Raw genomic sequence first — 71,690 nt, 5'->3', positions numbered from 1 at the left:
TTTTCAGTACGCTTCAGTTCCTTGTAGATCCAGGATGTAAGCCTTTGTCAGACCTAGAGTTGGCAAATACTTTTTCCCAGTCTGTAGGCTGTCTCCCTGCTCTCTTGATGGTTTCTTTGGCTTTGCAGAAGCTTGTCAGTTTTAATAAGGTCCCATTTGTCTATCTTCTCTCTTAAGTCCTGTGGGTTTCGGGTTTTGTACAGGAATTGGATGCCAGTTCCGATTTCCATGAGAGTATTTCCTTCCTTTTCTAAGGTTCTTATGGTTTGAGGTTTTACATTTAGGTCTCTGATCCATTTGGAGTTAACCTTTGTGCATGGGGATAGATAGGGGTCCTGTTTCAATCTTCTGCATGTGGTCAGCCAATTTTCCCAGCACCATTTACTGAATAGGTTCTCCTCTCCCCAGTGGTAGGTGGTGGGGGCTTTGTCGAAGATGAGTTGGTTGAGAAATTGAGGTTTTGCTTCTGGAATCTCAATTCTATTCCATTGATCTATATGCCTGTTCCTGTACAAATACCAAGCTGTTTTGCTGATTGTAGCTTTATAGTAAAGTTTGAAATCTGGTATTGTGATACCACCTGCTTTGTTTTTTTTGCTGAGGATTGTTCTGGCTATTCTTGGACGTTTGTGTTTCCATATGAATTCCTGTGTTGTTTTTTCTAGGTCTGAGAAGAATGTTGTTGGTAATTTAATGGGTATTGTATTGAATTTGTAGATTGCTTAGGAAAGATGGACATCTTCACAATGTTGATTCTACAATCCATGAGCATGGGATATTTTCCACTTGTTCGTGTCAGCTTTGATTTCTTTGAGCAGTGTTTTGTACTTTTCATTGTAAAGGTCTTTCACGTCTCTGGTTAGGAAGATGCCAAGGTATTTCTTTTTTTTTGTGGCTATTGTGAATAGAATTGTGTTTTTTATTTGGGTTTTTGTTTGTTTATTATTGCCATAGAGAAATGAGACTGTCTTTTGCACATTCATTTTGTATCCTGAGACTTTGCCAAAGACCTTTATCAATGTCAGAAGGCTTTTGACAGATTCTCTTGGGTTTTCAAAGTACACAATCATATCATCTGCATAGAGAGATAACTTGACTTCCTCTTTTCCTATTTGAATACCTCTGATTGCCACCTCTTCTCTGGGTGCTCTAGCCAGGACTTCCAATACTATGTTGAACAGGAGGGGTGAGAGTGGTCATCCTTGTCTAGTTCAAGTTTTCAGGGGAATTGTTTCCAATTTTTGTCCATTTAGGAGTATGCTGGCTGTGGGTTTCTCATAGATGGCTTTTTCTATTTTGAGGTATGTTCCCCATATGTCTAGATGTTTAAGGGTTTTTATCAAGAAGGGGTGCTGGATTTTATCAAAAGTTTTTTCTGCATCTAATTATATAATCATGTGGTTTTAGTTTTGACATCTGTTGATGAATTTAATTACATTTATGGTTTTACGAATGTTGAACCAGCCTTGCATCCCATGAATGAAGCCTACTTGGTCTTGATGGATGATTTTTGAGATGTATTGCTGAATCCGGTTTGCTAGGATCTTGTTGAGAATTTTAGCATCTATGTTCATCAAAGATATTGGCCTGTAGCTCTCTTTCTTTGTTGGATCTTTACCTGGTTTGGGTATCAATGTGATGTTGGCTTCGTAAAATGATTTGGGGAGAGTTCCATCTTTTTCAATCTCCTGGAATAGCTTCAGTAGGATAGGTATCAGCTCCTCTTAAATGTCTTGTAGAATTCTGCTGGAAAACCATTTGTTTCAGGGCTTTTTTTGTAGGAAGTTTTCTTATTATGTAGTCGATTTCCTTGATTGTTATCGGACTATTTAGGGTCTCAATTTCTTCTTGTTCCAACATAAGTAGGTTGTGTGATGTCAGAAAGTCCTCCATTGCCTTAAGTTTTTCAAGTTTGTTTCCATACAAGTATACATAGTAGTCTCTAATGATCTTTTGTATTTCTTCAGGGTCAGATGTGACTTCATCTTTTGTGTTTCTGATTGTGCTTATTTGGTTTTTTTCTCATTTTTTCTTGGTCAGTCTAGCTAGAGGGCCATTGATCTTGTTTATCTTTTTGAAGACACAGCCTTTTGTTTCATTGATTTTTTTTGTATTATCTTTTTGTCTTCTATGTCCTGGACTTGGGTTTTTATTTTGGTGATCTGGATTCTTCTTCTGAAATTAGGGTTTTTGTGGTCTTGGTTTCCCAGCTTCTTTAGGTGGCTTGTTAGGTTGTGAATTTCTGTTCCTTCCATTTTCTTCATGTGTGTTTGTAGGGATATAAATTCCCCTCCTACTACAGCTTTCAGGGCATCCCAGAGATTTCGGTAAGATGTTTCTTCATTTTCATTTATTTCCAGGTATCTTTTGATATTTGTTTTGATTTCATCATTGACCCAGGAGTTGTTTAGCATCATGCTGTTTAGTGTCCATGTCTTTGTGGGTTTTGGGGGTACTTATTGGTGTCAATGTTTATTTTTATTCCACTGTGGTCCAAGAAGGTACATGGTAGAATTTTGGTCCTTTTAAATTTGCTTATGCTTGATTTGTGGCCGAGTATGTGGTCGATCTTAGAATATGTTCCATGTGGTGATGAGTAGAATGTGTATTCTGTGGTCTTTGGATGGAGTGTTCTGTAGGTATCAATTAAGTCCATTTGGTCCAAAGTCACATTGAAGTTCTGGATCTCCTTGCTGATTTTTTGTCCTGATGATCTGTCTAGGGTTGTGATTGGGTATTAAAGTCCCCAGTTATGATGGTGTGAGAGTCAATATCTTTCTTTACTTTTCCTAGAAGTTATTCACATTTAGACTAATAATTGAAATGCAAGGGTTGATCCCTGTCATAAGGTTCTTACACAGTTGTTCCTGTTTGTTTGTTGTCTTTCTTTGGGTTTTGTAGTTGGTTCATGTGTGTTTTTAATCTTTTGCCTGTACTCTTGTGAAGAATGTTGTTGTTCTTTTTTCTTTTTCTTCTGTGTTCAGTACTTTCTTAAGTGTTTCTTGTAGAGGTGGTCTGGTGGCAATGTAGGTTCTTAGGGATTGGATATCTGGAAAAGATTTCAATTCTCCCTCACTAATGAAGCTTAGTTTGGTTGGGTAGGTTATTCTTGGTTGAAATTGTTTGTCTTTTAGAACTTTGAAGATAGGGCTCCAGGCTCTCCTAGCCTGAAGGATTTAGGGATAAATCTGCTGCTATTCTAATTGGTTTTCCCTTGTCATTAGTCTGGCCTTTTTCTCTTGCTGCCTTTAGGATTTTTTCTTTTATAGCTGCTTTGTTTAGGCGAATTGTTATGTGTCTGTGAGTTGGTCTTATCATTTGTTGTCTTGCAGGGGTTCTCTGAATCTCTTGTGTTTGAATTTTTTTATCCTTGATGAGACAGCGGAAGTTTTCTTGAATGATTTCATGAAATGTTTGTTCCAGTGTGGCTTCTGTTTCTCTCTCTGCCTCAGGAAGCCCAATTACTCTTAGGTTTGGTCTCTTGAAGTGATCATTTATCTCTTGCAGGTTTTGTTCTGTCTTTTTGAGCTTTTGACAGTTTGGTTAGTTCTGTGTTTTGGTCTTCGACTCTGAGATTCTTTCTTCTGCTTGGCTGATTCTGCTTTCCATGCTTATTAGTCTGTTATTCATTTCCATCACAGTATTCTTTACTGTTGTCATTTCTGAATCAGCTCCTTCCTATTTTACTCTTGTCTCTCCTCAATTTTTAAAATTCTCTCCATTAATGTCTTGATGTCTGGGTTTGTTGCATGTAACCAGTCATTCTGGGGGCTCTTCATTGTTTGTGTTCCAGAATCTGTTTTCTCAGTGTCTGATCTCCCAGGGGCCTGTGTGAGACCTATAATCTTCTTTTGGTTTTTCTTCATTTGTGTGGTTTTTACCCCTCCCTGCTTTTTCCTTCCCTCCACGTCACCATCTTCTTTAATTCTGTTATTCAGGGGTAAAGTGATTGGTTTTACTTCTGTTTGTTCAATCTCCTATTTGTTATGTATGCCTTCTTACTTTGTTCAATTCTGGAGTTGCACTATAGATTGGGGGTGGTCCTTTATGCAGTTTTGAGATTTACTTAAGGGGGGAGCTGTGATTTAAAATCTATCTGCAGATCCTGGTATTCGCGGACAGGTGTGTGAATAATCTGGAACCCACTTCTCACTGCCTTGGAATCTGTCCGTTCAGTGGGGCTATAGGTTTATTCCTTGAAATAAAATGTGATTAGCAGAAGGGAGACAATGGAGCAGACAGTCGGTTGAAGAGGGAGGGTGGAGAGATAGAGGAGTAAGGGGGGAAACAAATGAGTGTGCCAGCAAATAGAGAGAGAGACCTATACTGAAACAGATAAAAACAATAGACCACAGCTACAGAGGAACCAACTCTCATACAGACAAAAATAAAACATATAGTGATGCTAACATACCAGCTATCCAACCACCTTATTAGTGTGCTGTTCCTCTATACAAAGATATGGTTTACAGAGTGAAGAAAAGAGAAGAAAAGGAAGAGGAAAAAAGAAAAAAAGGAACAATACAGTAGGCATAGAATTAATCATTAAACTAACAGAATCAATGAAGCACACTCTGAGATATTTCGTTAAGTCCAATGTCCTTTCAGGTCTGATTTCTAGTTTTCTTTCCAAGTTGGTAAATTAGTTTGCAGTTAGCGTCAGTTGCCCATGATCTGCTGTGAAGGACAGTTGAGATCACCCTCTGTTCACCACTCTGGCCTATGTCTTTATCAAGCTTGTTTCTTCCGTTTCGATGTTGTTACCGTGAATCGCCAGCAGGTGGTGCTATCTCAGCTGCTCGCCCCAGAAGGGGTGGGGCCGGACAGGGACGGCAGAGGTTGAAGAAGGCAAGATGGCTGCCTGCCTCAGGGCAGACGGCAGGAGACTTACGGCGGGCAGGACGTCTCGGTCGCAGGAGAGGTGGCAGCGATCCCAGCAGATCTTCCCTGAAGGGGCTTCAAGGACTGAAGTCGTGGATCACCTCCGGCCCTGGTGGTACGATGTGCTACTGGCAGCTGTGGTGGTGGCTGTGGCAGCTGCAGCGGTTGCGTCCGTGGCGTCTGCACTGCAGTGGTTGTCCAGACCACTGCGGTGCCCCGGCGGTGGCAATGGCTGAGATCCATATGAAGAGCAGGCTGTGATATCCGGGCCCATAGCCCCCGGGGCGAGAGTCAGAGACCCACTTCAGTTCTCCTTTGCAGAGGTTTTCACAGACCGGGTTGCCCGGTCGCCATCTTGCTGCAAGTCTCCGCAATTTAATTTTTTTAATCAGACAAATTTGGAGACTGAAAAACAACAGTTGAGTTACTGAATCTAGAAATGCTCTTTTTCACAAAACCAATTATTCCAGGTTAATACAAGCACTAAGAACAGGTCTTTTGTAGATACAAAACTATTTTTTGCAGAGTTGTTATTTGTACCACCACAGTGAATTGATTTTAGCAACTTCAGTCAAAGAGAGACTCAATAAATTCCTGTACAATAGCACAACAGAGCACTGCAGCTGTGGACATGATGAGGAAGCTCTCTTCATTGCAAAAACTTCATAACATTCAGGTTTTTTTGGGAGAAGATGGAAAGCAAAAGAAAGATTCAGAATGCCACGTTAAAATAGCTTTCTTTTTCTAAGCTCTAGACAGAAAATAAAATACTTTATCCTTTGAAAATAGGTACCTGGACTGGAGAGAACAATCAATGCAGAGGTGAGAGGATGAAGTTATTCTGAACTGATTGTGCATTGCCGGTTTTTCTAGCTTAAAAAGATACACATATTTTCTTGAAGGTATGTAATGCCGAAAAATTCAAATATAATTAACCTAAAGACCAATACATTAGAAAAAGACAAATTCCAAATTAAGTCTTTACTAAACAAAGAAGTATAATTTCTACTGATTTTAAGCAAGAATATTTCAGCATATGTCTTATAAATAATATATATTTATATTATAAATATACAAATGATTGTCATAATAGAATTATAGAACCTATTGTATAACTATATAAGTGTATTATAATAAATAACACATTTCCTCTAATGAAAATACTTAAGTATATCATTATAAATCTTTAACTGATAAGAATATGTAGTCAGAATTTTTAAATTTTTCCTATAGACACAGCTGAAACAACTTTAGAACAGGAATTATAAAGGACAAACTCAGAAACCTTATGGCACAGAAAAGCAAAAGAGTCACCAAGAGCTATCAATTTCTATGCCAAGGAGAGAAGGCCTATCATAAAGAATTCCCAGTGGCAGAAGGTGGGACATACATATAATCAAATAACCTCATAATGGGTTAAAGGTGAACCTGCACAAATCCTGTATGCTCAATATCGCTGACAATAAGAGCAAATAAGGAAACCAACACACAACATACACTTCATGGTATGGTATGGTAAAGAACCTTCGCTCACTGAGAAGGTGAAAAGGGAGGCAAGAACACAGGTTGCTTTTATCTGGATTATTTCTCTGTAAACTCTTTGTTCTGTGAATGTTTTCACCTAATAGTGGAAACAGGTGAACAGACTCGGATAATTAACACTTTGCATGCACAAGTTGTAAACATCAGTGGCTGCCAAGTCCCTTAGCTTGCAAGTCTGTGCTGAATATAACAATTCCATGGTCCATGCATCTGCCTTGAGGGTCCTGAGAGAGAGCAGCAAGAGATTAAGAAACACACAGACACAAAGACATAAAGAAAAGCTGGGGCCAGGTGAGGCTTCAAGTTGTGGGTCACCTCAGGCATGGACAGGGTGATGGCAGCAGCAGCAGCATTCGCAGCTGCAGCGGTGACCCAGACCTCTGAGGTGTTTGAGCTGTGACTGTGGCTGAGCTCTGTGTGAAGAGCAGGCTGCCAACGATGGGAACTGCAACCCCTGGGAGAGAGCTAGAGTCTTTATGTGTGTTCTGTTTTGCAAGGAGTCTCACAGACCAAGCTGCCTCATCACCATCTTGCCAGAAGTCCCCATAAGTTTTTTATAAGAGAAAACTGTGGTCCCTGTCTTTTGTTCTTTAAAAAAAAAAAAAAAAATTCTATACTGTGTTTTTGGCAATGGCATGTCAATTTTCCACTTCTCAAATTAGTCACTAAAAGCTAAAGGAGAATTACTCTGATTCAGTAGCTGGCCTAAGAACGCAGATTCAACTTTACACTTTCCAGTTCAGGATCATGAGATGGCTTTCCAGTTTTTAGATGCTTTCAAATTATCTGAGCAATATTTGAATCACCATTGTGTAAGTATTTGACCTCCTTTTCACCTTGGGTGATGTACCTCGATGTATATTCTTCTTTGGTACCCTTACGAGTTGTATTGTACTCCAAGAAGATATATTAAAATTCTAAACCTCTTTACGTGTAAATGTGAAATTATTTGAAAATAGGGTCCTTTCAGATGAACTCAATTTGATATCATAATGAATTAGGATGGGCTCAAATTCAATAGGACCAATATCATTATCGGAAGAGTTGCAGAGAGAGAAAAGCCATATGAAGACAGCAACATAAAGGGAGAAGCCAGCCCTGTGAAGAAGGAGGCAAAAACTGGAGTCATGCTATCACAAAGCAAGGAGTAGCTGGGGCCACCAGAAAGTGGAAAGAGTCAACTAAGAATTCTTCTGTAGTCTGGGCAACATAGTGAGATCTCATCTCTACAAAAAATTCAAAGCTAGATGAGCAGAGTGTGATGATGTGCATCTGTATCCACAGCTACTTAGGAACCAGAGATGGAAAGATCGCTTGAGCCTAGTGGGTAGAGGCTGAAGTGAACCTGGATTATAGCACTAAACTTCTGCATGGGTGACAGAATTAGGCTCTGTCTCAGAGGAAAAAAAGAAAAACATTTTCCCACCGAGCTGACAGAACCAGCATGGTTCTCTTGATGTAAGTGATCCCTATTATTTTCCAAATCAGATATTGATATTTTTGCCTTTTATTTCTCATGTGAATATGCTAGAAGTGTTATTTCGTTATTTGTTTTGAAAAGTGTACATAACAATGAAGTTGAATCGATCATTGCTTCTGAAATAGAAGGACATAAGTATGCATATGGGAGCTATCAGTGAGATGGATTGTGTATGCTAGATACTCATTAGTGAAGACATTTCTATTAATCACTTTTCCACTCTGCATTCAAGGATTTGACCTGGGCTCCTTGAATGTTGTCCATGAAAAAATATTTGCATCACAAAATTGGTAATGCCACTAAAGAACATTTAGGCTGCATGCAGGTGAAGTTTGTGTTTCCAACTGTCCCTCAGTCCCCTGGTAGTGGACGTGGTACACTTTGTATTGTCAAGTGAACCCCACACTTCTCCTTTCCTCACTCCCTCCCCAATAGTGATCAGTAATTGTTTATCTTTCTCCTTTGTGTTCTTGTAATAACTGTTCATAGCCTACTTATGAGTGACAAAATGTGGTATTCTGTTCTTCATTCCTGTGATAAATCACTTAGAATGATGGTCTCTCACACCCTATGATTTTCTGGAAAGTGCATAATTGTTTTCTTCTTTCTGACTGTGTAACACGTCGTCATGTATATGAATCAAATTTTCTCTGTCTAGTCCACTTTCTATGGGCAGTAATGTTGGTTCCATGTTTTTGTTATTGGGAATAGTGTGGCAATAAACACATGTATGTAGGTGTCTTCTTAGTGGAACAATTTATTTTCCTTTGGGTATATTCCAGGAGAAGGATTGCTGAATTATATGAAAGGTCAATTTTTAGTTCTTTTAAAAATTACCACACTATTTTCTATAAAGGATGAACAAGTTTACACTCCCACCAAAAGTGTAGAAGCGTCCCTTTTCTCTGCACTTGTGATAGTATCTCTTGTTTTTTGATTTCCATCTTACTGGAGTTAGGTGTTATCTCACTGTAGAGTTGATTTGCATTTCACTGATGATTAGTGAGGCTGAGCGTGTTTTCATGTGTCTGTTGGCTGCTTGTATGTAATCTTTTGAGAAGTGTCTCTTCATGTTCTGTGACAAATTTTTAATTTCTTTTCCTTTTACTCTGTTTGAGCTCCTTGTATATCCTGGATGTTAAGCCTTTGTCAGATATATAATTTGCAAATATGTTCCCCATTCTGCTAGTTGTCTCTTTACTCTTCTAATGGATTCTTTTTCTGGCTGAGGTTCTGCAGTTTGATGTGATCTCACTTGTCTATTTAGCTAGTAAGGCATTTTCTTTTAGGAACTTGGTCAAAAATTTCTTGCCTACTCTGATGTGCGTGAGGGTGCTTTTTATGTTTTCTTCTAGGATTCTTCTAGGATTCTTCTAGTTTGAGGCTTTACATTTAGGTCTTTGAATCAATTTGAGTTTATTTTTGTACATGGTGATAGGTATGGGTCCAGTTTCATTCTTCTGTATGTCGTAAGCCAGTTTTCCCAACATCATTTGCTGAATATGTTTTTTACTCCCAGTGATTGTTATTGGTAGCTTTGACAAAGATGGGTTGATTAAGAGACAGTGTTCATTGCTTCTGAAATCTCTATCCTATTTTATTGGTCAGTATGTCTATTCTTGTACCAGTACCAAGTTGTTTTGATGACTGTAGTCTTGTAGTAAACATTAAAGTTTGGAAATGTGATACCTCCTGTTTCGTTACTTTTGCTGTGGATTGTTTTGGTTATTTATGCCCTAAGAATTTCTGTATTGTTGCTTCCAACTCTGAGAAAAATGATATTGCTAATTTGATGGGTATTGCCTTGGATCTGTAAATTGCCTTGAGCAGGATGGACATCTTGACAATATTGGTTCTTCCAATCTTTGAGCAAAGAATATTTTTCCATTTGTATGTGTCATCTTTGATTTCTTTGAGCATTGGTTTGTACTTCTTGTTGTAAAGGTCTTTCATTTCTCTGGTGGTGGGATGCCAACGTATTTCATTTTTATTTATGGATATTGTAAATGGGATTGTTCTTTCTATTTGGTTCTCTGCCTGATCGTTACTTGTGTATAAAAATTCAGTTGTCTTCTGGAAGTTGATTTTGTATGCTGAAACTTACCAAAGTCGTTTATCAGTGCAAGAAGGCTTTTAAAGGATTCCCTTGAGTTTTAAGGTATAGAATCATATTATTCACAAAGAGGAATAGCTTACCTTTCTTTTATCCTATTTGGACATTCCTGATTTTCTTCCATTGCTTGATTGCTCTTGCTAGGACTTCCAGTACTATGTTAAAAGGGAGGGGTGAGAGTAGTCATTCTTATCTTGATCCTATTTTTAGAGAAATTGTCTCTAAAAACTGCCTTCTAAGCAAAATGTTGGCTGTGGGTTTATTATAGATGACACTTACTGTTTTTACTAATGTTCATTCTATGCCTAGGTGTTCATGTGCTTTTATCAAGAAGGGATGCTGAATTTTGTCAATTGTTTTTTCTGCATATAATAATATAATCTTGTTCTTGTTTTTACATTTGGTATTGTATTTAATTGCATTCATGGTATTGCAAATGTTGAACCAGCCCTGCACTTCAGGAATAAATCTCACCTGGTTATGATGAATGATCCTTATAATTTTAAAAAAAATATAATTTGCTAAAATCTTATTCATAATTTTGGTGTCTATGTTCATCAGGTATATTGGCCTGTAATTCTTCTGTTTTGTTAAGTCCTTTCCAGGCTTGGATATCAGCATAATTTTAGCTTTATAATATGTTTTGAGAAAAATGTCATATTTCTTGATTGTCTGGAATTCTTCTGATAAGATTGCTAACACCTTTTCTAAGTATGCTTTGTAAAATTCAGCTTTTAAGTCATCTGATCTGGATTTTTTGAGTGGAAAATTTCTTATAATGAGTCAATTTTCTGGATTGCTATTGGTTTGTTTAGAATATCATTTTTCTCGTTTCAACTATAGCAGTCTTGTGTGATGTCAGAAAGTATTTCCTTTCTTTAAGGTTTTCATATTTATTTGCTTACAGATGTGCATAGTAATCTCTGAAAATCTTTGGATTTTTTGGTGTCACTTGTGACTGCCTTTTGTATGTCTAATTGTGTTTATTATTTGCACTTTCTCACTTACTTTTTTGGCAGGCAATCTACCAGGAGTCTCTTAATATTATTTTTTTATCAGTTTTTTTCTTGCTCAGTTTTTTCTATATTTTTGTCTTCTATGTCCTACAATTGTAATTTTATCTTGGTGATATGGATTCTTCTCCTGAAGTTAGGATTTTGGTAATCTTGTCTTTCCACCTTCCTTATGTGTGATGTTAAGTAGTTTACTTGCAATCTTTCTGTTTTTTTTTTTGAGTTGGAGTCTCACTCTGTCGCCCAGACTGGAGTGCAGTGGCCACCCCTGGGCACTGCAGCCTCGACCTGCTGGGCTCCGGCGATCCTTCCACCTCAGCCTTCTTAGTAGCCAGAATTACAAGCATGTGCTACCATGCCTGGCTGATTTTTGATTTATTGTAGAGATGAGGTCTCGCCAAGTTGCCCAGGCAGGTCTCGAATCTGCGGACTCAGGCAGTCCACTCACCTCAGCCTCCCAAAGCATGAGATTACAAGCTGAACCACTGAGCCCGGCTTCTGTTTTTTTTTTGTTGTTGCTTTGTTCTTATGTGTATGTAATGTTATGGATGTCCCTCTTTGCATTGATTTCATGGCATCCCAGATATTCTGATAAGGTGTGTCTTTGCTTTCAGGAATCTTTTTATTTCTGTCTTGATTACTGTGTTGACCCAGAAGTCATTTAGCAGCATGCTGTCTATTGTCCATGTCTTTGTGTATTTTGGGGTGATCTTTGTGGTGGCAATATTCATTTTTATTCCACTGTGATCTAAGAAGTTCCAGTAACTGTTTTTTTTTTAGCACTGACTCTTCTGGGGTTCTGGTTGCCAGTGGTCCTACATTGGTTTTCTTATTTTTTATCAGCTTTCCTCTCTTTCTCTTTAATTACATAGCTCAGTGGAAAATGGAGAAGAGGTTACTTCTGTTATTTGCTCTACTTTTTGTCCTTCTATGAGCCAAGGCTCTCGGTTGTTCAGTTATAAAGTAGGGCTGGAGTTGGGGCGTTGTGTGGTCTCTTTACAATTTTGAGGGGGGCTGCAAGGATTCAGGACCTATTGCTAGGTCATAATGCTTGCTATCTGATGAATGAGACAGCTAGCACTCACTCACTCTCCATCTCTGCACAATATGACCTTACAGTAGATATTCTTTAATAGTCCCTGAGTCCAAGACAGGACATAAGAGGGAAAAGAGAGAGGAGAAAGAGGAAAAAAGGGAAAGAAAGAGAACAGAAAAATGTGGTAAAAATAGAAAAAGAAAGAAAAAACCAGCAAAGCAGAGAAAGAGCAAAGAAAGGGAAATAGAAGAAGGAAAGAAAAGAGAAAAACAACCAGCAAACAAAGCAACCAAACGAGAACATCAAACAGAAAAATATCACTACCAGCTGTTCTGTTCTCTTTGTCTAGCACCCAGCAGCTGGTTCAGAGTGGAAGATAGATCTTCTGGGGTTCCACATCTGTTGTTACCGACGAGGGCTTGTGCTCTGGGTCAATGTTCTCTGAAACTGCAAAGAGCAACCCCAGTGCAACACAGAGATCAGTGACTGGTCTCAAGATGCAGTTCTGCTGTTCTGCAGAAGGCGCCCTGGAACATTTTCCTGACCAAGTTTTAGAAAGTCTGCTCAGTTTCTCTGCTAGGAGCTACTGCTCCCTTCCCAGCAGTTGCCAATCTTCAGATCTCAGGATCTGTTGGTGGTGCTCTGGAGCCCATCCAGGTTTGAGGGGTCTCATCCCCACTGCCTCCTCAGGAGTCCACCTCAAGCTCTCTCCCTCCGTTGTCTCTGCATCCCATACTTCCAGTGTTCCACTCCCTTCAGCAGATTTTCCCGGGAAAAGCTCCCATTGTCCCATTTAGGTCTCCCATTCCAATTGCATGTGTTTGTGCTTGGTCCAGTGTAGGGGAGGGACATCTGTCTCTCTGGTATCATGCACTGGCTATCCTCTCTTGGCAAATGATTGTTGAGTTCAGAGGGATGTGGAGATCACCTCTTTGTCTCAGGATACAGTCTGTCAGGATACAGGCAACTCAGAACTGGCCAAGATAGAATAAGTCTCTGCCTAGTCCTGGGGCAGAAAAAATGCTGAGGTTCCATGTTTTCTTCCTCCAGTGTGGGTCAACCCCAGAATTCCTCCCCTGCTTTCTCCATGGTCCCTGCAGCCTGTGTCTGGCCTGTTGTTGCAGATAATGGTGTGTGTCAGGTGCCAGCTGATCTCTTTTTCCTTTTCCCCTGAGATGCCCTAGGAATGGTGGATCCTTCTGTGTGTAATGGGTGCTGAATTCAGAGTAGCAGCAAATTGTAGCCATTTTGGGGGCCCAGGGTGCTAGATTCTGTGTCTTCCTTCAATTGGATATTCGCTCACCCACTTGCATACGCAAACAGATGCAGATTAATTTTGGGGACACTCATTCATGCAGAGATTCTCACACTCTGATGGATCTGATGCCATCTTGCCCCCTCCCTGGCCTTTCTTTCTTGAATGGGCTGCAGGAGGCTCCATAAGTTCCCAGTGTGGTTGAAACACCAATTACTTATTTTTTAAAACTTCCTTCTCACTTTCACAAACCTAGCTAGCAGTGCATCGTGGGAGCTATATTTCCAATGAAATGTGAGAAACTCCAGAGGGAAGTATCAGATGTCACTTCAAGTTCTGAATGCTGTGGTTGTCCCTACCAGGGTGACAGCCTGGTGTTCAAGGGAATCTGGTCAGAAAACCCAAATCTTGCTTTCACTCTTTTCTCCACACAATGACCACAGTTACTGGTAGAGACAAAATATGTCCGGAGTTAACTGAAATCCCAGAAAAGAAGCGTTTGTCACTTCCTTTCCCAGAAAGCCACTGACAGAGAAGTTCAGAACTGAATGACTTTTAAAAACATCAACAGTAGGAATTTATTTTCATGATTTTTTTGTAGGCTGCAAATTCAAAGATTCAGTTGGTAACAGGTTCTGTTTCTGTCGAATGTGTCTCTCTGTTTCCACGATGGTACCTTGATTCTGCACCCTTTGGATATGGGAACAGAAGGAAGGTATGCTATGTTCTAAAATGGCAGAAGCGATGGGAGGGGGCATATTCACTCCCTCAATAACAGCCCTAGTCTCATTCACGAATGTACCATTATCAACAATTAATCATCTCTTAAAGGCTCCACTTTTTTATTTTTAATTTTAAAGATGTTGAGTAAAATTCAGAGTTAGGTATATAAATGTTCATTATGCAGGCAACCTGGTTTATGAAGTGTGTCCCCCATCCCCTGACAGATTCCCGCTACTGCCAATTCCCACCACCACCTGACAGTTTCCCATTACTAAGGTTCCACTTCTTTCTGTCTTGGTGACTTCATTTTGACATTTGGATTTTGGGGGACCCATTTAGGCCACAGAAGCTGGCAATTCCTGTGATGCATGGATTTTCCATTTTAAGTCTTTCAAAGTGTGGAGTAAGGAAGATCAGAGAGATGGGAATAGGGGAACTGCTATTGGCAACACAATTCATTCTTTGTTGTAAAATATTCCAAATAATAATGCCATACTAGAGTATAATGGTTCTATATTACTCTGGTTTTCCTTTACTTTAAGATGTTCAGATTGTTAAACACTGAGAACTGTGTGATGGGAGAATGTTTGCCCTTATTTCACAAGAACTTAGTAGGTCAGTTCCTTGATAGATACCGGAATACCAATCTGTGAGTTTCTAATTCCTTAAGGATATTAGATCTATAGCAAGATAAATGGTGAGTGTAGGAAATGCAAACCACACTCCAACCCTGAAAGCAAGAACTGGTCTAGAAAGAGCTCTTTTCATCTAAAGTAGAACATTTGGGAAAACAAAATAATTCAGAACAAAATGAGATCGAGAACACTTGCTGAATAGAAAAAAAATCAAGGAACATCATCCTAAAAATCCAGAAGAAGCAGGATTCTAAATATGGTTTTCTACACGAGCCCACCAGAAATGCATGAAGATTTTGGTATAAAGAAGACATTGCCTATATGGAACACGAATAAACAATTTAAAAACAGTAAATAGAGATAGAAAAATTACAAGAGTAAATAAATAAAAATAATGATAAGAAAATAATTATGAAGTGGGAGTTAAAATGAAAGACAAAAATAAGCCTTGGAAGAAATTATACATCAATATTCATACTTTTAATTATTTACTCAATACTGAATGTCCATTATGTGTCTGTTACTGTAGTAAGGGCTGGTAACAAAAAAATAAACAAGACAAACTAGAAATTTGCTTGCATGGAACTTGTGTCTTGATGAGAAAATTCAGAGAGTAAAAAAAAATCATAATATCAGATGGAAATGAGTGCTGTGCAAATAATTAAAAGATGGTTATGCATTAGACAAGACTTTCCATTTCAAGTTTAGTGTAAAGGAGTCTTCTCAGTAGGCAACATTCCAAGTTATATTTGAATTGTAGGAAAGAACTACACGTTTTCTAACTGCTGGTATCCCTTGGGCTTTTTTTTTTAGTTGGAGTGTCACTCTGTCACTCAGGCTGGAGTGCTGTGGCATGCTTACAACCATACCAGCATGGACTTCCTGGGCTCCAGTGATTCTTCTCCTTCAGCCTTCCATGTAGCCAGAACTCCAGGTGTGTGCTACCACACCTGGCTAATTTTTTAAATTTTATTGTAGAGACGAACTTTTGCCAAGTTGTCCACCTGATCTTGAACCTGTAATGACATTTCTTAGATGATATCCTTTTAAGATATTTTAAAAAATATATTTACTATAGAATAGAGGGATGACAGTCAGGATCTTCTACATAAGTAGGCTATGTGCAGGTGAAGTTTATGCTTCTAGGTGGCCCTCATTCTCCCTGGTAGTGGACCAGATAAACTTTATGTTATCACATACCTCCAACACTCCTCCATCCCTCCATTCCCTGGAAGTGCCCAATGATGGTTGATCTCACCCTTGTGCTAATGTGACTAGTGATCAGGGCCCACTTATGAGTAAGGACATGCAGTTTCAGTTCTATATTTCTGTGCTATTTCACTTAGTATAATAGTCTCCAACTGCATCCAAGTTACTGTGAAGACTATGATTTTGGTCGTCTTTATGACTGTGTAATACTCCATTGTGTACCACATTTTCTTTATCCAGTCCACTTGAGATTGACAGTAGGTTGGTTCCATGTTTTTGTTATTGTGAATAGTGTAGCTATAAACATGCATATGCAAGTGTCTTTTTGGTAGAGCAGTTTATGTTCCTTTGGGTATATTCCTGAGAAAGATTGCTGCATCATATGGAAGATCAATTTTTAGTTATTTGAGAAAATGTCAAATTGTTTTTCATAGAGGTTGAACAATCTTGCACTCCCACCAACAGTGTAGAAGCATTCTCGTTTCTCTGCACCTGTAACAGTATCTCTTGTTTTTGAATTATTAATGACAGTCATCCTTATCAAATTTAGGTGGTATCTTGTAGTTTTTATTTGCATTTTTTTGATGATTAACGAGAGTGAGCATTTTTTCATGTGTCTGTTGGCTGCTTTTGTATCATTTTTAGAGAAATATTTGTTCATGCCCTTTGCCCACATTTTAATGGGGTGCTTTTTAAAATTTTACTTTCACTTAATTTTTGTTTCTTGTAGATCCTGGATGTTAGGACTTTGTCAGATGCATAATTTACAATTTTTCCCCATTATGTGGGTTGTCTCTTTACTGTCTTGATGGTTTATTTTACTATGGAAATATTTTTCAGCTTGATGAGGTTCCACATGTCAATCTTACCTTTTGTAGCATTTGCTTTGGGGGATTTTGTCTTAATTTCATTTCCTACTCTGATGTCCAGAAATGTGCTTTATTTGTTTTCTCCCAGAATTCTTATAGTGTAAGGCTTAACATTTTTGTCCTTGATCCATTTATTTTGAGTTTATTTTTGTATATGGTGATAGGTTGTTTCCAGTTGCATTCTGCATGTAGTTAGCCAGTTTTCCCAGCACCATTTGCTAAATATGGTCTCTCTTACCTAATTTTTGTTATTAGTGACTTTGTCAAAGATAAATTGGTTGAAAGACTGTGTTTTTACTTCCTGAGTCTCTGTCCCGTTTCACTGGTCTTTGTGTTGATATCTGTACCAATAACAAGTCATCTTTGTTACTGTAACTTTGTAATAAAGTTTGCAGTCTGGAAATGTGATACCTCCCACTTTGTTCCTTTTGCTGAGACTTGTTTTGGCTATTTGTGATTTTTTTGTGTGTCCATACGAATTTTGGTATTATTGTTTCCAGGTCTGTGAAAATTGTGTTGGTAATTTAATGGGTATTGCATTGAATCTGAGATTGTCTTAGGTAGGATAGACATTTTAACAATATTAAATCTTCTAATTTATGAGCATGGGATATTTTCCCCTTTACTTGTGTCTTTCTTGATTTCTTTGGGAAGTGCTTTATAATTCTTATTGTAAAGATCTTTAAAGGTCTTTACTTCTCTGGTTAGGTGGGTGCCTAGGCATTTCATTTTTTGTGGCTATTGCGAATAAGATTGTGCTTTTTACTTGGTTCTCTGCCTGCTTCTTGCTTGTATACAGAAATGTAACTGTCTTTTGCACATTGACCTGATATCTCCAGACATTTGCCAAAGTCATTTATGAGAGTGGGGAGGTTTCCAAGAGACTTTCTAGTATTTTCTAAGTATAGAATTATACTGTCCACAAAGAGAGACGGCTTAAGTTTCTCTTATTCTGTTTGGATAGCCCTTATTTACTTCTTTTGCCTGATTGCTTTGGCTAGGACTTCCAGCACTATGTTGAATACAGGAATAAGAGTAACTTTTTGAAAACATAGGTAGAATTCTGCCCTTGATAGATGGAAAAAATAGCATTCCAGATTTAGGAAGAGATTTCTAAAGGTTCACATGTTAAGCATGGATGAGTCAATCCGACTATAAGTTGTGAGTCTCTGAATTCCCTGACCACCCTGTCGCCATGATGATGATGATGATGATTACTATCATATTCTGCATTCCAAATTGCAGATCTGCTTGCACAAGTGCTTGGGACATCTTTGTCATTCTTAGATATCAACACCATAGATAAGCAAGGATTTCTCTTCCCCTTTGCATATCTACCCCTACACCATCACTGCAACAAGCACCAAAAAACACAGTGTTACTTGGGATGTGAGGCTTCATCCCTTCCTCTCCCTTTTCGTACCCGCACCTTCTGGAACAACCCATTCTATAAAGATTTAAGGTCTGGGAAGAGAAGACTGTAACTCCTCTAGGCTATGGGGATTCTGTACCTCAGAAGATGTGTTGTGTATCCACAGTGGTGGAGTGCTGCAAAACCCACATGTTGGTTGGAACAGAAAAGAAGAGAGATGTGGGGCTGTGGGTCTCTTTTTTCATTCCTCACCTCCATCTCTTTCTCTCAAAGACCACCCTCGTACATGTTTCAACTTCCTCCCTCCACTCACCAAGCACCTTTTGTGACCCTACGTGGGGTTAGTCATGTAGCAAATCTGAGAAGTGCCCTGCCTTTCCTATCCCCCTGTGGGGTGGAATCATCCTATGGTTGGACATTTCCGTTGCTCCTCCCTGGTCCATGGTTGTCCTGGCTCATCCTCTACTCCAGGATCATTTCCCTGGACCCTCATCACCAGGAGTGACCTTGGACCCGTTGCCCTGAGTAGATGATCAGGATATGGGGCTGAGAGGGACTCTTCAATTACAACCATGATGGAATCCCAGTGGACATAGGGTTGAAAACTCCTATCCTGAGACCACAGTCTTCAGGGGTTACTGGGTGTGAACACAGGTAGGTAGAGGAGTTGTGTGAGCCATGACACTGGTAGGAGCCCTTGTGGACTGAGAGGTCACAGGACTCAGCAAATATATGACCTGAGAGTGTGAAGCCATATCTTGCAAAAAATTGGTTTGTAGGAGGTGCAACTGACCCTTCCCTGTGCTGATGGAATGTATTCAACCACATCTTGGAGCTACATGGCAAGGTCAAGTTCTCTTCTGAGAACACTAGGGCACCTGCCTGGACTGAGAGAGTGTCTCTTATATGGGATGAATGACTCCAGGAGGGGAAGGAAGCTCGGTAGATGTGTATAAGACTGATAAGTTTTTTCTGTGAAAAAGCTGCTGAAAGAAATTCTCAAACCAGGCTTTCCCTCACCATTGAAACAGGAGAGAGACTGCTGTCTCCAGGTTTTGCCTCACCACTTCAGTGCCTGGCAAGGCACTGGCAGCAGAGGCTGCACAGAGAGTCCAGAGACAAGGTCCCATGGAAGAGGACAAGAGAGACACCCCAGCCACATCTTGAAAGTGGGGCATAAAAGTGCTATGACTTACTCACCACAGAGCAACAGACCTGATCACTGTGACTGGCTGATCAACTATTCAGGGATTTAGCGTGACCCAGAGGGAATATCCTGAGACACAAACTTTGGAGGGACTTGACCAGAGCGGAATTACAGGCACCCCACCTCCTACCCTAATCCAGTCATGGGACAAAGGGTGTGGGCAGAGAAGAATGAGGAAGAACTCCAAAGAGATCAGTGAACAAATCCAGAGCCCGGAGCATGGAAGAATAGAGGACCAAGCAAATATCAGAAGGGAAAGCCTATCCCGCTGACACTGAATAAGAAAATTAAAGAGAAAAAAAGATCTGTCACAAATGAGGAAAAATCAAAAGAGGACTTCAGGCAATTTCAAGTGTATCAAAGACAAAACTCCTGAAAATTCAAACCTTGTTGCCCCAACAACGAAAGTCACCAATGACTGGCTGCAGAATAAGACAAGGATTAGGGAATTGAAGCAAAGAGAGAATAAGACTCAAGAAATTCAAGATGCAACACTGAAAGAAATTGTAACAGAGATTTTGGCAATAAAAACTTTCATTCAGGAAATAAATAACAAGATGTCAAGCATGGAAATCAGAATTAATCTAGCTGAAGAAAGAATCTCAGAACTTGAACACTAAAACATGGAATAAACACAGTATGTAAAGAAAACATGGAAAGAAGACTCAGAAAGAAAGAAAAAAGCCTAAAAGAGATGTGTGATTATATAAAGAGGCTGAAATTACACCTGCTTGATATCCCAGAAGAAGAAAGGGAGATGGAGAAGCCCTTGGAGCGAGTATTTCAGGAGGTAATCCAAGTAAATTTTCCCCATCTCACCAGAGATGTAACCAGCCAAGTACAAGAGATACAGATAACTCCAAGAAGAAATCAAATGAGAAGACCAACCCCTAGACACATAGTAATTCACTAACACAAAGTATGCACAAAAGAAAAAATCCTAAAAGCAGAAAGAGTGAAAGGTGAGACTACCTACTAGGGAAAACCAGTCAGAATAGCAGTAGACCTCTCAGCAGAAACACTATAAGTAAAAAGGGACTGGAGCCCTATATTCATAGTCCTCAAAGATAAACAATTTCAACCAAGAATTTCCTATACAACCAAGCTCTGCTTCATCAGTGGTGGAGAATTAAAATTCTTCCCAGTCATCCAATCCCTAAGAGATTATGCAGCTTCCGGATCAGCTCTTCAGGAGACACTTAAAAAGATATTAACAACAGAACAAAGGGGAAAAAATAACCACACACTTCCCAAGAGAACAGCAGAGCACAGAATGAACAGAGAATATAGCACAACAATAAACACACACATACATTAACCCCAAAGTCAAAAGAAAACAAGTAAACAAAGAAAAAACCCTATAAGAACCTCATGACAGGTGTAAATGATTGCATTTCAATAATCAACCTGAAAGTGAATGGTCTAAATGCACCACTGAAAAGACACAAATTTCAAACTGGGTAAGAAAACATTACCTAATTATTTGTTGCATTTAGGAGCCTCATCTCATTGCAAGGGATGCACACAGACTCAAAGTTAAAGGACGGAAAATGAGTTTCCAGGCCAATAAATCACAAAAGAAGGCAGCAGTTGCAATCTTAATATCAGGCAAACCAACCTTTAAGCTATCAAAAAATTAAAAAAAGATACAGAATTACATTACATAATGATAAAATGTTCAATCCATCAACAAGAAATATCCATCCTAAGCATATATGCACCCCAAACAGGAGTACCAGCATTTATAAAGAAACTACCAAGTAAATAAAAAAGGATATTGACTTTGACACTTTTATAGCAGTGGACTTGAATGCAGCACTGACAGCCCTAGATAGATCATCGAAACAAAAAATCAACAGGAAGATCCAGAACCTAAACTTGACACTCGACCAAAAGGGCTTAATAGATACCTACAGATTATTCCACCCAGCAAACACAAAATATAAAGTTCACTCATCACCACATGGAACATACTCCAAGATCTATCATATCCTTGGCCATATATCAAGCATAAACAAATTCCATAAGGTTTAAATCTTTCCATAAACATTCTCAAATAACAGTGGAATAAAAATAAATATCAACACTAACAACATTTCCCCAAAGCCCACAAAGACGTGGACACTAAACAGCATGATACTGAACAACTACTGGATCAACACTGAAATCAAAGCAAAAATTAAAAGATTCCTGGAAAAAATGAAAATGAAGAACTATCTTAACAAAACCTCTGGGTTGCCATGAAATCAGTTCTTAGAGGGGAATTTATATCTCTGCAAGTAAACATCAAGAAAACCAAAAGATCACAAGTGGAGAGTCTATCAATTCACCTAAGGGAATTGGAAAGAGAAGATCACAAAATCCCAAATTTAGCAGAAAAATCCAAATCACCAAAATAAGAGCCCAAATACAGGACATAGGAGACAAAAATATCACAGAAAACATCCACAAAACAAAAATCTGGTTCTTTGAAAGAATTGACAAGATTGAAGGACCCCCTAGGTAGAATAACAAAGAAAGACAGAGAAAAAGCCCAAATAAGCACAATTGGAAATACAAAAGATCAAATCACAATTGACCCCAAAGACATACAAAATATTATCAGAGATTATTATATACACCTATATGGAAACAAACTTGATGACCTAAATGAAACGGAAAGCTTTCTGACATCACACAGCCTCCCCAGGTTGAAAAAAGAAGACATTCAAACACTAAATAGACCAATAACAACCCAGGAAATTGACTCTGTCATATGAAAACTACCTGCAAAAAAAAAGTCCTTTACCAGATGGCTTTCCAGACAAATTCTACAAAACGTACAAGGAGGAGCTGATAATAAACCTATTGAAAGTATTCCAGGCAATAGAAGAAGAGGAAATTCTCCCCAAATCAGTTTAAAAGAAAACATCATTTTGATACTCAAATTGGGAAAATATCCAACTAAAAAGAGAACTCCAGGTCAATATCCCTTATTAACAAAGATGCAAAAATCCTCAACTAGATTCTTGTAAATCAGATCCAAAAACACATCTCAAAAATCATTCACCATGACCAAGTAGACTTCATCCCCAGGATGCAGGGCTGGTCAACATTAGCAAGACCATAAATGTCATTAAACACATCAAAAGATGTAAAAACAAGAACAACAATGATCTCATTTGATGCAGAAAAAGCTTTTGATAAAATCCAGGATCCCTTCTTGATACAAACCCTGAAACACCTAGGTATATAAGGAACATACCTCAAAATATTAAGTGTCATCTATGATAAACCCAGAGCTAACATATTGCTAAGTGTACAGAAACGCAAACATTTCCCCTGAAAACTGCAACAAGACAAGTCTGCCCACTCTCACCTCTCTTGGTCAACATTGTGTTGGAAGTCCTAACTGGGGCAATTAGACAAGAGAGGGAAATCAGGGGTATTCGAATAGGAAAAGAGGAAGTCAAGTTTTTCCTTTTTGCTGATGAAATGATCCTATACCTAGAAAATCCAAGGGAATCTGTCAAAAAGCTGCTTTAACTGGTAAAGGACTTTGGCAAAGTCTCAGGGTACAAAATAAATGTGCAAAAGTCAGTTGCATTCCTATACACCAATAACAAGCAGGCAGAGTTCCAAATTAAAAGCACAATCCCATTCACAATAGCCACCAAAAAAGTGAAATAACTTGGCATTTTCCTAACCAGAGAAGTGAAAGACTTTTATAATGAAAATTGCAAAGCACTGCTTAAAGAAATCCAGGAAGATACAAACAAATGGAAAAATATTCCATGCTCATGGATAGGAAGAATCAACATTGTTAAAGATGTCCATTCTACTAAAGGCAATCTACAGATTCAACGCAATACCCATTAAGCTACCAGCATCCTTTTTCTCAGACCTGGAAATGACAATACAAAAATTCGTATGGAAACATAAACGGCCACAAATAGCTAAAGCAATCCTTAACAAATGAAAGAAAGAAGAATGTATCACACTGCCAGACTTCAAACTTTACTATAAGACTACAGTAATCGAAACAGCCTAGTGTTGGTACATGAACAGGCACATAGACCAATGGAACAGGATAGAGATTCCAGAAGCAAAACCTCAATTTCTCAACTAACTCATCCTTGACAAAGTCTCCAACAACAACCGCTGGGGAGAGGAGAACCTATTCAATAAATGGTGCTGGGAAAACTGGATGACCACATGCAGAAGATTGAAACAGGGCCCCTACCTATCACCATACACAAAAATTAACTCTAAATGGATTGAAGACCGGAATTCAAAACCTCAAAATATAAGAGTCTTAGAAAATGCAGGAGACACTTTTATTAAAATTGGAACTGGGACCAATTCCTATTCAGAACCCTAAGGGCCAATACCTTAAGAAATAAAATCGACAAGTGAGACCTCATCAAATTAACTAGCTTCTGAAAAGCAAAAGAAACTATCAAGAGAGAAGGGAGACAGCCCACAGAATGGGAAACTTTGTTTGTCAAATCTTTATCCAACAAAGCCATAATACGCAGAATCTACTAGGAATTCAAACATGGCAAAAGGAAAAAACAAACAAACAACCCCTTTAAAAAGTGAACAAAAGACATGAATAGACACTTCTCAAAAGAAGATATTCGCGCAGCCAACAGACACATGAAAAAGTACTCATCCTCACTCATTATCAGAGAAATGCAAATCAAAACCACATTGAGGTACCACCTAATCCCTGAAAGAATGGAGATCATTAATAAAACAAACAACAACAGATGCTGGCGAGGATGTGGAGAAAAACGAACGCTTCTACACTTCTGGTGGAAATGCAAACTAGTACAACCTCTTTGGAAGACAGTGACAGTGTGGAAGACAGTGTGGTGATTCCTGAAAGAACTAGAAATTGACCTTCCATTTGACCCAGCAATTCCCCTATTGCGAATATACCCAGAGGAACAGAAATCATTCCTCAAAAAAGATACCTGTACATGTATGTTTGCTTCAGTTCTATTCACAATAGCAAAACATGTAACCAACCGTGTTGACCATCAAAGCTGGACTGGATTAAAAAAATTTAGTACATATACACGATGGAATATTATGCAGCCATAACAAGAGACAAATATATGGACTTTGTAGCAACCTGGATGGATTTGGAGTCAATCATACTTAGTGATTTATCAAAGAAACAAAGAAAATTCCATATGTTCTCACTCATAAACGAACTTTGAACAATTATTATGCTATAAGAAAGTGGGATTGGCAGTAGTGGGAAACTGTCAGGGGAGGGGTGTGGGATTGGCAGTTGAGGGAAACTGCTAGGGTAGGGAAGGGAATAACTCATCAACAAGGGTTCCTGCATGATCAATGTTTGTATACTTAGCCCTGGCATGTACCCCACATCTTTATAATAAAATAAACAAACAAATAAATAAAAATAGTCATTGTAGTAATAACATCTAAGTTCTAGTTCCAAATAATCCCTTATCACTGAAAAGGTAAAGTAGAAGCAATACTCAATTTTTAATGAAATACAGAGGACAACAAAGGATAACAAAATGCAGGAGTGCTGGAGCAGATTCTGAATTGTATACTCTGCCAAATTACTATGTATAAGTGAAAATGGAAATATCTTCAGTGTCTGGGAACTACAGAAGATAGGACTGATTTAGTGGAAAATCTACCTCACATGGCCCCAAAAGAAAAAGTAGGTTTGAGGAGATAGACCACAGAATAATTTCATTTGGAATAATAAATTTTAGGAACATATAGTTTTCTCATTGAACTAACATTCGCATAGCATGAAATTAACCATAAAGCAATTTAAAGTGTATAATTTATTAGCAGGGAGGACATTCACAGTTCTGTTTAAAACAATGTTTATCTTATTTGAACACATTTTCTTGATGACAATTGTGAACCACATTCCCATTAAGCAGTCTGTGAGCCAGCCCCAACAGACCCAGACTCAGAGACTGACCCTGAGGGCTCAAACTTGGGCTAGCAATAGTAGGTTGCTATTGTGGACTCAGTCTCTGGGCCAGTCCTCATGGGCACAAGCTGCAAGCATGCTCTTGAGAACCGAGGCTCCAGGTACATCCCCATAAAACCCAGTCAACAGGTCCACCACAGCATAGCCTGATCCCAAGCCTGCCCCTTTGACTGCAAAACCAGGCTTCCACACCTGCTGACAAATGCACAAGGCCAGATTCCCACAAATGCCAGCAACAAACCGACCTGAAGAACCTTCTACATGGCTCACTGAGAATCTTTAGGTAGACTGATTTGCAAAAGAATTTCCCTTATGAAACTTCTCTGTAGATACTAGAATATGATTTCTTCAACTGTATAGATACCTACGCTTGGCCATGGGGATAATGAATAACCAGGAAAACATGACACCACCACAGAAATAAAAAAGGCACCAGGAGGTGACCCTAAAGACAGGTACAGATATATAAACTGACTGTATAATAGCTTAAAACAATCAATGTGGCTGGGCTAGGTGGCTCAACTTGTCATTCCAGCACATTGGGAGTGGATTGCCTGAGCCCTAAAGGTTGAGAGTAGCCCAGGCAACTGGATGAGGCTTCCTCTCTACAATAAATAAAAAATTATCTTGGCATGGTAGCTCGTGCCTGTATACTTTCAGTTACTTGGAAGACTGAGGCAGAAGAATTGCCAGTGTCCAGCAGGTCAAGAATGCCACTACAACTCAAAAATAATTGTGATAATCAATGTACAAAATTTCAATGAGTTAGAAGAGAATAAGGTCAGATATGTACCATTTGAGTGAAAGGAGAAGTTAAAGTTTAGAATCTTTGCCTATAATAATAATTGTGTTGTTATCATCTTAAACAGACTGTTATAACTATAAGATGCTTATGTAAGCCTCATGATAATTACACATTTAAAAATTGGCAGTAGGTATGTGAAAGATAAAGAAAAAGAAACGCAAATATGCCATTAAGAAAATATTGTCAAATCACTAATGACACAGTAAAAGCAAAAATTCAGAATAAATGAACTACAAAACAATCAGAAATAAACAACATGGCTGTGGTAGTTCCTTACCTATAATTACTTTCAATGTAAATGAATTAAATTCTCCAATCAAATGATACAGACCAGATGGCTTTCCAACAGAATTCTACAAAACATACAAGGAGGAACTGATACCAATCCTATTGAAAATATTTCAGGCAATTGGTAAGATGGAACTCTCCCCAAATCATTTTATGAAGCTAACATCACATTGATACCCAAGCCAGGTAAAGAAAGAGAGATACAGGCCAATATCATTGAAGAATATAGATGCTAAAATTCTCAACAAGATCCTAGCAAACTGGATTCAACATATCTCAAAAATAATCCACCATGATCAATCCGGTTTCATCCTCGGGATGCAACACTTGTTCAACATTCATAAGACCACAAAAGTAATTAAATACATCAACAGACATAAAAAAACCCCATATGATGACATCATTAGATACAGAAAAAGCTTTTTATAAAACCCAACATCCCTTCTTGATTAAAAAAAACCTCGAACATATACGTATAGATGGAACATATCTTAAAACAGGAAGAGCCATCTGTGAGAAACCCACAGCCAGCATCTTGTGAAACAGACAGATTGGAACCATTTCCCCTGAAAACTGGAACAAGACAAGGATGTCTACTCTCACCCCTCCTGTTGAATATAGTTTTGTAAGTTCTAACTAGAGCCATCAGAGAAGAGAAGGTGATCAGGAGTATCCAAATAGGAAAAGCTGAAATCAAGCTATCCCTCTTTGTAGGCAAAATGATTCTATACCTCAGAAACCCAAGAGAACCTTCAAAAACCTCCTTGAACTGATAACGAACCTTGGCAAAGTCTCAGAGTATAAAAGTGTAAAAGACAATCTGATTTCTATGCAATAATAATAAACAAACAGAAACCCAAATAAAAAGCCCAATTCCATTCATAATAGCCACAAAAAATACCTTGGCATCTTCCTAACCAGAGACGTGAAAGACTTTTACAATGAAAACTTCAAAACACTGCTCAAAGAAATCAAAGATGACACAAACAAGTGAAAAAATCCATGCTCATGGGTTGGAAGAATCAATATTGTTAAGATATCAATTCTGTCTAAGGCAATGTACCGATTTAACGCAATGCCCATGAAACTACCAGCAACATTCTTCTCAGACCTAGAAACAACAATACAGGGATTCACATGGAAACATTAATGATCACGATTAGCCAAAATGATCCTCAGTGAAAAAATCAAAACAGAAGGTATCACACTACCAGACGTTAAACTTTATTATAAAGCTACAATAATCAAAACAACCTGGTACTGGAACAAGAACAGGCATATAGACCAATGGAATAGAATTGAGATTCCAGAAGTAAAACCTCAATTTCTCAACCAACTCATCTTTGACAAAGCCTCCACCACTAACCACTGGGAAGAGGACAACCTATTCAGTAAATGGTACTAGGAAAACTGGCTAACCACATGCAGAAGATTGAATCAGGATCCCTTACCTATCTCCACACGCAAAAATAAACTCCAAATGAGTTGGAGACCTAAATGTAGAACCTCAAACTATTAGAACCTTAGAAAATGCAGGAGACACCCTTCTGGAAATTGGAACTGGCAACCAATTCCTTATCAAAACCCAAGTGCCCATGTCATAAGAGATAAGATAGACAAATGGTACATCATCAAACTGATAAACTTCTGCAAAGCCAAAGAAATCATCAAGAGAGCAGAGACAGCCCACAGACTGGAAAAAAATATTTGCCAACTCTATGTCTGACAAAGTTCTAACATCTAGGATCTACAAAGAAATCAAACGTGCTGAAAAGAAAAAATAAACAGCCCCATTACATAGTGGGCAAAAGATAAGATATCTTCTCAAGAGAAGATATGCAAGAAGATATGCAAGCAGCCAACAGATACATGAAAAAAATGGTCAGGCTCACTAGTCATCAAAGAAATGCAAATCAAAGCTAGAGATATCGCCTAACTACAGTCAGAATAGTCATCATCAATAACTCAAAAAATAACAGATGCTAGATAGGATGTGGTGAAAAGGGAACACTTCTACACTGTTGGTGGGATTATAAACTAGTACAGCCTCTGTGAAAAACAGTATGGTGATTATTAAAAGTTCTAAAATCGACCTTCTGTATGACCCCTACTGGGAATATACCTGAAAGAACTCAAATTTAACTCTATAAAAAAGACACCGGCACATGTATGTTTATTGCAGCATTGTTCACAACAACAATAAAATGGAACCAACCATGTTGCCCATCAAAAGAGGAATGGATAAAAAAAGTGGTACATATACATAATGGAATGTTAAGCAGCCCTAAAGAAAAACAAAATGAACTTCACAGCAACCTGGACGGACATAGAGTCTATAACACTGAATGATCATTCACAGAAAAAAAGAACGGAGTATCACATGTTCCCATTCATAAGAGGACCTTGAACAACTATCGTAATACTATAAGAAAAGGATTTACAGTAGTGGGATACTGCTGGGGGTGGGGGGCGGGGAGGTGGCATTGGCAGTACTGCCTCAGAATGGGAGCACACCTCACCAGCAAGGGTACCTGAACAACGATTATTTATATACCTAATCCTGAATTGTACCCCACAATTTTAAAATAAAATATTTTAAGTTAAAAAAAGAAATAAAATTGACAAATAAAAATGTATATATTCTTGATGTAAAACAGAAAATGACACAGAGTGACTGAATTAAATATATATGACCTGATTCTTCAGCCTAGAGAAAACAAACTTTAATTTTTTCTTTGTTTTGTGTTGGGGTCTCACTTTTGCCCAGGCTGGTATGCAGTGGCACTATTGTGGCTCACAATAGCCTCAAATAACCAAACTCAGTCAATCCTCCCACCTTACCCTCTCAAATAGTTTGGACTACAGATGTGAACCACCATGCCCTTCTATTTTTTTTTTTTTTTGTAGAGACGAGTCCTTGCCATGTTGCCTAGGCTGGTCTTGAACACCTAGGCTCAAGAAAACTTCCTGTCTTGGCTTACCATAATTCTGAGATTACAGGCATGAGCCACCACACCTGGACAAAACTCAATTTAGTTTTAAGAATGCTAATAATCCGAAAGAAAAGAGGTGGAGCAAGTTATTTCATGAAAATGACAATCAAAAGACAGCAAGCGTAGCTATATTGATATCAGAGAAAATACACTTTCATTCAAAAATTATGACAAGAAACAGATTATTATGATGGGGTCAAATAAACAAATCACACTGGCTCAGGTCAGTGGCAAGTGCCAGTTTCTGGAAAAGTCAGATCCATAAGTCAATCTCCCAATTCCCAACAGAGAGCTGTGATTGCAGGGCCCCAGAAGGAAGGAGAGGGGTTGAAGATTTCAACACAGAACTTGTCTAATCAGGTGTATCGGGGAAGCACTGAACAAGAGCGGCCTTGGACACAGGGTGAGAGGAAGGGGAATGTGAGAAGGGAGATGGGGATTGAAAGGAAACAAAGAAACAGAACGCTGTGTTATAGTTGAGAGGAGAAAGAGACTTGCAAAGGAGTGGGGTCAGGGCAGTCATGATGAGTGACAGACACAAAGGGAAACTCTTGGAGTCAGGAGACTGACAGATCAAGAAGATACTGGGATGTGGCACCACCATTCCCAAAGCCCATCTGTGATGATGTCTGCATCCAGCAGGGGCAATGTTCCCTCAGGCTCATGAAGTGAACAGTCAATATGGGCTCCTGGTTTCCTTGGGCTTCAGGGCAACGCTCAGAGTCTTGGAACGCTGCTCCTGGTCCTGGGGTCTATATCTTGGTGGTTGCTTTCATGTCTCCATCACTGAGGTCCCTTCTGGGACCCCTGCTGTCTGTGCCAAGCTTCTACTAGAATCACCAACAGAATTAACACCACCAGACAGGCCAGGCCCATGTGGACATTGTGTCCCACTCTGTAGATCTGGAGGATGAGGGCTGAAAGCAGAAAAATGGTAGTCACTTACAATAGACAAGACAGTCCAGCCCAGGGACCCTGAATCAGAAGTGCTTTCCTGGCCAGAACCTGCCTCACTCCCAGCAATTCCCTTGGAATTGCAATTCTAGGTGGCTTAACTGTTGTGCTGCTGGTTGCTATGACTGTGGCGTTGACTTCACTGGAGTTTCCTAGGAGTGAGAAAGGATGGTGAAGCCACACTAAGATCCCCACGTTTACAACTCCCAGGTCTCACAGTCAACAAGAGGGTCCCCAACGCAGGGGAGGCTAGAAAATGTATACCTGCCAATGACCAAACTCAGTTAGGATCTAGGGTGAGTCTCACTCTTTCTTCTATCTAACATTCCCTAGAAGTAAACTAAAAGAACAACAAGTCTTCTGTACTTATGAGGATGAAACTGGTTCTCTAAGCCTGGTGCATGCCCAACCAGTTCACTGCTAGAGGCATGACTCCTGCTACCATCAGTGTGGTGGGATGAGGCTGAGACTGCAGGATTGGACACTGTCCCTCATGTACTTTCAACCTGGAGTTCACTGACCTGTCTCTGAAGTGAGGACTGGGACTCAGAGGGGTTAGGGTTGCCTCTGTTCTTTCCAATTCATCCCAGTCCCTGTATCTTCTGAGTCACTTTAGTGCATATCCCATCCCTCCATTCACAGTTTCAAATAACAGAATATAAGCATCTTGAGAAAAGAATAAAAAATGGGATAAATTTGGGATGAACTTTGCGTGTCCATGTCTAAGAGGGGAAGGGTGGATTCTGTTCACCTGTCCCTTGGTTTATCTCTTCCATCTCAATATTTTAGGGTCTTATGGAGACATTGTCCTGAGCACCAGGGAAGTGGACTCTGGAAGCTTATGGGACTGGGTGGGGTCTGCTTGTGAGATTATTAGCCCTAGTGGGTTCCTAGGAGCTGACCTCCCATGTGAATGGGAATGGTCAGAACTCTACGATGTGTATCTCTAAGACTTCAGTCTACAGAACCATAGGATGTCACTCTACCTTCAGGGGGTCAGATTAATGAGCCTCACAGACAGGGAGAAAGTTACAGAAGGTCCAAGACCACCAAGTACATGGGTACAGGAAGAGGAAGGAAAGGAACAGCCAAAAGAGGCCTCATACTGGGCTCTCTATCTCTTAGAAGGTTCCATTCAAATGCCTGAAAGAGAAGAATATATTGGAGGCAAAGCAGACCGCTAGACAAATTGGAGACCCAGTTTGTGGGCAATTAATCACACCGACAGGGAGGAAGCTATGGGTCTGAGGGAAAGGTGAGGTCTCAGCCTGGCCACTTCTCAGCCTTTACGCCTGTCAGGATCCTCTTCCCTTCACTGAGGCAACATCCCCTTAAAGGGCTAGTGATGTACAGTCCATAGTTCCTTAAAGGGAGCAGGTGGCGTCTGTTTTTATCATAGTGATCTGTATAGAGTTTGTAGTGTTTTAACATTGTACCGACACATCTGTACAAATGTATAGATATAATAAGCCCACAGTGATTTGCACACAGAAACATACAGACACACACATATACACAGACATCATTGATACATGGGTATGTAAAGAAATACATATTAAAGGTTACATATGGTGTTTATTTATTTCATAGTTGTCTTTCTAGAGTTTGCCTATTTTAAAACTGTACCTATGAGTTGATATGCAGATATATGTAGATATAGACACATACAGGCACACACCCAGAGACACTGCACTCACTTTCCCTCGATACTTCCTTTCTCCTGTTCTTGTCTCATGTTTTCTCCCCAGAAGGCCACCTCCCCAAGGGACACACACATCCTGATTTCCCAGGGCAGTCATGGTGCAGTGGGCTTCTGTAGTAACTAATGCCACCATATGCTGTCACTCTCCCAGTGGTGGATGCCAAGGTTCTGCTCTTGTTGACCCAATGGGGATTACAGGGGAGTCCTCCCATGGAAAGAGTGGAAATGGCTAGTCAAAGACCTGACTCTGGAGTCTGGCCATCTCAGGTTTTGGGGTCTTTCAATATCATTGCCTCATTTTCTTTCCCCAAAATATGGATGAGAAGATACTCTTCTTTGTGGTATCATCAAGAGGAAATCCTGCCCCTGGGCCAGGCAGAGTCCCATTTATGTTGTTATTGGTGTCCAGGTGTTGGGACCTTAGAGAATGTGAAGACTAGACCACCAAAACCCCCAATCTGTCTCCAAGCAGGGCAGAACCAAGAACCTCCCCATCCCAGTTCCCAGTCCAGAGCTCCCCAAGTGTAGAAGCTCCAGGCTGATGCCTCCGATACTTCCTCACCAGTTCAAAGTTGAGGGAGCTGAGAATCCCTTGGGCTCCTGTGAGCAAGCAGGAGAAGGGCTGAGAGTCAGAGCTCACCTGTCTCTTCCTGCTCATCCTGGATCCAACCTCCCACAGCATCCACCGAGGGCCTCCTCGCCCCAGTTATAGATAAGGCACTAAAGACTACCCAGAAAGAAACAGGGACACCTGGGGACACAAAGAAGACACTCTCTCTGCTCCCATAGTGCCAAGGGGCTAGAAATTCCCTTAGAAGATCCTCCCACCCCATACATTAGCACAAGCCAGCTTGTTCCTGCTCCAGGGACTAAGTGTGTGTAGAAGGCACCTTCTAACCTGAGCAGGGGTCAGAGGGTACTTGAAGCTAAACTCACAGAGGCGGCCACTGTGACAAGCATGGATCCCCAGATTACTGGGGTAATGTCACAGGACTAGGATAAGCTAGGTAAATATGTCTCATAATCAACAATGAGGGCAAACTCAGGTCACTGCACATCTAACCCATGTGATATGTGAATCACAGCAGAATAAAGAGAAAAAAATTAGACAGGAGACTCAGCTTTGATTAAAAGAATGTCCACTTTCTCCTGTCTAGGGGATTGAACTTCCTCCCTCTACCTGACTCCAGGTTATCTTGAGACTGACAGCACAGTAAGGCACAGATGGTCCCAGCACAGTTTCCCCCCAAGATAGCATACCATCCTGGTGAGAAGTCACACCTGGGCTCATGTCCAGCCCAGGAGATATGGACCTCGCTAGAGGGGATACATCACCTGGGGCTGTGGCAGGTTCTGGCTCAGGGGAAAGGTATAGGAGTTGGAAAGACTTTAGTGAAGAGACCCTTGTTCCTTTAAAGGAGTTGTCCCCCCACCCAATCTCAGGAATCCACACCTCCAGTCATGCTGGGCCAGCTCTGTGACCACCCAATGCAGGGCTTGAGTGTCCAGGCCATCCATGGTGTTCATAAGAGACCAGGGCTCCAGAGACTCAAGCCAGTGTGAGGGCAGAGGGATGTGTGTGCAGCAGAAGAAGAGGGCTTGGGAATCAGGAGGAGATCAGGAGGGCTTCAGACTGATGAGGCAACTGGGATAGGGTCCAGGGACCTGGGATCAAGCTGAGGCAGAGCTGAAACTGGGATGGGGGCGCTGGTGATATCCTTACCTGTCACCACCACCAGCTTCAGGTATTCACTGGTCTCAGACCACTTGAGGAACTTATAATAGACACAGCGATAACACCCAGCATCATCTTCAGTTACTGAGTCAACAGGGAATCTGACCTCTGTTTTTGATGGACTGGGTAGAGGCATGATATCCTTGAACTTAAAATTTCCACATATGGACCAAAATTCCTTTTCCAGACCGAATCTCTCAATGTGATCTGGGCCCCAGCACACGAAGGTAACAGGCTGTCCCCATGGTATTACAGCGCTTGGCTCAGGGAAGATGGAGGGTCTGGGCTGGACCCCTAAGGGAGAAGCAATGCAGTGTCTCAGGGGAAAGTGGCCTTCCCGTTCTTGTGAAGAACAGAAAGGAAATAATGCAAACACTGTGTAGCCTCCCCACACCTGCACTTTATCTCCTCATCTGAATCCACACTTTTCAACTGAGTGCAGGGCATTATCGGACAAAATACTGTACTTGACAACTCTAGGATTTGTTCTGTGCAGCCTTTCTCTCTGACAGTGCCTATTTCCGTTAGATGCAGACTTCCTTGTGAGATTTCCTGGAAGAGAGCACAAAGGGAAGCAATGTTCCCAGGAAGGGCTTTTGTAAAAAAACAAAACAAAAATCTTCTTTTTTCTCATCTTCTGGCTTACAAACAGGTGTGATGGCTAGAGCACCAACAGCCACCTTGCATTAAGAGGTGACCTTAGTGCAAGTGCAGAAGGAGGAACCCTCAATCCTGGTGACATCCTGAAACTGCCACATGATCTATGGTGGGGCTTCACGTTAGGGGAGAAGATGTCTCCCATGAGATGTGGGCAGATGTGAGAACGTTTAGAAAGTTCGAATCAACAGGATTCTGTGGTTGATTAAATGTGAGTCAACACTGAGAAGAATTGAGAACGACTGTCCACTATCTGATCCTGGACCCATGATGGTCACTGGGAGAAGAAAGCTGAGTGGGGGTTGCCGAGAATCAGTTTTGTGTGGGAGAGATGCATAGGGCCAGTTTTGGATATGCTGAACCCAAGAATCTGGAAATCAGTTGTTGATATCTTGCAGAACTTTAGAGCGGTCAGAAGACCCACAAAGGGTGTTCATGTGGAGTAACTTGGGACTGGGTCATTCCCACCGCCAGCATGACTCCAACCAGAGTGGCCCTTGTGTGGGAGGGTTAGGAATCTCACAGATGTCACGCACCCTTCTGTGTGTAGACAGTCTATCCCAGGCAGAGCACTGGAAGAGAAGCCCCTGTGAGACAACACCCACTGCTGGGTGCCCTTAGACAGGAAACAAGGGTCCGTTTGGGGGTGGAAGAGGTTTTGTTTCCTGGAATCTTCAAACCACCTCTATCAGACCTCAATCTCAGCAGTGGTTTCCTTTCTCTGTAGTAGGGTTCATAGCAGCCCTACAGTGGCCCTTTCAACCGATATGACCTCAGGCGTTCATGTATGGGACCTGTCTCTACTCTAAAACTGAATAATATACCATAGACCTCATATTTCTCCATGGTTGGCTCAGACCAGGTGAAACCAAACAGGCAGGTGTCTACAGGAGGCAATCATTATCCCCAAGAACTCAGCACGTTCTTGATAGGGCCTGCACTCCCAAACTGTTTACTCCCTTTGTCTTTAAGTTCCCCCCTTTTCTTCCCAGACTCACTGAGACCCAGGAGGATTGTGGGATGGGGGGAGACATGTCCAACCTTTCCAGTCGCCTTTGTCCCTGTGCCATGTTGTGATGAGTGTACAGGAGATGCTCACAGAGCCCAGCCGTGAGTCTCAGTGTCCACTGTCAACAAGAAGATGGGGCTTGAGTCGAGCTTCCCCTCAGTGAACCACAGGGATGTCTTCACTTCTAGAAGTGGTTTCTAGTGAAACAGTCATTATAATCAGGTTAAAGCCATGTCCAGGTGAAACTCCACATTGTTAACTTGTGATAGAGGGATGAATGAGACATATCCTAGGAGACACTTGATAACAGACAGATGGGTGTCTAATAGAGGAGGAGAGGCTGGGAAACTCACTGGCTCACGTTCACAACAGGCTGATGGTTCTCAGGAAATGCATTTCTGCACAAACCCTTAAACCTCTTACATTTGAAAGGGAACAATAAAATCTTCCTGATACCAGTTTACAAGGGGGAGGGCAAAAAACTCAGAATTGGACAGTGGGCCCCTTGTAGTACAGGCCTCCCCCACTAGGTAAGTGTTTTAGGAAACATCAGCATCCGTGTACCAACTAGTATTGTGGTGAGAGGCTGTGTTCTGCTTCAGTGAATTTTGTTTGGAGATTATTTCTGTGTGTTTGCCCATTTCATGATGGGTGATTTATGAGCTCACCTGCCCACACCATATTGAGTGTTCAGTAGGTTTTGACCAAAAACATTCTGACCCCTGTGCCCTACCTTCTTTATCCATCTGATCTCCACCTGGGAGACTTTTCCCCTCTGATTAAAACAATCCTCAAAGGGGAATATTCTGCCAATGTGGAAGAGACAAAACAAAAAAACAGCAGAATCACTTACAGGTATCCAAATTGATGACTTCAAAAACGATTTCAAACACTGGAAAAAGTGTCTTTATAGGTGTATTGCACCAAATGGAGAGTATATTGAAGTTAAATGAGGTATACACATGTAAAAATACAGACACAATTGTTTATAAATAAATTATGGGTTCTCTGCATCCCCCCTCATATTATCCTATCTGTGAGGGACACACAGTGCAAAGATTCCAGGCACACTGAAAGGATGTTCTCTCCTGGTTTCTTGAATGCTCTCCAGGGAATTCTTCACCCTAGGTGGCTATAATGTCTCTTTCCCTCCCCCTCTGGACCCCATGATGCTGGGCTTTGATTGTGATATCTGAACCTTGCTCTCTCAGCTGGACTCTGGTTAGACCCTGTCACTAAGGGGGTGCCAAATGGAGGTGCAGGATTCAAGGAGGGGGCAAGATATAGCCAATGTGATGCTCTCAAATATCCCAGTTCCAAACAGAAATCCCTTGACTCTACAGATGTGAATGACTAAAGAAAAAATGACTTGTGCCAACATTGATGGGCAGGGCTTCTTGGGCTGCAGAGTATGCAGACACCCAGATAGGTCTGAGATGGTGGTTGACTCTTGTCTGAAATCCAGATTGGCCTTCTTGAGTTCATCAGTGGCCCAGAACATGGGCTTTATGATGAGGGAGGGGTGGCATTGTGACTCTAGCCCTGATGACATGAAGCATTTCCATTATGCTTTTCTTTTGGCATTTATGGAAGTCTACACCTTCCTACAGGTCACTCAGATCTCAGGGGCTTTCTAATTTTTCTTGGCTCTTAAAGCTTCTCCAACAGCTGTAAAGATTTTTACATTTGAGTAGACTCTTCTTCTTTTCACATTTTCTGTCTTTTAGGGCACATGCCATCAGAATTCTGTTTGATTCTGCAATCTCCAATGGCCTCATCTGGTACTGTAAGTTATGTTCTCACAGTACGGACTATGGACCTCACTTCGCTCTGGAGCTCCTGAGGCTGACAGTCACCTCCCATGTGAGGGGCTGCCCCCAAGATTAGGGTGTGGAGCAAGAAATAGGGATATAGAGGGAAGTGTCTGAGACTTCTTAGAGCTGCAGTCCAGGGAATGACTGACAGATGCCAGGAGCACCAGGTGGACCCCAGGCAGAGCTGGGGTCTTAAGAGATATATTTCCTCATTGTCTTGAATCATTAAGCTTTAGAGGAGGAGAAGAGTTCCACAGTGCTAACCATGGTGTCCTCCTGTGACTGCGTGGGCTCAGCCTTTCAAAGGGAACTGACCTGTGGTTTTCCCAAACTTTGCTCTGATGCCAAAGAGAGACATAGTCCCAGTGTTCACTTTTTCCAGAATAGAATCAAGTTCTCAGGTCTGTGATCCCTCCATGAATTAAGACTCATGTGCTTTGTGATTTCAGAACTTAACACCCTCCCCAAATTATGTTCAGACTTTATGCACTTTGCAAAGATACTCTTCTTGACTACACTCAGCTCAAATTCTCTTGGACTATTTCATAAGTAGCCATGACCTAATTTATAGCCATGTGTTTCATATAATTTTGCTTAATTTTAGCAAGAATACTGTTAAATCATTTTAACTCTAGATATCTGATCACTCTTGATATCTGATGACATCAGGTGATGTCTGGTCATCCTGCTGTGCCTCCAGCAAGAATCGTGCTATGTGTGGCAATTTAGGTTTTAAAATAATATCCATCAGTCACTGTCTTCAAGAGATTCATTTAACTTCTAACAGTATGTGTAGGCTCAGTGTAACTGAATGGAGAAAGGTTGACCATTCAAACAGAAAAAAAAACAGGGTTTATCATTCTTGTATCATTTCAACCAGACTTCAAACCAATAATTGAAAAAAGATAAAGAAGGATGTTACATAATGACAAAAGGGTCAATCCAACAAGAAATACACACTATTCTATACATAATGCATTCAATTTTGGAACATCCAAATTTATTAAACAGTTATTACTAAAACTAAGAGAAGACTTAGACAGTCACACAAAAATAGTGGGAAATGTATACCTCATTAACATCATTGGAGAGATGATAGAGGCAGAAAATTATCAAAGACACTTGAAATTATAGTCAACACTTGATCAATTTGACCTTATGGAGGTCTACAGAATACATATGTTTCTTTTCTGCATATGGAACATAATCTGAGATTGACCACATGCTCAGTCATAAAGCAAGTCTTAGAAATTATACAAAAGAACCAGGCTCAGTGGCTCAGCCTGTAATCCTGCACTTTGGGAGGCTGAGGTGAGTGGATTGCCTGAGCCCGCAGGTTTGAGACCTGCCTGGGCAACTTGGCAAGACCTCATCTTTACAATAAATCAAAAAATTAACCAGGCATGGTAGTGCACGCCTATAGTTCCAGCTACTGGAAGGTTGAGGCGGAAGGATCGCTGGAGCCCAGCAGGTTGAAGCTGCAGTAGCTGGGAGTGGCCACTGCACTCCAGTCTGGGTGACAGAGTGAGAGTCCAACTCAAAAAAAAAAAAAGAAATTATAAAAAAGGAAATCATACCCATCATCTTCTGAATCCACAGTAGAATACAAATAAAGATCAATACCAAAAGTAACACTCAAAAAACACACAAATACTTGGAAACTAAACAATTCTGTAATCATTTTGGGGTGAACAACAAATCAAGAGAAATTTAAAGAATTTTCTGAAACAAATGGCTATAAGAGCACAATATACCAAAACCTATGGGATATTGACAAAACAGTGCTAAGGGGAAAGTTCAAAACACTAAATGTCAACACTAAGAAGAAAGATCTTAAATATACAACCTTCCATCCCACCTAAGGGAACTAGTGAGCAATAACAAGCTAAACACAAAACTAAGAGAAGAAAAGTAATGAAAAATCAAAGCAGAATTAAATTAAATAGAAACTGAAAAAAATACAAAAGATCAATGAAACTAATGAATGGTTATTTCACAGAACAAACAAGATTTATAGACCACTGGCCATAATAACAGAAGAAAAAAATTAAATAAGCTCAATAAGAAACAAAAAGGTTACATTACAAATCAATACCACATAAAGACAAAATTATCAGAGATGATTTTAAGCATCCACATGCATGTAAACTAGAAAGCCTAAAGAAAATGGATAAATTACCAGAAACACAAAGATTCTTACCATTTAAACAGAAAGAAATCAAAATTATAGACAGATCAATAAAAGTCAAGAAGTCAAATATGTAAAAAAATTATACTAATCCAAAAGTCCTGAATCAGACACACTCACAGGGAAATTCTCTGAGATATGCAAGAAAGAGCTTGTACCAATCTACTTACACTAGTCTAAACAATCAAGAAGGATGGTTTCCTTCTAAAATCATTATTTGAAACCAACATCAGTCTGACACCACAATCTAGTAAAGACAAAGAAGGAACACTACAAGTCCATGTGTTTGATGAACATAGATGCAAAAATCCTCAACAAAATACTTGCAAACTGCATTCAGCAGGACATAAAAACGATCCTTCATCATGATTAGATGGCTTTTATTCCTGGGATGCAATGTTAGTTCAACATAGACAAATTAATACATATAATCTACTACTTAAACAGAAAAAAACCCCCAAAAACATATTTTTAAAAAATTTAATCAACTCCCACTTATTTATTTTTGTTGCATTTGCATTTGCTTTCTGGGTTTTAGCCATATATTTATTTGCCTAGGCTGTTGTTCATTAAAGGTTTTCATAGGCTTTCTTCCAGGATTTGTATGTTTTCAGGTCTGACATTGAAGTCTTCAGCACGTCTGGAGTTAATTTTTGTATATAGGGAGAGATAAAAATCAAGCCTCATTTTTCTACATATTTCTACTCAATTTTCATAGCATCATTTGTTGAACAGGGCGTCCTTTTCCAATTGTATATTTTTGTCTGCTATATCAAAGATCAGTTGGTTGTAGGTAATTTGGCTTATTTCTGAATTTTCTATTCTGTTCCTTTGGTCCATGTGTCTAATCTTGTACCAGTACCATACTGCTTTGTTTACTACAACCTTCTAGTATAATTTGAATCCAAGTAATGTGATGCCTCCTGCTTTGTTATTTTTGCTTCGAATTGCTTTGATAATTCTGGCTCTTTTTTTTGGGGGGGGGTGAAGGGTTCCATATAAATTTTAGAATTGTTTTTTCTAATTCTGTATAAAATGATGTTGGTAGTTTGATGGAAATTGCACTGCTTGCACCCGTAGATTACGCTGGATAATATGGTCATTTTAATAATGTTGATTCTTCCAATTCATGAGATGAGATTTTTTTCCCCATTTCTGTTGTGCCCTCTGTGATTTATTTTATCAAAATATGTGGTTCTCCTGGTAGAGATCCATCACCTCCTTGGCTAAATATATTCCTAGGTATTTTAGCTTTTTTGCTAAAGCTTGATTTGATTCCCAGCTTAGCCACTCTTGGTATATAGAGAGCTACTGATTTATGTGTGTTTTGGTTTTCAGTATCCTGAAACTCTACTGGATTCATTTATCAAGCCCAGTAGTCTTTTTAAAGGAGCCTTTAGGATTTTCTAGGAATAGGATCATATTGTGAGCATGCAGAGATAGTTTGCTTCTTTTTCAATTTGGATATTCTTTACTTCTTTGTCTTTCCTTGATCATTCTGGGTAAGACTTCCAGTTGTATGTTGAATAGTAGTGGTGAACATGGACATCTTTGCTTTGTTCCAGTTCTGAGGGGAAATGTGTTCAGCTTTTCTTCATTCAAGATGGCATTGACTGTGGGTTTGTTATGTATAACTTTTACTAATTTGAGGAATTCTCCCTCTAAGCCAATTTTGCTGAGGGTTTTTTAAATCATCAAGCGATGCTAAATTATATCAAATGTCTTTTCTGCATATATTGAAATTATTGTAAGGTTTTTGTATTTAATTTTATTTAAAGAATCATGTGTATTGTTCCAGATATGACACATACACACTGGTACAGTCTTCTGGCATGTGAGATCATGTATTCAGTGTAAAAACCAGCCTTGCTGCTGGAGTCTTTGGGGGCTTGTGTACTCAAAAGTTGAGAAGCCCTCACTTTATACAGATGCTAGACCCTAGTCCCCCCAGGGATTCATGACATTAGATGGTCACAGCAATCCTATCGGTGACCCTGGGGTCAGAATCATCTCAGATGTTGCACTGGGGAGGGTCCTTGGAAAGGAATTTGAGCTGGAGTTCTGAGGGGTGTCTTTCTCCCTCTGTTTCCCCAGCTGTTATTCCAAAGCCCCTGCCAGACTGGTCATTATCAGCCCAGATTCACTGTGACCTCAACCCCTGCCCAAAACTACCTATGTGGATTCATTCCACTAAAGAATGCAGCCTGAGGTAGACTAATCTGCCTGTGTTGATACTATAGGCCCCATACAATACAATACAGCTCTTGTGGAAAGTTCTCGTGAAAGCTTGTCCCTCCATCAATACATAGAAGTTGTTTGAAGCCTGGTCTGATCCCCTGAGAGCTGATGTCACAGGTGAACCTGGGCACATTCACTTGCTTCTCAGGGGTGAAGCCTCCATTTAGTCTTCTAAGTACCTGTGATCTCTCAAGATATCATCACCTAGGAGTGGGGAAGAAACTTTAACACTGTCTCTCATGATCTCCAAATGTTCAGGCAAATTATGACAACTACAGAGCCCAACAAGCTAGAGTCTCCCAGACTTCTCATCAGGAAATGAAGCTCCACCACAATGGCCTCACAGAAAGGGAAACAAGCCCCACTTTAAGACCGCCCTCTCCTCTCCCTGAATGATGAGGATGAGCAGACTGCGGACTTGGGGGATGCTTCAGACCAGATGTGAGTCTATCTGACCTAGCCAAACTCTTCCTGACCAGCCTGACTCCACCCATGCTAAACCCAAACTCAGGGAGTGACTTTTGTCCCAGGACTTGAGACCTGGGAAAGCAGGAGAGGAGTCAACTCACTTTCAGTTGTCATTTTGACCCAGCACTTTATACAGGCTGTGCGACCTGGGGAAAATAACTTTCCTTTTCTGAGTTTCTGTGAATATAGAATGTCTTTCTTCCAGCATCCAGGCAGTGAAATACATTGAGCAATTACCATGACCAGGAAGGGTGCTATGCTCTGAAGATCCATTGATTTTATGGCTGAATTTTCATCAATTTGATTATTCTAGGTTCGCCTTTGGGTGTTTTTCTTGATGACATGTGGATCAATGGACTTAGTACAGCAAGTTTTCCCCCGCCCCAGTGTAGGTGAGCCTTATCCAAACCGTGGATGAATCAAATGACTGAAAAAGCTTGAATGAGTTCTCTCTTACTGCTTGAGCTGGGACATTGGTCTTCTCCAGCCTTCAGACTACAACTTGGATTGGAACTTACACCATAAGCTTTTTATGTACTCCAATTTGCCAATCATTAGCCAATTAGAAGACTTCTCAGTCTTAGTAACCTGGTGGGCCAATACAACCTCTCTCCCTTCCTCTCTCTCTCTTGCTCTCACTCTCTCTTTTGGTGGTGTGTGTGTGTGTGTGTGTGTGAGTGTGTGTGTGTGTGTGTGTGTGAGAGAGAGAGAGAGAGGGAGGGAGAGAGAAAGAGCAAGAGAGCTATAAGTTATATTTTCAAAATATTTTATGATATATTTATTTTTAATTTATTTATTTTTAAAATAATATGTTTTAGCATTTAATTTTTTACTTTAAATATGTGGGGTACAATCCAGGATTAGGTATACAAATGTTCATTATGCAAGTATCCTTGTTGAGGTGTGCACCCCCTTCCCCAGGCTGACTCCGACTACTGCCAATCCTGCTTCCCCGCCACCCTCCCAGCAGTTTTCTGCTACTGCCAATCCTTTTCTTATAGTATTGTCATAATTGTTCAAGGTCCACTTATGAGTGAGAACATATGATACTCAATGTTTTATTCTGTGAAAGATCACACAGTATTATAGACTCTAAGTCCATTCAAGTTTCTACAAAGTTTATAATATTGTCCTTTATGGTTGCATATTATTCTATTGTGTATATGTACCACATTTTTTAATCCAGTCCTCTGTTCATGGGCAACACAGTTGGCTCCATATTTTTGCTATTGTCAACAATGCTTCAATAAGCATACATGTACAGATATCTTTTTCATAGAGTGTTTTGAGTTTCTCCAGCTATATTCCCAGTATGAGGGATTGTGGAATCATATGGAAGGTCGATTTTTAGGTCTTTTAGGAAGAAGCAACCAATTCCTGATCAAAACCCCAAGTGTCCATGCTAAAATATATAAGATAAACAAGTGAGACCTCTTCAAACTGACAAGATTCTGCAAATCCAAAGAAATCATCAAGAGAGTAGAGAGACAGTCACAGACTGGGAAAAAATATTTGCCAATTGTATATCTGACAAAGGCTTAACATCTAAGATCTACAAGGTACCCAAACATGCCAAAAAGAAAAAAAAACAGCCCCATTACAAAGTGGGCAAAAGATATGAATAGACACTTCTCAAAAGAAGATAGATGAGCAGCCAATAGATAGATGAAAAAATGCTCAGCCTCACTAGTCATTAAAGAAATGCAAGTTAAAACTACACTGAGATTCCTCCTAACTCCAGTCAGGATGGCCATCATGAATAACGCAAAAACAATAGATGCTGGAGAGGATGGGGTGAAAAAGGACATTTCTACACTGTTCATTGGATTATAATCTAGTACAGCTTCTGTGGGAAACAGTGTGTCAAATCCTAAAATACCTAAAAATCAACTTGCCATATGACCACACAATCCACCTACTGGAAATGTACCTGGAAAAACTCAAATCACTCTATGAAAAAGATACCTGCACACGTATTTTTATTGCAGCATTGTTCACAATAACAAAAACATGGAAAATGAAAAAATAAAAAAATCATGGAACCTACCATGCTGCTCATTGAAAAAGGACTGGATTAAAAATATACATGATGGAATATTATGCAACCATAAAGAAGGATAAAATCATGAGCTTCACAGCAACCTGAATGGATTTAGAGTCTATAATACTGAGCAATCTATCACAGAAACAAAGAACTGAGTACTACATGTTCTCACTCATAAGTAGACTTTGAGAAATAATCATAATACTATAAGAAAAGGATTGGCAGTAGTGGGAAACTACTGGAGAGTTAGGGAGAGGCAGGATTTGCAGTAGTGGGAATCTGCTGGTGGGGGGAGCACACCTCATCAACAAGGGTGCCTGCATAATGAACATTTGTATACCTAGCCCTGAATTTTATCCCACATTTTTAAATTTAAAAAAAAAATTAAAAATAAATAAATAAAAATAAATTCAGGCCGGGCTCAGTGGCTCAACCTGTAATCCCGTGCCTTTGGGAGGCTGAGGTGAGTGAATTGCCTGAGCCCGCGGGTTCGAGACCCGCCTGGGCAGCGAGACCTCATCTCTACAATAAATCAAAAAATTAGCCGGGCGTGGTAGTGCGCGCCTGTAGTTCCAGCTACTTGGAAGGCTGAGGCGGATGGATCGCTGAAGCCCAGCAGGTCGAGGCTGCAGTGGCCGGGAGTGGCCACTGCACTCCAGTCTGGGCAACAGAGTGAGACACCAACTCAAAATAAATAAATAAATAAATAAAATAAATTCAGGAAAGCATACACCTTACTAAGTAAATCATGTTCATCCTTGTTACGTAAAATATGGTAGTCCTTATATCTCCCATGTAATAATAAGCTGATTGCTCTATTACAAAACTTATTTGGGACATAGAGGCAGTGAGTGATGCTCATGGAATGATTGATCACTTACATTTATTTATTGAGCTCGGCTAGGTCACATCTTTGGCTCCATGTCCATGGGTGGACAATGGGCTTATTATGGAGTTTCTATGATGATAGAGAGAGTCTAGCTGAAGTCAAGCAGCATGGGTTTCATGTCATGAAGGAGAGGCAGGTTTATGGTGCACGGCAGATGCTGATCAGCAGAGTCACAGTTATCACCTGACTGTGCAGTTCAAGTTGTGTGAAGTTGTGGTCCAGCACAAAGTAGAAATGCAGGAAAAAAAGAGAAGAAAGCATAGCTTTTCTCTTGGTCTGGAAATGTGTGTTGTCCTTCTACTAAGCTGTCTATTTTCTGAACTTTCATTTCTTCTGAGCAGTGGAATCAGTCACACCCTGGAGACAATCCTTGACCCATTTCTGGTCTTCAGTGATGCTTGTTCCCTTTCTTGAAACTTCCCTTCCATCCAGTGGTCCTGTTTTCAAGGTTTAGATGTAGTTTTTGTGTTGGAGCTTAATTGTGAAGGGAAAGCTGATCTTTATTTATTTATGTGTAGTTTAGCCACTCCCTGTATTAATTTCAACTTGATTGCCCCATCCCCGAGCCTCAGTTTCCTCTTCTGAGGCTTGGGGTCATGACTCCCATTCATCATAGTGGTTGTGGGTGCCAGCATTACCTGGTTATGAAAGGGGTTTGGTCAGTCTAGTTAATTCCCAGAGCAGATGAGGACCCAAATGATTGGGACATGGGAGAACCTTGATGTTGAACTTCACAACTGAGGTGGATGATTGATGCATCTATTCAGATCCCCTGTTTCCTTATATCACAAAGAAATGCTCAGAAAAAAAATTATATTGCTACAGTCATACACAGAAAAAAAGTTCCCCAACTGCAGAAACATCTGCATTTAAAGAAAATCAAAACCAAGTCACCACAAGTGTCTGAGACAATCAAAGGCCATTAAAAAAAAGTTTTCCATCATTGTGTAGAAAGGAAGAAGAGCCCCGTGGTTCTCACAGACAAGGAGAATGTCAGGGTTCTGTGATAGTCTGGAAACTTTGGCTCCCTGTTTCTTGTGTTTGTGAACAGGCATTGGGCTACCTCTGTTCACTGATCGGAGTTCATGGTCAGCACTGAGACCTCTCCCCTGATCATGTAAAATAGAATTACGACAGTTATGTCAGACGGGGCATCTGTCCCACGTTGAGTGTGAGGCTAGCACTGGATCCATCCCTGCTTGGTATAACACTGAGCAGGCACGACTTTTGGGAGAGGAATACCACCTGACAGGGACAAATAGATCAATCCCCTTTATAGGCCTGTATTATCAGGGCATCCTTTAGCAAATTCCTTCATGAAAGTTCAAGTATTTGGGAGGAGTGTTTCCAACAAAAATGGACAACAAAAATTAATAATTATATGGTAAAAATATTAACAAGTTGATAAATTGTACTGTCTATAATCCACCAAACTGTTAATGATGGTTATCATATCTGAATAAATGGAATATTGGGAATGTATGAAGTCCTTTTTAAATTAAACATGTTTAAATATTTGAAAAACAGGCTGGGAGTGGTGACTGAAGCCTACAATCCCAACAAACTGGGAAGCTGAGATGAGAGGATTGCCTGTGCCCACAGGTTCGAGACCAGCCTGGGCAAAATGGTGAGACCTCATCTCTACAATACATCAAAAAATTAGTTGGGTGTGGTAAGGTGAGCCTGTAATTCCGGCTATTTGGAAGGCTGAGGCGGAAGGATCGCCAGGGCACAGTAGGTGAAGGCTACGGTGGCCAGGAGCTTACCACTGTACTCCAGCCTGGGCAACAGAGTGAGACTCCAACTCAATATATATATATATATATATGTGAAAAATATAAGAGATAATTCCATCTTATATATATATATATAATGGCAAACGATGGGCATTACATAAATGAATTGACATATCCAATGGCATCAACACAACCAATTTATCCATTTCACGAAGGACAAGACATAACTGAAGAGACAATTTTGAAATTGAAAACAGTGTAGAGAGAGTTTTCCAATATGTAGCATAGAGAGATCATAAGTGGAAATTTAAGGCAATTGAAAGAATAGAATGGAAAGAAACAATGTTATATCTTTTTCAGGCATAAGAATAAGAGGGGGAGAATAGTTTCTGACAACAGCTCAAGAAATAAAGATTTGAACAATTTAAAGAAATTGGAAAAGATCATCTACTACTAAGATGCATGCATTTAGTCGTGAAATGTATACCTTGATGCTTCATGGTAAAATGGAGAAAAGTAAGAGTAAATTTGAAAATATATTATAGAATAATTGCATAGTTTATAAGCGGTATTTTAATATTATATGATTTTTAATTTGTTCAGAAATACAATAGAGATAGCCTGAACCTAAAAAAATTCCAACATTGATTTATACCAATTGCTATTAATAGAATGGCATGCTCTTTGACGCTGGATTTCCCAATAGTGAAGATAAAAGTCAGACGATATTGAAAAAAATACCTTCAAGAATAATTGTGAGTGAAGTATTCTATACTCAGACAAATACATAGGGTAAATGAAAAAATTGTCATCAGGGCATATATGTCTTGGCACAACAAGGCCTGGGGCATGATTGACCAATTAGGAACAAGTCTCATTAGCTAAACCCACCACATCATACCTCACCTTCATAAGGGATGGGAAGTTATTGAGGGGGTAGTCCCTTAGCCATCAGACTTAATTTATTTCTCAAGTATGGGATCTTATAATTTACTTGATATAAAGAAAATATTCAAGATTCTTGATAGAAGGCATGGGAGAGAAAATATGGCATTTTCAAAGCTGCAAGTTTCTAGATATATTACTACTTTTATGCTCAGTCAAAACAATTCCAAATGATGTTATTCAATTAGAAGATTAATGGCATCAAAATGTAAAATGTAAGCTCTCAGGGTGAGGAAAAATTAGGAGAAAAACAAACATTTGAAAATCCCATGCTCCAGACATTCACACATGTGTATAATCTAATGTATATATACATAAACAAATATGAACACTCAAAGTTCAACTACCATGTAATTTAAACTGTCTTCTCTAAAGTAAAAAGACAAATGAATCGTAATTCAAAAATATATAATTAAGGTTTAGTGTCACAATCATCCTGGGTTGAAAACAAATTAGGATGTGTCCACTCTATTTATTTGGGGATACATTTGTGTTATTTCTCACTTATTTGTATGTAAAAAATCACCCTTGAGGACAGTGGGTTTAGTGTAGGTGAATGATTAACTATAGAGCATACCTTTTTGCCAGCAAATTGAAGGTTTTTAAAAAGACATTATTTTCATTTTATATAAATATTAGAATGTGATTTAATAAATTGTTCATGATCTTTGTAATATTTATAGAATCTATACTGATTTTTTCAAAGATTTTATTTTTGAGAGAAGTTTTTGGTTTGCAGCAAAATTGAAAGTACAGAGGTTTTGCAAACATCCCTCCTACCCCTACCTATGTTTATTAACAATCCCCATAAGAAGGTACATATACTACATTTGATGGATATACGCTGACACATTATCACACAAAGTTTACAGTGTACATTAGGTTTCATGGAGGAAGATAGATGCCCAGATAACCTTGATGTTCTGCAATGCTTCAGCTCAGTGGTGCCCAGGGTATGTATAAGACTCAGAGTAGAGTGCTTTCGAGGACCCTCAGTTGTGGTTCAATGTTGTGCGCACATAGATGAGACTCCATCCACCTTGGACAGCTTTCCTGAGCCTTGAGAACCAGTCATGGATCCTAAGCTTCTCTTTATCCTTACTGCCTGTCTGTAAGTCATACATCTTCTTTTGCTGACTTGCCATGTGAGTATACTGTTGCTGACTCAAAATCAAAAGGGATATTTATGCCAACATTACACATTTAGGTGACAATTCACTATATAGATAATTTGAGCTACTCTTCACTGGACAGTTCTTTCCTGTTGTTTGGGCTTGTTCATTCCTCTGCAGGCCAGCTAGTGACTATTTCTCTAGGGTGATCTCATATGAGATTATGTGCCTCTGTTCCACATGTTCTCTCATCATCTAGCAGACTGACCAGAGTTCTGTTTACATATTGTTGGAAGATTTCAAAGAACATTCAGAAAGAAAGAGAGAGTGAAACTCGACTACATACAAGTCCTTTCCAAATCTTTGCTCTAAGCACATTTGGTCTCACTAACCAAAACAAGCAACATGGCCAAGCTCAGATTCAAGTAATGGACATATAAACTCATCTCTTGGTAAACATGAGTGACAAAGTCACATTACAATTTGGAGTACACAAATAAATAATTTAATATTTAAAAGACTTACAAATAAATGATTTAACATTAAAATACTTTCACAATATACTCAAAAATAGTCATAGCTGAACTTTCCTGCGATTGTCTTCTTAGTGATTTACATATATTTAACCATATAATAGTTGCAATAATGTGTGATAAGATATTGGTACCACGGACATCACCTTTGTTCACATGAGAACACAAATTCCAGGAAAATCTAAGTAACTTTTCCCATACTCCAAGGTAACATGTGGCAAAATGAATCTAATTGGCCTTATATGTTTTAAGCCAACGGTCTGAAAAAATGTCTGCTTGTGGTATGAAAGTCCTGTTTAATTAATCATAGTACTCAATACCTAGTTTGTTATCATTTAAATTACCCGCAAAGCCCTTCTTCTAATGTATGCATCCCTTGTAATACTCAAGCATTCTTAATCCTTATCCCATCATCTTAAGTAAAAATTCGAATACATTATGAAATATTTTGAATTTGAAATACGTAATTAAGTGAATGCTTAATAAAGAAAAGGTAAAATTATTCAAAAACATTCATTTCACAGTATATGTGTAAAAGACTAATACACCTACATTAGGATAAGTTAAATAGTTCCAAATCCCAAAATGACACCCAGTCATTAGGCACAACCACAGCACTATCTTTAATAAAATGACAGGCTGAGAATGGTGTCTCATGCATGTAATCACTGCACTTTGGGAGGCTGAAGCCAGAGGCTCCTGAAGTCAGGAGTTGAAGACTGGCCTTGGTAACATGGTGAAACCTTGTTTCTACAAGTAATTAAACATTATCCAGGTGTGGTGGTATGCACCTGTAGTCCCAGGTACTTGGAAGGCTGAGGCAGAAGGGTTACCTGAGTCCACAATGTCAAGGTTGCTGTGAGTTGTGATTGTGCCACTGCACTCCTGCTTGGGTGGCAAAATGAGACACCACCTTAAAAAAACTAAAATAAATAAATAATGCAGAATAATATAAAATCATACAGCAAAAAAAGTTATACTGTGAAAAATGGCTATTTACAATATTAATATTCAATCATATGTAATATAATACAGAATAGTTTTTAAAAACTGACAATTTATGTTTTAATGAAATGATTAGCAGTGATTATATAACTCCTACCCTTACCTTGGTCAGATCACACATCCTTGAAATACATGTAGAATAAATTAATATATATTTGGTGATTCAAATAGCATTTATTATAATCTGATAGATTAAGAGGGCAAACAATAAAATTACAAGTAAATAATTACAGGTAAATTCTCTCTCTAGTACACACAAACATGGTAGAGCTTCATATATATATATATATATATATATACACACACACATGTTTTATATATATATACACACACACACACACTAGGTTGAGTATTGAAAAATTAATTCTGATGTACATGGTATTATATGCATGTAGTCACATATGCATATATACTATGTGTTCATATGTAGAATACTTATATGCCTCTATATATTGTCTGTATGTGTGTATATAGCCAAGTTTGATATATCACTTAACAAGAAGGAAATGCACATATTTAATGTATGCATTGACTGTAACATGTTAAGTATTTACTAGACAAGACAGAAGTATATCTGAATCCTTCCAAAAAGGTGTCTTATACATTTTAGTCCCTACTCGACAGCAATTTAGATAACAGTCCACAATAAAAAGGTTATTATTAAAACCTCAATACTGTACAAAATAAATAAAGTGCCTAATGTCTTCATGGTGTATGTATGTAAAATTATAATATCAAAAAACCATATAGTATCTTACTAAATATAGTTGGTAAACATATGTTTGCATTTTATGGCATTTGGGTAATAAAATTAGCACTCTATAAAAGTTGTGAAGGTAACCTGGTGAATATGTACACATAGTTTTCTAGGGTCTATACTTAAGGGTCATAATTTTGTGTCTCTTCCTTCTAATTAAACAATTCCAGTATATTCCATTAATTGATTATTGCAATTTGTATTTCTAATAGTAATGGACTCAAGTTCTACATGCACAATTATGTGTTCAAAAATTAAAGTTACTATTTACTTCTTTGCCTCCAATGTTATTCTTTTGTATCACATTCTTACTGAAGAAGCACCATGAAAATGAGGTAGAAATGATCATAAACTTTAAATAAAAAAACATAGTTGCATATCGAGAGCATCACAGAGATGAATTATAGCTGACTCATGTACACTTGTGGAGAACAAGTCTGTTTATGTTTTCCCAACTCTGCATCAATTGATGTCACATTGGCACGTTGAGGCTGATGACTATTTCCAGCACAGAAATATGCAAATACCACAAATCAAGGCTTTGTCAAATGACCTTTCAGAGAATTGTTTTAACAGCACACCACTGGGCTGTTTCATGAATCACACCTGTGATTTTATTCCCAGTAATGATATCTCTAAAGAGACTACACAGGTAGCATGTTATGAAGAGGGATGGGTGATAGGACATCTTTTGGATTTATCTTTTTCTGGGCAACAATCTGATGCTTTTCACTCATTCAGTTATTGCAACCAAGTTACATGTCATGAGCTGACGAGATAGAGAATCCACAGCACACATCAGGGAATAGGATAGTCAGAAACATGAAAGAAAGTGCTATGGGAATGTAAAGCAGGGCTTGAGGTCACAGAGCTATGAACTCAAACTCGTGATGGGGGATGTAACCCTATGTTATTAGGAAGGGAAAAGATAGAAGGGGGCAATCAGGAGAAGTAAACAATAGGAAGGAGGGAATGAATCCAAAGTTTAGTGGAAGAAGAGTCCTCCAGACACCCTAGACATTTTTCCTGTACCTGACCCGTGTTTACTTTCATTAACATTTTCTACAGACAATTTCTTCAATAATTTCCAGGCTTTCATATAGAATATGTTAGAATCATCAGATTTGTTTCCAAGGCTCTACCACTCTGAATATGTTATTATCTATCATGCTTACCTCTGGGTTTCATCTTGGAGGTTTCTCTGACTGTGCCAATCATCAGACAGTAGAGACCCAAGGACCACAAGGATCAAGCCAGGCAAATACAGGCAGATGATAGTCCCTGCTTTGTAATCCTGGGACTGTGAGACTGGGAATGGTGGACAAATAGTCACACAGGTCAGGGCAGATCAAAATCACCCAGGATCCCTGTATGTTCACCCAGGGCACCCACCTTCTATTGACAGGACTTGACCCTCTGTGCCCAGTCCTACAACTAAGAACACCTCTTGACTCACCATTCTTGGAGTTTGACTTGTGTGATGGACTGGTGGTCTCAGCTGCTCCTGAAAACCAAATAAAGGGAGAGGATAGTAAAAATTTGTAAAGACCTAATCCAATGGCATAACTTTATGTGGACCTGAGTGAACATTTTCTCTATTGTACCAGAATTCCTTCTAGTCTCCTCACTGGAAGCTTCCAATCATTATGTATAATTTTAATTCAGATGTCTTTTCTGAGTCACTGTGGAGCACTTCTTGCTGTGCCTCCAAGAGATCAGAATATCTCCAGTCAAGAATATTGGAGCCATTGAATGTGCTTTGCTCATTCTGGAACACAAGAGTTGGGGAGCCAGACTCCATGGATGAGAGTTTGGTCCTTGGGGACCCTGAATGTTAGGATCACAAAGGGGTGAAAATCTGGAGCTGCCTCCACTTCATGCCACCTCAGACATTTCCCCTGTGAACTCATCCTTTATATAAGATTTTGTTAAGTAATTCTTTCAATAGTTAAGGAAAATAACGGGAGATATATAGAGAAAATATTATACATATATGAACTTATATGAACATATACACAATATATATTATATAGGCACACTTTTACATATAACATGTAAACACACACATATGGGTACATATATATAAACACACACCTACATTTGCATTTGTGTGTTTGTGTGTGTGTGTGTGTGTGTGTGTGTGTGTGCATTAAAATTTTGGTATTACTTCAGCGGATTTTTAAGTATATTTCTGAATTCCTAGAGAATGAATGTCGTTTGGTAGGCCAAGAAAAAGCTGGTAAACATATACCAATGACAAGGATCAGTTAGATGAATCAAAATGTTTAACTGAAGGTTAAATGTGCTATGATTTATTTGTTTGTGTCCCTCCAAAGTACATGCTAAACCTTAATCCCCAGTGCAGCAGTGTTAAGAGGTAGGCCTGGAGGGGATGAGGTCCTTGGGACTGTGCCTCATGAATGGATTAATTCTCTTATAAAAGATCTGGAGGGCGGAAGGATCGCTGGAGCCCAGCAGGCCGAGGCTGCGGTGGCCGGGAGCGGCCCCTGCACTCCAGTCTGGGCGACAGAGTGAGACTCCAACTCAAAAAAAAAAAAAGATCTGGAGGGAACTAGCTTGGCCTCTTTGCATTTCCTTCCCTTCTGTCCTGTGAGCGTTCATCCCCTCCAGAAGACACAGTATTCAAGGTGCCATCCTGGAAGCAGAAAGTAGACCCTCACCAGATAACTGACCAGAAAGTGTCCTAATCTGGAACTTCCTAGTCTCTAGAACTGGGAGTAACAGTTTTCTGTTGTTTGTCAATCACCTATTCTCAAAAATTTTGCCATGAATGGAAGTGTGATGTTTGCTCAAAAGATGGAATTAGTCAAACGAATGCAAGAGTCACTAGTGTAGCAGGCAAGAAAGTAAAAGCAAATGGCAGAAGCATAGTTGAGTGAACATCATATAACACATTGCTACCATAATTAAATTCAACTTTTAAAAGTAATACATAGATAACATCTTTTAAAATGGGTGCCAAAAATGTTTATACATTTTTTGGCACCCCGTGTTTGTGTGTGTGTGTGTGTGTGTGTGTGTGTGTGTGTGTGCATATTTTTCATACATAAATAAAACTACAGGTATGTAAAAGCAGATATGTGTGTATGCATGTGAATGGAGAAGGAGGGAGAAGGAGAAAAAGAAAGAAGCAGAGAGAGAATGAAAGAGGCAGAGAGAAATGACAGGTGAGGAGGAGGATGGCCTCTTCTGGACAGTGTCAAAGAAAAGGACCCACATGGAGATGACATTCAAACAGACCCATGAGAGAGGAGTAGCCCAGAGAAGAGCTGCATGGCGACCTGTCTACTTTCCCGAGCCTCCAGCTTTCACTGTCTTTCCCCCACTCTCTCTATCTCTGGCTCACAGTCTCTCACTGTCCCTCTTCTAATCATCCCACCAGAGGCTCCTGTGGGGACCTATCTCAGGCCCTAACCCACTCACAAGCAAGGAAGGGACTTTCTCACCTGTGACCAGAAGCTCCAGGGGGTAACTGGGATACAACCACACCTGGGGTGTATTTCTGTAATAGCCTATAACATCTGAACATTCACCTGTGTCTGGGGGTCATGTGCCCCATAGGGAACAGTGCCTGAAACTGACCACTGAGGTGTTGCTGTGAGGCCAGGGTCCAGGAGTCCTTGTGGTCATCTTCCTCAGTCAGAATAAACCTGACAAATCCCAACCATAAGCCACACTGCAGGCTCACATTTCCTCTTGAGGTGACCACAGGCCATAGTATGACTGAGAGGGTAGGTTTACTATAGACTCCTAGGATAGAAGGAGGCATCATGTTAAACGGGGCTCACACCTCCCCCATGAGCCTCCAGACCTGGGCTGTGAGAGGGGAGGCATCCATGAGAATAGACTCCCTCCCTGAGGGAATAGCCTGGGATTGTAGCCTTGAGTGTCCTCTCACCTGTCACCACCATCTCCAGGACATCACTGTGCTCTGACCATCCAGCAGGACAGTGGTAGTAACACTGATATTACCCTGCATGACACTCTGTTGTGGATGGGATGTTGAACTTGCCCTTATTCCCAGGTTCCAGTGTGCTCTGTCTGTCCCAGGGCACTGAGCTTTTCTCTTTTTCCAGAAAGTACTCATTGGCTTCCAGGGTTCACTGACACACATGGTCACAGGACTCCCCTGGGTGATCACAGAGCCTGACTCAGCCCAGCGGATGGGTTTGGGGAGGGTCCCTGGAATGAAATCAGAGCCTGGGTCCCACCACTTTCTCACCCCTAAGATCCCAGCTTTCAGTGTCAGGACCCTCTAGATGCCCATGTTAGACAGCCCAGAATTGCTGTTCTCAATGCCCAGTTGCCCAGGGGTGGCCTCTTTCCCCATTGAGAAGGAGGGACCTGGGGCAACTGGAGAGAGACTCACCTGCCTGCACTCGGGTCCTGGAACTCAGACTCAGCCCTGGAAGAGAGTTCCCTGTGAGAGATGTGTCCCCTGAAGCCTAAGAATGTCCTTTTCTTGCCTCAGAGCCTCTTGAGCCCCTGGGGTGACCATACCATTCTGGGCCTGACTGTGGGTAGGGGCCCTCCCAGACTAGGGCCTCCCTTTCCTCTCTTCATAACTCACCGAGGCAAAGCAGGGTTGTGAGGGTTGGGGTCATGGCACCTGCTCCCACTGATCCTGGCTGTGCAGATGGAGGAGACCACAGTGCCCAAAAGACAGACAGACACAGAGGATTCTCGGAGGCTGGGTTCTCCTTGTCATGAGGTTGTCACATCAGCAGCCCCACAGGAAGGGGAATTTCTCTTTCCAGGAACCTGGCTTTTGTTTTCCCACGGCTTTGACTGGGGTGGGCACCATGCACTCCGCAGAGACTTCACACAGAAATGTGATCTCCCTTACCACGGACTTCATGATCTTTCCTCTTGTCACTGAGGACTGGTACATAGCAGTCATAGAGCTGGCGCCTTCCTGAGTTGCCCCCTTCCACGTGACGGTGACCAAGGGTTCCTCCTTTCCTCAGGGTCTCCCATGAAGTCCTGCAGGAGTCCAGCTCCTGCAAGGTTCAGAGGTTCCTGGAGGTGAGACAGAGTAGGCGACTAGAAAGAAAGGGACTGGACTACTGTTCAGAGTAAGCAGAAGCTGTTTATTGCAAATGACAGTGGGCTTTTATCCCTAAATTTTGCCAAGTCACCATCACAAAAACACAAAAGGTAGCATGTGCCTTTCACATAAACAGGTTCAGGTGCACAAAGGACACCCCCTACTCTCAAGCAAATGTTCTTTCATACATAAGGAAGAACATGAGGAAGAACAACCAAAAATTGTCTTTTTGTTTCTTATGCTTGATTAATGTTCCCCAAACCAGTTTCTTATGTGCCCTTAATTGTATTACAACTACATCATCTTGAAATAACATCACTCAATGTCTAAATCCGAAACCACCATAATGAATTAACTTCTACTATTCTGTGCTAATTCAAACTAGTTTCTATTAAAAGAACTGCTGCTGTGGTTACACTCTCCTAACACCAGCTGGCATAATTCAAACTTCATTGGCCTCCCTGAATCAAACTAAACTAACCAGACTTCTACAATAAAATGGTTACTTAAATTTTCTTCAATCTGTATAAACTAGTTCCTAAAACCTATATCTATAAATTTCTAAAATCACATCAAGAGAACCTGTGACCTGCACTAAGTCTCCTCAATGTAACTCAAAGTTGAACTTAAATTGTTTATAGGCAAAAACCACAAACCGTGGAAAATGGGAGCAACAGACTCCCAGGTTTAGCTGTATTCGTTCTGGTCTCAGAGTTTTCTGCAAAAGTCAGCAGGAGCCTTTTCTGGTTGTAGTGCCAAGTGAAAAAAGGAGGGAGGGAATGGGGTCAACAGCTCCTGAACACATCCTAGTGGTCTTGTGGCCAACGACCCTTCCTGATCTCTAATGCTCAGTGGGCTTCCATGACTGGCTCCCAACAGGGTCCCTTTCACTCCTCAGCCTATGTATATGCACATCCTTGTGTGGTCCTTACGATGGCCAGTCATCTCACCAGTCCTGGATATGCCTCTGGGAAGATGCAGTTTCATGCTGTACATCAGACTCAGATCAACAGAGACACAGCTATCACCAGAGTATGCAGGTCATGTTGAGCTGAATGGGGCAAAGAACACCAAGGAGACATAAGAGAATTAAAAAGACTTCACTCCTTGCCCTGGAGTGTGGATTTTCCTCATACTGAATTATCTCCTGGCTGTATTTCCCTTGTTCTTATTCTCCTCCTCCTCTTCCTCATTCTTCTTTTTCCTTTGCAACATTATCCCCCCCTCCCTCCCTGAGAACACAACTCTGTGTCACTCCTGCCTTTAGGGCTCCTTCCCTCTTTGTCCCTCTCTTGGCACCTTAATCTCTGTTCAGGCTTTGGGAACAACTACTGAGGCCCAAGTTCACATTTGGAGAGTAAAGTGGGTAGCGGATGTTTATGTAATTTCTGGTTATCATCCATGATCCGTGTGAACTTGGACAGTAACTCCCCATCTCTGATCCTCATTTTACTTATTTGGAGCCTGTTGTCAGGACCCCTCCTACTCAGAGTGGTGCCTGGGACATGGAGAGTGCTCTGCTGTGGTTAATTTCCAGACCAAGCAAGAACATGAGGGATTGGGATGTGAGTGTTGGACTTCACAGTCTAGGTGGACAACTGGTTCATCAACTCAAGAGCCCACATTTTTAATGCCAGTAAATGCTACTTATAATGATTTTTAGAATAGGCAGATCCTCACAGTCATGTGCAGGAATATAGACAAGAAAGTTCTCCTCATGGAGATGGATACACATCTAAAAACAGAATCCAAACCTGAGTTGTGACAGAAGCCTGGGCCCATCAAGAGGTCATTAGGTTACAGGTCTCCTCTCTGTATGGACACAGGAACCATTGGGTATGAACACAAAGGAAAGAACCAGGGCTGCAGATGAAAGCTGGAAGCTGCATAATCAGCCACATCTGAGGATGGGTTGGACTTAAAGAAGCGTAGGGGAGTCCTGTGAGGCAATGTCCAAACCATACCATGGTGGGGCAGCTGGGATTGCAAGCAAAGAAGCGTTAAACACCAGAGCGTCCAGCCCCAAGCATTTGTTAGGGAACTTCCATATGGATGAGTTGCCACGTGTCCTGTGGACTGACAGGGAGACATAGGACATTCTACCCAGGCAAGTTGGCAGTGAGGGCATTGCTTGTGAAGTTCTATATGTGAGTTAAAATTTTCAGTTTTATTTTAGAGTTTGGGGGCAGAAGTGAGGATTTGCTATCTATGTAAGCAAAATTCAGGTGATGTTTCAGCTTCTAGCTGGCCCTCTTTCCCCAGATAGTTGACTATGTAACCTTTGTGTTGCTATGTGCCCCCTCTTACTCATTCCTCTCTGCCTCCTCTAGAAATGTCCAGCATCTGCTGATTCCATCCTTGTGCTCATGTTACCAGTGATCAGGGCCTGCTTATGAGTGAGAAGATCAGGCATTCAGTTTTTATTTCTGTGGTATTTCACCTAGTACGGTCTCCAACTGCATCCATGTTGCTTTGAAGGTCATGATTTTGTTCTTATTTGTGGCTGCATAATATTCCATTGTGTATATGCACCACAATTTTTCCAGTTCTGGCCCCTTCTTTTGGACCAGAGTCACAAAAAATCAGTGATTCATGGCCACTACAACTTAAGCATGCTGGACTCAGGTCATCCTTCAACCTCAGCCTACCAAATATCTGGGACTACAGTTGCATGGCACCAGGCCAGTCTAATTTTTTTTAATGGTTTTATATTTTTTTCTTAACAAATTTAGCCAATATTTTTAAAGCCAGAATATCGCTACCACATTTTAGCACTTATTTGTATTTGCTTTCATTTTATTTATTTAACATATGTTTTATTTTAAAATTGTGGGGTACAGTTAAGGATTAAGTATACAAAAATGCATTGTTCAGGCACCCTTGTTGATAAGGGGTGTCCCCTGTCCCCAGAGAGATATTGACTACCATTAATTCCACCTCCCTTCCACTCCCTGCCCACCCCCATAGTTTCCCACCACCGGCAATCCCTTTCTTATAGTATTACGATAGTTGTTCAAGGTCCACTTATGAGTGAGAACTTGTGATACTCAGATCTTTGTTTCTGTGAGAGATAACTCAGTTTTATACACTCCAATTTCATCCAGATTGCTGTGAAATTCATGATTTTATTCTTTTCTATGGCTGTGTAATATTCCATTGTGTATATGTATCACATTTTTTAAATCCAGTCCTCTTTTGATGGACAGCATGGTTGGTTCCATGATCTTGCTACTGTGAACAATGCTGTGATAAACATATGTATGCGGGTACCTTTTTTATAGAGTGATATTAGTTCTTCAAGGTATATTCCCTGTAGGGGGATTGCAGGGTCATATGGAAAGTAGATTTTTAGAGCTTTCAGGAATTTCCACACTAATTTCAACAGAGGCTGCACTAGTTTACACTCACACCAACAGTGTAGAAGTCTCCTCTTTTCATCACATCCTCTACAGCATCTGCTATTTTTTGAGTTATTAATAATGACCATTCTGACTGGAGTTAGGTGGTATCTCAGTGTAGTTTTTATTTTCATTTCCTTAATGACTAGTGAGGTCGAACACTTCTTCATGTATCTGTTGGCTGCTCATATGTCTTCTTTTGGGATGTGTCTGTTCACATTTTTTGCCCATTTTGTAATGGGCTTGTTTGTTTTTTTCTTTTCAACACGTTTGAGTTCCTTGTAGATCCAAAATGGTAGGCCTTTGTCAGACACGGAGTTGGCAAATAATTTTTGCCAGTCTATGGGCTGTCTCCTTGGTCTCTTGATGCTTTCTTTGGCTTTGCAGAAGCTTGTCAGTTTAATGAGGTCATACTTGTCTATCTTATCTCTTATGGCCCATGCATTTTGGGTTTAGCTCAGGAATTGGATGCACGTTCCAATTTCCATAAGGGTTTGTCCTGCATTTTCTAAAGCTCTTATGGTTTGAGATTTTACATTTAGGTCTCTGATCCACTCAGAGTTAATTTTTGTGTATGGGGCTAGATAGGGGTCCTGTCTGAATCTTCTGCATGTGGTCAGCCAGTTTTCCCAGGACCATTTACTGAACAGGGTCTCCTCTCTCCAGTGGTGGGTGGTGGAGGCTTTGTCGAAGATGAGTTGGTTGAGAAATTGAGGTTTTGCTTCTGCAATCTCAATTCTATTCCATTGGGCTATATGCCTGTTTTTGTATAAAGACCAAATTGTTTTGATTATTGTACCTTTAGAGTAAAGTTTAAAATCTGGTATTGTGATACCTCCTGCTTTTTTTTTTTACTGAGGATTTTTCTGGCTATTCTTGGTTGCTTATGTTTCCATATGAATTCGTGCATTGTTTTTGGTAGATCTGAGAATGTTTCTGGTAATTGGATGGACATTGCCTTAAATCTGTAGAATGCCTTAGGTAAGATGGTCATCTTCACAATGTTGATTTTTTTCAATCCATGAGCATGGGATATATTTCCACTTGTTTGTGTCATCTTTGATTTATTTGAGCAGTGTTTTGTAGTTTTCATTGTAAAGGTCTTTCACATCTCTGGTTAGGAAGATGCCAAGGTATTTCATTTTTTTGTGGCTAGTATGAAAGGGATTGTGCCTTTTATTTGGGTTTCTGTTTGCTTATTATTGGTGTAAAGAAATGCAATTGTCTTTTGCACATTTATTTTGTACCCTGAGAGTTTACCAAGTCCTTTATCGGTGCAAGGAGGCTTTTAACAGATTCTCTTGGGTTTTCAAAGATCACTTGACTTCTTCTTTTCCTATTTGGATACCCCTGAGCTCCTTCTCTTTTCTGATTGCTCTATCAGGACTTCCAATACTATATTGAACAGGAGGGGTGCGAGGGGGCATCCTTGTCTTGTTCTCGTTTCCAGGGGAAATGGCTCCAATTTTTGTGTGTTGAGGAGTATGCTGGCTGTGGGTTTCTCGTAGATGGCTTTTACTATTTTGAGGTATGTTCCATGTATGCCTAGATGTTCAAGGGTTTTTATCAAGAAAGGGTGCTGAATTTTATGAAAGCTTTTTCTGCATCTAATGATATAATTATGTGGTTTTTGTTTTGTCTGTTGATATATTTAATTACATTTATTGTCTTGTGAATGTTGAACCAGTCTTGTGTCTCAGGGATGAAGCCTACTTGATCATTATGGATGATTTTTGAGATGTGTTGTTGAATCCGGTTTGTTAGGTTCTTGTCAAGAATTTTAGCATCTATGTTCATCAAAGATATTGGCCTGTAGTTCTCTTTCTTTGTTGGGTCTTTACCTGGCTTGGGTATCAATGTGATGTTGGCTTGACAAAATGATTTGGGGAGGATTCCATCTTTCTCAATCGCCTGGAATACTTTCAGTAGGATTGGTATCAGCTCCTACTTAAATGTCTTATAGAATTCTGCTGGAAAGTCATCTGGTCCAGGGCTTTTTTTTGTAGGTAGTTTCCTTATTACATAGTCAGTTTCCTTGATTGTTATTGGTCTATTTAGGATCTCGATTTCTTCTTGTTTCAACCTAGGCAGGTTGTGTGATGTCAGAAAGTCCTCCATTTCCTTAAAGTTTTCAAGTTTGTTTCCATACAAGTGTACATAGTAGTCTCTAATGATCTTTTGTATTTCTTCAGGGTCAGATGTGACTTCATCTTTTGTGTTTCTGATTGTGTTTATTTGGGCTTTCTCTCTCTTTTTCTAGGTCAGTCTAGCTAGGGCACTATCAATCTTGTTTATCCTTCAAAAGAACCAGCTTTTTGTTTCATTGATTTTTGGTATTATCTTTTTGTCTTCTGTGTCCTGGATTGGGCTTTTGTTTTTGGAGATCTGAATTCTTATGCTGAAGTTAAGGTTATGGTGATCTTGCTTTTTGAGCTTGCTTAGTTGACTTGTTAGGCTGTGAATTTGTGATCCTTCCATTTTTCTTCATGTGCGTTTGTAGAGATATTAATTCCCTCTTACTACAGCTTACATGGCATCCCAGAGATTTTGGTAAGATGTTTCTTCATTTTCATTTTTTTACAGGTATCTTTTGATCTCTGTTTTGATTTCATCAATAGCATCATGCTATTTAGTGTCCATGTCTTTGTGGGTTTGGGGGAACCTTGTTGGTGTTGATGTTTATTTTTATTCCTCTGTGGTCTGAAGGGGTGCATGGCAAAACTTCGATCTTTTGAAATATGTTTATGCTTGATTTGTAGCCAAGTACATGGTCAATCTTACAGTACATTCCATGTGGTGATGAGCAGAATTTACATACTGTGGTCGTTGGATGGAGTGTTCTGTAGGTATCAATTAAGCCCATTTGGTCATGAGTCACATTGAGGTTCCGGATCTCGTTGCTGATCTTTTGTCCTGATGCTCTGTCTAGGGTTGTGAGTGGAGTATTAAAGTCCCCAACTATGATAGTTTTAGAGTCAATATATTTTTTGAGTTTACTTAGAAGCTGCTTTATAAAGGTTTTCACTCTTATGTTGGGTGCATATACATTTAGGATAGATGTTTCTTGTTGATGCATTGAACCTTTTACCATTATGTAGTGGCCTTCTCTATCTTTTTAAATTTTTGATAGCTTAAAGGCTATTTTTCTGAGATTAAGATCATTACTCCTCCTTGCTTTTTTGTTCTGTTCACCTGAAAATTTAATTTCCATCCTCATACTTTGATTCTGTGAGTGTCCTTTCTAGTAAGATGAGTCTCTTGAAGGCAATATATTGTTGCCTGGTGATATTTTATTCATTTTGCCGTTCTCTGTCTTTTCAGTGGTGCATTTAATACATTCACATTCAGGCTAATTATTGAAATGTGAGAGTTGATCCCTATCATAAGGTTCTTATAGAATTGTTGTTGTTCATGTTTGTTGTCTTTCTTTTGGTTTTGGGGTTTGTTCATGCATGTGTTTTAACTTTTTCCTGTACTCTTGTGAAGAACGTTTGTGTTCTTTTTTCCTTTTCTTCTGTGTTTAATACTTTCTTAAGTGTTTCCAGTAGAGGTGGTCTGGTGGCAGTGTAAGTTTTTAAGGATTGGATATCTGGGAAAGATTTTAATTCTTCCTCACTGATGAAGCTTAGCTTGTCTGGGTAGGTTATTCTTGGTTGAAATTGTTTATCTTTTAGAACTTTGAAAATAGGGCTCCAAGCTCTCCTAGCCTGAAGTGTTTCTGTAGATAAATCTGCTGCTATTCTAATTGGTCTTCCATGGTAGGTAATGTGACCCTTTTCTCTTGCTGCCTTTAGTATTTTTTCTTTTTTACCTACTTTATTTAGGTGAATTATTATTTTTCTGGGAGTTGGTCTTCTCATTTTTCTTGCCGGGGTTCTCTGAATCTCTTGTGTTTGAATTTTCACATCACTGATGAGATGAGGGAAGTTTTCTTAAATAATCTCATGAAATGTTTGTTCCAGAGTGGACTGTATCTCTCTCTCTTTCTCAGGAAGGCTAATTACTCTTAGTTCAGTCTCTTGAAGTAATTTCTTATCTCTTGAAGGTTTTGTTCTGTCTCTTTAAGGTTCTTCTCTATGTTCTTGACAGTTTGGTTTAGTTCTATATTTTGGTAATCAATTCTGAGATTCTTTCTTCTGCTTGGCTAATTCTGCTGTCCATGCTTATCAGTTGTTATTTTTTTCATTCACAGTATTCTTTACTGCTGTTATCTCAGTTATCAACTCCTACCTAGTTTCCTCTTGTCTCTCCTCAATTCTTTTTAATCTCTCCATTAATGTCTTATTATCTGAATTTGTAGTTTGAGACCAGTCATGCTAGGGGCACTTCATTGTTTGCATTCCGAAGTCTGTTTTCTCAGTGTCTGACCTCCCAGGGATCTGTGAGAGACCCATATTCTTTTGGTTTTTCTTTATTTGTGTAGACTTTTTGCTTCCCCTTTCCCTTACCTTCTTTAATTCTGTTTTTCAGGGAATGTGGTGTTGCTTTTACTTCTTTTTTTGAATCTCCTGTTCTTCCTTATGAGTGTTCTCTGGCTTTGTTCACTTTTGAGGTTGGACTACAAGTTGGGGCTGTACTTTTTGCAGTTTTTAGAGTTAATTGAAAGGAAAGCTGTGATTCAGAATCTATTTGAAGTTTCTAGCATCCACCAACTGGTGTATGGGCACACTGGAACCCACTTCTCACTGCCTTACAATCTGTCCATGCAGTGGGGTTTTGGTTTGCTCCCTGGAACCAAATGAGGTAAGAAAAAGGAAAATAATGGAAGAAGGGGGGGTCAGAAAGACGTTGGAGAGAGAGAAGAGTAAGAGGGAAAACAGGCATACATACCAACTAATGAATAAAAAGAGACACAAGGCTAGAAAAGGGTAACAAACAAAGAAACAAGCAAACAAGATTTTCTAAAGTGTACTGGTAATCACACAAAGACAGTCTAATAAATTCATGCCTTTTGATTGCTCTTCCCCAACACAAGCAAGTAGTCTAACTCAAAAAGCAAACAAAAGTGAGCAAGACAAACAGTTAAAACAATAAGATAAAAAAATCATAAGAAACCAGACTAGCTCTGTAGTCTTTCCTGAGTGTCTAAAGTCTCTTCAGCTCTGATCTCTAGCCTCTCCCCTTTGCAGGTATATAGACTTATTCATAGGTTGGGTTGGTTCCCTTGGATTGCTGCCTGAGAAGTCTGCCACAGGACTGAGTCTGATTCAGCATAGAGGAGGGCCTTTTTTCTCCTGTTTGGCCGAGGTTACCTTAGAAACCAAGGTGGAGGCTGCTTGTAGATGGGTGGGGCAATGCAAATCTCTTCCTGGAAAATGGCTGTGGTGGGTGGCTCTTCTTTCACTGATTCTTTCTCTCCACTGGTTCAGTCTGTGGATAGGGTAGGTGGTGAGTGGTGGCAGCGGCTTTGGGCCTCCCACAAGGCACTTCAGCCAGGAATAAAGGCACAGGTGCCTAGAGCCTTCCTGGGTGATGGCAGCTTGAGATGGGGCTGGGCAGGGACCCAGAACCCAGGGTGGGGGCCCAGAACTCCGAGGTTCAAGCACTGGCCATGGCTTTGGGTACTTCAGCCCGGGTGGCAGCACAGAGCCTGGAGGCCCAGGTTCTGGGGGCCTGTGTGGGCAGTGGTGGCCTTGGCCCTGGTGGGGAACCCAAGGAGGGAATCAAGCCTGTAATTCCGAGGGGCAGGAGTGGAAGGCCTCCCACGGCTACCACCCCAAGACTGGATTGGGCACCCAGCCAGGGAGGGAGCTGGCAGCAACTGAGTGCTGGGCAGATCAGTGTAACCAGCAAGGGAACCCAGATATCCACAAGGCAGTATCTGCGGGCCTCCACAGGTGGTGGCAGGCAGCTTAGGGTTGGGTGATATGGTGTAGCTGGGGAGGGAGCTGGGAGCTCCACTTGGCCAGGACCCAGGGCCATCTGGGGTGGAACAGCAGTGGCAGAGGGGCTGCAGTAGCTGGCCGTGTGTGGGACTGAGGGTCTCCAGGCCTGGACAGGTGAGGCTTGTGGCAGGCAGGGGGGTTGGGGAAGGAAAGTAAGAGTCTTTATGGGAACTCACTTCTGGAGAATCTCACAGTCCCACATGTGCCATCGCCATCTTACTGGAACCCTTAAAATTGTTTTAGAGAAAAGGTCTTGCCATGTAGTCCAGGCTGGCATTGAAACCCCAACTCAGACCATCCTACAATCTTCACCTCCCCAAGTGCTTGGATTACAGGTGTGAACCACCATGCTGGCCTCTTGTTCACTTTTGATGGACATTTTACTTGGTTCCTTGTTTTCCTGTTGTGATTAATGATTCAATAAACATACATTTGTAGGTGTCTGTCTGGTTGAGTGATTTATGTTCCTCCAGGTATATTCCCAGAAAAGTGACTTCTGGATGGCACGGAAGCTCACACTTTAGTTTATACATGTTTCCAAAAGAGTTAATTTCTCAGAATTTCTGAAAAACAATCTAAACACTTTTATCAGAACCCAAGAATATCCTAGGACCCAGCTTGGGTCAGGCCTGCAGGTGAACACCTGCAGATGACTAGAGCAAAGGACAGTGATGGTGCTCTATGTTTCCTTGTTGGGACAGAGAAGAGAGTGAAGGAAACTTGGGAATCTAAAGTTCACTCCCTAATGGCTCTTACAGTCTTATGTCACAAAATGCAGCATCTTGGTTTTTAAAGGGCTTATAAGCAAAGCTGTCCATCAAGAACCCTGTCCCCAAATCCATGCTTTCATTGTAGATCACCAAGGCTATGCAGCACGTGGTCAATTGACTGCAGTTGTTTAGGTAAGTGAAAAAGAGATTGATTCACTTTAGCATTTTGTTTGAAACATACACACAATTGTTTTTATATATTTATTCTTATTATAAAGATGTGGGATACAATTCAGGATCAGATTCATAAGTGGTACAGGTGAAGTTTGGGCCTTCCATTGAACCCTACTTTTACTGGATTAAGATCCTGCACCCTTATTGATGTTATGTGGCCCCTCTCCCCAGTAATTTCTTCATACTTTCAATCCCTTTCTTGTAGCATTATAGGTGTTCAGGGTTCACTTATGAGTGAGAATATGTGGTACTTAGTTATCTGCTTCTGTGACAGATCACTGAGTATGATAGACTCCAAGACCATCTAAGCTACTGCAAAGTCCATAGTTTTGTCCTTCTTTATGACTGTGTAGTATTCCATAATGTATAAGTACCATATATTTTATCCTGTTCAATATTGATGGGCAGCACGGTTGGTTTTATGTTTTTTTCTATTGTGATTAGAGCAGCAGTAAAAATGTGTGTGCAGATATATTTTTTGTAGAATTATTTGAATTGCTCAAAGTATATTACCAGAAAGGGGAGTGCTGGGTTGTGTGAAAGGTCAATTTATAGTTCTTTTAGGTATTTTCACAGTTTTCCATACAGATGGAACTAGTTTACACTTCCATCAACAGTGTAGAACTGTTCTTTTTTCTCCACCTACTCACCAGCATGCTTTTTTTTTTTTTTTTAAATTTTACTTTAAAGAGGTAGGGTGCAAACCAGGTTTAGGTATACAAATGGTCATGGTACAGGTAAAGTTTAGGCCTCACTTTGGTCCCCATTGCACCTGGTTTGAGATCAAGTACCCTTATTGATGAAGTGTACCCCTCTTCCCCTGGCAGCTACCCACTACTGCCAATCCCTTTCTTGTAGTATTATGATAATTGTTCAGGGTTCACTTATAAGCAAGAACATATGGTACTCACTTATTTGCTTCAGTGATAGGTTGCTGAGTATTACAGACTCCAAATCCATCCAAGTTGCTGTGAAGTTCATAATTTGTCATTCCTTTTGGCTGCATAATATTCCATTATGTATATATATCATATTTTAAAAATCCAGTATACTTTTGATGGGCAGCATGGTTGGATCCATGTTTTTACTATTGTAAATAGTGCTGCAATAAACATGTATGCACAAGTTCTATTTTATTGAATGATTTGAGTTCTTCCAGGTGTGTTCTCATAAGGAAAATTGTGGTGTCACGTGGGAGGTCAAGTTTTAGAACTTTAAGTAATCACACACTGTTTTCTACAGAAGTCATTCTAGTTTACACTCCCATCAACAGAGTAGAAGTGTTCTTTTATCTTCACATCCTCTCTAGCATCTGTTTTTTGTTTTTTTTCAGTTTTTGATAATGGTCATCCTGACTGGAGTTAGGTGATGTCTCAGTGTAGCTTTAGTTTGCATTTCTTTGTGTTTAGTGAGGCTGAGCATTTTTTTCATGTGTTTCTTGGCTACTTGTATGTCTTCTTCATGTCTCTTGCCTACTTTCTAATGGGCCGGTTTGTTTTTTTTCTTTTTGGCATGTTTGATTTCCTTTTAGATCTTGAATTTTAGGCCTTTATCAGGTATAGAGCTGGCAGATATTTTTTCCCATTAGGTGGGGGCTCTCTTGATGATTTATTTTGCTTTGCATGATATTTTCAGTTTAATGAGGGCTCACTTGTCTATCTTATCTCTTATGGCATGGACATCTGGTTTTTTTTTCAGGAATTAGTTGTCTATTCAAGTTTCCATGAGGTTGTTTCCTGCATTCCCTAAGATTCTCATAGCTTGAAGTTTTATGTTTAGGTCTTTGATCCTTTTAGAGTTGATGTTTGTGTATAGTGATAGGTAGAAGTCCTGTTTCATTCTTCTGTATGTGATCTGCAAGTTTTCCCAGAACCTTACTAAACAGGTTGTCCTCTTCCTAGTGGTTGCTAGTGGAGGCTTTGTTGAAGACGAGTTGTTGAGAAATTGAAGTTTTGCTTCTGAAATCTCTATTCTGTTCCATTGGACTATATGCCTATTCTTGCACCAATATCAAGTTGTTTGGATTATTGTATAGACTTATAATAAAGTGCAAAGCCTGGGAGTGTGATACTGTGATATCTCTCACTTTGTTTCACTTACTGAGGATTGTTTTCATTAGCTATGGTTGTTTTTGTTTCCATATGAATTTTTGTGTTGTCATTTCCGGGTCTGAGAAGTGTGATGATCGTAATTTGCTGTATTGTTTTTAAAAGGCACATCTTGATCTCTGACCAGTTGTGTTGGCTCATACCTGTGATCCCAGCAATTTGGGAGGCTGAGGTGGGAGGATTGCATTAGCCCAAGAGTTCACGACAGCCTGGGCAACATATCAAGACATTGGCTTTATTTTTAAAAATGTAATTTTAAAATAAAATTTATTTTTAAAAAGAAAAGGGTGCAGATTCCCCCTTGCTTCACTCTTATTACAACTGGAAATATTTGGTTCTGTGGAACCACTTTACTCATTGTGGCTGTTTCAGGATTCACAGTCTTCAAACCATACTCAGTTTCATTCAGAGCTGTGGGAACACATCCCTGAAGGGTGTTCACTTTTTCCATGATATCAGTAGAAACTCCCAGAGGAAAACAGGCACATAAAAAGTAATCTAAGAAAAGAAATCTGCTCCCTGTGGGTTGCAAAGGGGATGAAAATGCCATGTAATCCCCTCCTTTTCTGCTCAATATTTGATTAGGGAGCCTATAAAATATGGTCCTTAAACACTGGTTATAGTTCTCGGGTTACCATACATTAATTGCAAGTATTACAGTCATAAAAAAGTGTCGCAGCTTTTTAAATGTTTGAGTCCTTGGGTGTGTCTAAATCTTGTCAATTATGGACGTCATAAAACTCGAGTCATACACAAACAGACTGCACTCTGAAGTAGTACAGCATCCATCGGTTCTGGTCTTTCTGAGAGTTGCTGACCCATACTCGGGATTTGCAGACATTCTGGGACTTCTGGGCAGTATTCTCCAAATGCCTTATGTGTTTAGAGGTTATCAGGACATCATCCATTTTGATGGTTCATGTCACTTGACTGGACTAAGGGATGCCCAGATATCTGGCAAATCATAATTCTGGGTGTGTCTGTGAGAGTGTTTCCAGATGAAATTGACATTTGAATCACTGGACTGAGTGGAAGAGCCACCTTTAGTGTGGGTGGGCATTATCTGATTGGCTGAGGGCCTGGATAGAAAAAAGGACAGAGAAGAGATCAATTCTCCATGATATTTCGGAGTCAGAACACTCACATTCTCCTCCCTGGAACATCAGAACTGGTTCCCTGGCCTTTGGGACTTGAACATTGGCCCCAAGTTCTGTTTGTTGGACTTGAACTGAGCCATGCTACCATTTTGCCTGGTTTTCCACCTTAAAGATGGACTTTTATGGGAATTCTAAGCCTTTATTTTATCCCTACATGGGGGAAACTTGGCTTTCATGTCAACATAGGGGCTATGGGTTTGCTGCCTCTTCTGGAGATGACAGAGGTGATAGTGCCAAGTCATTCCTTCTGTGATGCCCACTCCCTGGGTCTCTCCAAGTCCCCAATCTCCTCCTGCAGGAACCCCTCAAGTCCAGTCTGACATGCTATTCACAGTGTGCTGACCCAACACATCTCTTTCTCCACCAGTCCCCACACAAGAGGGTGTGTAGACTAGGGCACACCATGCATTTCTAATTCTTTTTATTTTCTGTCTCTCTGCCCCCAGAAGTTGGACCCGGGAGTTGTTGTGCAGATCTGTCTTGGGGCAGGACTGAAGCTTTGGGCTCTTCCCACTTCCACATTTCCCACAGCCTCGTCACTAACAGCATGGTGGTGGAAACACTTTTCTCCTTGATGCAAAACCTCAAATCTGCACATCTTGCTCTTGGCTGCAGCCAAGCTTCTGTTTCCCAACTGACTTCCAATAGAGAGGACAGCATTCTCTCCACCAAGTGCTGGGCTTCCTTGAGTGAAATAATTGATAGTGGCAGAAGAGAGTAACATAACTTTTTAACTGGCAGTGAATGTGGTTCGGGTTTTGCCTTTATTGTCTTTTTCCTGATCCTCTTTTTTTCTTCTTAGCAATAGAATCCAACACACACTCTCCTGAAAACAAATCTTGATTCATTTCTGCTCCTCAGTGTCCCCTGTCCTGTGTGACTTTCTACATTATTGCCCCATCTCTGAACCTCAATTTCCTCTGCTGAGGCATATGACCATGACTCCCATTAATCATAGTTGTTGTGGGAGCCAGTAGTGTTTTTAAAAAGCTATTGACAATATTAATATTTAACAAAATTTATTATGAGACAAAAGCTTTTTGGAAAAAAAAACTGATATATCCTGTTTAACAGAAACTTAACAAAAATGCTAAAAATCAAACTTCCATTTATCTATTTATATATCCTTGAAATGCATATGGCATAAATTAATAATTTGGTGAGACAACCCATCATTTGTTAAAATCTGATAAAATACTTGAGCAAAGAAAATATAGAAGTGAATAGATATAGAATATTTCTGAATCTTATGCATACACATAGGGCAAAGCTTTCTAATCATACGTCACAGTTCATATAGGAAACACAAATTCTAATATATCGGTACACATATATTCATATATGCAAATATGAGCACATATTCACATATAATGTCCATATACTACAAGTGTGTGTGTATATATGGATATGCTACTGTTGTATGTGTCTCTGTGTGTATTTATATATATGATCTCTTTTTAAATATGTGTCTGGGAGACGGGGCAAGATGGCGACAGCATAGGTGAACTGGTGAGATTCTCTGAACGGACCAAGACTGCAAACTGCTGAATAGACAGACTGTAAAGCAGAGGGAAAAGTGAACAAAACCAGAAGACCCTCATAAGGAAGAACAGGTCATTGCAGAAGAGAAATAAAATCAATCCCACCTTCCCTCAAAAACAGAATTGAAGAGGGGGAGGGAAAGGGGTAAAGGGAGAAAAATCTACAGAAATGAAGAAAAACCAAAAGAAGAGTATGGGTCTCTCCCAGACGCCTGGGAGAGCAGACACTGAGAAAACTGACTTTGGAATGCAAACAATGAAAAGTCCCCAGAATGAAAGGGTCTCAAAATGCAAATGTAGATATCAAAACAATAATGGAGAGATTAAAAAGAATTGAGGAGACACAAGAAGAAACTAGGAAGGAGCTGATATCTGAGATAACAGTAATAAAGAATACTGTGATTGAAATAAATA

The 71,690-nt window shown here is 40.0% G+C and overlaps 1 pseudogene; it reads right to left on the bottom strand.

Moving 5' to 3' along the window:
• Window positions 1–30,172: 30,172 nt before the first annotated feature.
• On the bottom strand, window positions 30,173–55,800 carry LOC103255007 (annotated as a pseudogene).
• Between the last annotated feature and the right edge of the window lie 15,890 nt (window positions 55,801–71,690).

The sequence above is a fragment of the Carlito syrichta genome, unplaced genomic scaffold, assembly GCF_000164805.1.
Source record: "Carlito syrichta isolate Samal-C Ts95f unplaced genomic scaffold, Tarsius_syrichta-2.0.1 Scaffold287759, whole genome shotgun sequence".
Lineage (NCBI taxonomy): Eukaryota > Metazoa > Chordata > Mammalia > Primates > Tarsiidae > Carlito > Carlito syrichta.
Note: the sequence above shows the minus strand (reverse complement) of the source record. Positions and strands in the feature narration are given on the sequence as shown.